Raw genomic sequence first — 72089 nt, forward strand, 5'->3', positions numbered from 1 at the left:
ATTTTTTTGTATCTTTATTTTAATATACTTACACATTAAAAGTGAATCTCTGTCCATAAAAAATGTACTCAGTCATGCACTTTTTACTCACTATGAGCATCATTCATTATCCACCCCCAGTAATTAAGATTAGGATATGTATGTTTTTTTATTCCAGGAAGGAACAGCTCTGATCCTAGAATTGTCACGGTCTGGAGGGCAGACCGTGGGGGATGTAGGAGAAAGGACCCAAAACGCAGACTTAATGGAATGAACAGCGGGTTTATTTACAGTGAGGTAATTGTACACCACACATTAAATCTCCAAAAGTGCTCCCTCGACTCCCGTGACGTGTCTTCTCCCAAGTGCTGGTATCCCGTGCTCTCTGCCCCTGTGCCTTCACACACCCTGTGTGTCTTGCAGTCCTGTGTTCCGCTGTCCTCCTGGGGAAAAACACAGACACAGCCGTTATGGCACCAACTCCGGCAGGCATACACTTTAACAACACTAGAAACACTGACATGGAGTCTAACTCAACGATCCTGCGCCGGAGGAAGCTCCATCGCTCTGTTAAGTAGCTCCCCCGACGATCCTGATCAGAAGCAGGTGTGTGGTAAGCTAGGCGTGACCAGCAGCTGGCAGGGCCACACCCATCAGGCCTGCAGGTGGCTGTCCTTCATCCTCCAGCCTCACACACACACACACACACCAGCATGGAACACAAGAGCACAGCGCAGCAAACATACATCCAATACACTAATAACAATAAAGGTCCACACTGTTCACGAACCCCGAGTCCCCGGCACCGGGTCCGTGACAAGAATTGCCCCTTGTTTCATTCTATAATACTGGACTTATTTTTCTACGAAGGTTTGAACTTTGAGAGTGTTTAAACAAGAGAGAAAAATGTGAAAATGTTCATGCCTGTCTGAGAAAAGCGTATAAAGTGTGTAGTGAGGGGTTTTACAGCCTTAAAACATTATAATTATTCAAAGTAATTGTAAAAAATAACGACTTTTAATGGCTTCTTCGTGGATTCATTGTTCACTCCAAAGATGTGGGAAGAAAACTGCAGATTTCAGTCCATCTTCTTGTAGTGTCCTTCCATGTAATGTCAAAGCCAGAAGAAGTCAAGTCAGTCAGTTAAACAAGTTAAAATCCTCCTCCATCAAGAATTAATAGTTTATTGTCACATACACTGGAAAACAGTGGTTACGCTCAGCAATGAAATTCTTACATGCTAGTTCACTTCAAATGGGAAAATATATATAACTAAATATAAATAACTGAACTAAATGAAAATAAAAATAATTCTACACATAGAAAAAGAAAAAAAATAAGGAAGTACATGCAAGATGAGTGAGCTGGGTCTAGCCCACACTGCTGAGGCATTTGGCTGCATTTGGTTGTAGTTCTCATCTTTTCCCCCTCCAGTGTTCAGTTGCTGTCCCCACCTTCAGTCCAAATCTGTTCTGATTTGAGCCAAGACCCAGTTGGGTCCAAGTCTGCAAAAAATAGGCTTATTCAAACTAAAAGCATATTTTGGGGTGTCTGTGGAAGTAGGTCATCTCCTAATTGGAAGACTTATGGTTCGATCCCAGGCTGCTACATTTCATTACATGAACTATTTGCTTAACACAGAAAATAAGGACACATTAAACAGTAGGTTTACAATGCCTTCACACAGTAAAAAAATAAATAAATTGGCTAAACAGAATAAAACAAAACTGAATGAAGCAAAACAAAATAACACTTAAAACCTCTTTATTTACACAGGCCTACAATGATGAAGTCTTATTTTGAATTTACACACAGATGTAACTGATCAGGTGAGCAGGTAGCTTGTTCCAAAGAAGAGGACCCCAGTACCTAAAAGCACCTTAAGCATACTCAGATCTGATTCTGGAAACAGTTAAATGATCTGAACCTGGTGACCTAAGAGGTCTGACTGGGTTAGAGATATACTGGATGCCCAAACCACTGAGAGCTTGTGAAGTAATAGAATAATTAAGTAATCGCATTAACCTTATTCATGGCATTATCAAAATTGAGATCCCTATCCAAAATTATGCCAAGGTTCCACAACAAATTTGGATCCAGAAAAACCTGAATTTTCTGTTGTTTTTATGCAGCACATTCAGTTTAAAATAGCCTTCAGACTGTGGATGTGGTTCTTAGAGTATTTAAAAGTAGAATGAAAGGCAGAGCCTTCAGTTTTCAGGCCCCTCTTCTATGGAACCAGCTTCCAGTTTGGATTCAGGAGACAGATGCTATCTCTACTTTTAAGATTAGGCTTCAAACTTTCCTTTTTGTAAAGCATATAGTTAGGGCTGGATCTGAGGCCTCAGACTGCAATAGGTCTAGGTTGCTGGGGAATTCCCATTATGCACATAGTGTTTCCTCTTCAGTCACCTTTTTTATTTACTGTGTGTTAATACACAACTCTGCATTTAATTTTTAGTTATTAGTAATTTCTGACTCTCTTCATAGCATTTATCGCCTCCCTTCACCCCCAACCAGTTCAGGCAGATGGTCGCCCCTCCCTGAGCCTGGTTCGGCTGGAGGTTTCTGAATGTTAAAAGGTAGTTTTTCCTTCCCACTGTCACCAGAATGATTGCTTACCAGAGTGGAGAGAGCCGTTTATCATATTTAGAAAATGATTTAATTTCATCACACTCATTTACTGAAGGAAATTCAGTTAGCATGGTTTTGGAGGGATAAAATACTTCATCAGTGGATGAAAAAAAAAGCAGAATTTGACTGGTTATTGTTGATCACTTGGGAGACATAGGATTTTCTGGTTAATTTAATTATTCTAGCAGTATAGCGCATTTTTCATAGATTTCTAAATTAATTAATTTGTAGTTTATTTTCTCTCAACTCTCCTGCAGTGTTTTTTGCCATCTTTCACTATTTTTCCAGGGTGCTTTTGGTGGACCATATATATCAATAGTTTTTACAGGAGCAATAATCTCAATAACATGAGCAATTGTATTAGAGAAGTTGTCCATCATTTCATCACAGGATAACAGGAATGGTAATGTACACTTTGAAAATTCCCTGATGAATGTATCAGCTGTGCTGACATGCCGCTTATTGATGAATTAATTTGTGTTTTTGTTTTGACAGATGAACAATTGCAGGGAGTGACAGAAGTATTGGTGGGTTGACACAGGGTGGGTTTTTCCAGGGAGTCCAGCAGCAGTTCATTCTCCCATCTTTGGTGAAAGATGGAAATCCAACTTTCCAGCGTGGCTATTTTCTGGCTGAGCTGAAAAAGATCCAGAGCTAGTCGATTGTAGCGGGTCTCTTTAGTGTAATCCTTCTGAAACCATTTATGGGTAGGTAGCAACCAAAGGAGAAATCCATAGAGCAGAAGGACACCAACAGGTGTTCTGTTGGTGTTGGGCTGGTTGTCAGAATTCAATTGTTCAAACAAAAGTAGGTAGAAACAAATAGTTTTATAGTATAAACAAAGTTTCAAGCTCACAGCAGATGACCAGTTGGTAGTGTCGTGCAGCAATAACCTAAAGTAATGGGAGAAACGTGTCAAGCCAGCCAAAACTGAAATATGATGAACATGTATTTTAGTAATGATGACTGCAAATGATGTAGAGGTACATCAAAATTTATATTTGTCTGCACAGATCCACAAAAAAAAAGTAGAAGCTTACACACAGAAGCTTAGTTGACAGAAGAATATCCAACCGATTTACACAGACAACAGTAAGACATCATTTCTTTCCTGCAGCTTTCCTGTCACTCTTTCTCACTTAGGCACAGGAGGATGCTAATGCTACCAACACTTTTTCCAAACTCACAGTCTTAGAGAGCACAACAGTGAACGGATTTGATTTAAATCCCTATCGTGGACAATGATTCACAGACGTAGAGCTATCTAAACCAGAAGTTCCAATATGAGACACAACCAATCATGGCAGTCCGCCCCTCCATGAGCCTGGTTCTGCCGGAGATGCCTTCTTGTTAAAAGGGAGTTTTTCCTTCCCACTTTTGCAAAAGTGCTTACTCATGTGAATGTAATATTTTTACATGGAATATTAAATATCTATTTAATATTATATCAATTTATTTTAGTTAGTACTTAAACTGAATTGAATTTAATATATCACAAGGATGGACTGAGGTCTGATTCAGCAAATCCAGATTTATATAACTATTTTGTTTTGCTGAATCAGATCTAACCTCTGAAAGCAAACAAATATTCAAACGCTTCTGATCAGTTCAGTCTCTTTTTTTTGTAACTACTCAGCAGTCAGAAAATCATTTAAAACCAAGATCTAAACTACAAACATACCAACATAGCAATTCTAAAAATAATAGTTTCTTGAGAAAAGAATGTATTTCTATTGGCACACAACAGCAGCAGCATTATTTTAGAAAAAAAATTACTAAGGTCAGTATGATTAATCCTTCCAGATTAAAAAAAATGTTATTGAGCCATAGCACAAGCCACTGCTGTGATATATAAGATAAGATAGAACGTTATTAATCCCTCGGGTGGGTTCCTCTGGGAAATTCGATTTCCAAAAAAGCACAGCACCGACAGAAGTTACAGAGTTACAGAATATTATATATATATATATACACACACACACACACACACACACACACACACACACACACACATATATATAATACAGAGACAATAAAAATAAAATATACGAAGGGGATAAATAGAATAAATAGGAATAAAAAATAAAAATACAAGTGAATTGCACATTTCAAGTATTGAGGTCTATTGCACTGTTGACTATTTACAAAAGTATTGCACAAAAGGTATTGCACAGTGAGGTGAAGAGGCACTACAACTTAGTGTAGTGTATTGTTGTGCACTGTGTATTGTTGTGTGACCACGTTTTCTGCATCTAGAAGACCTAGATTAGTTATTTTTCAGTATGTATTGTAAATAATGTAACTTTATTTATTTATTTATTTTAAATGAGCCCCCAGTGCAACACGAAGAGGGCACCGCAGGCCACAACCCTAAAGGAAGCAGGCCAGCAACCATGCCCAGGTTGGACCCAGTAAGCACCATGTCCAGCAATAAAAACCTGCAACATTTGTCTCTCCAGACTCCCTTAAGGCAGTGTCAGAGAGGAGCATGTTCAGTGAGAGACTGAGATTACCCAAATCTACTGAGCGGCAACTCCATCTAATTCACAGTACACAGTGCAATAGTTACATGCGTTTTATTTACAGTGAAAATAAGAAAATAAAATGTCAATCTATATTAATTGACATATATATATCTTTGTAATTTTCTGGATATTTATAATTGAGCTATTTGTATACATTAGAGCTATTTCTCATAACTTTGTAATATATTGTATTATTTAATTTAATGCAGTCTAATTTTCTTGAAGACACTGTAACCACATAATGTCCTTAGGGATTAATTGTTTTTGAGGAAGCAGATATTTTCTCCAATGTGTTTCTCCAATCAGAACAGGCAATCAGCTTAATTTATTAATCCCTAAGGAAAGACAATAAGAACAGTAACAGACTGAATATTTGACTCTAAACTGTACTATTAAAGTAGTCTGTAAGTTCATTTGTAAAGTTTGTCTTTTTTTCCCAGTTCACAAGGACAGTTTTCTTAGCGATGCAAAAGACAGTAAGGACTATATATATGATGTATTTTATTCCATATCTAATTCACTTATGTTACCTATGACACACACCTTGGGAGGGTGGGATACAGCAACTAACCCGTGTGAATAGGTCTTCACATATAAACCTCTGAACATGTATACAAGACCACATAGCAAGCACATAGTTCTCAATAGAGTTGGCTGTGCAGTGGATCTGTAATCCTTTGTCCTTGATAATGTAAACAAAACTGCTAATCTTATTAAGGTGGAAGGAATCATTGGGAATTTTTATTTTATTAGTCCTTTATTTATCTAAGTAAAAAAATCTCATTGAGATTGAAAATCTCATTTTTCAAGAGAGAGGGATATGTTAAAATTTTGAAAGAAACCTAAAGCAGTCAGTAGCAAAACTGGGTCCTGGTCATTGGTTTTTTTCTAACACAACAACGACTGAAAACGTACGTCGCTCCTACTGAAGAACTACATCCAGAAGACCAAAGCGAATGTTTCTGTCTGCCTGCACAAAGCTGCTACTTGAATCCCATTAAAAGTCTGAACCAAGGTCCGCTATGTAAGAACATCAAATGTGGAGGAGCTTGAGAAATTCAAAGCAGAACAGCCTGGGATTGCTCAGGAGACATGTGTGAGACTTGGTGAAAACTGCAAATGACTGCACGGTGTTAGCAGTCAGAAAGGACGTAGCTATGAACATAAGGGAGGCTAATAATTTTGACCCTGGTAGTTTCTCGCTTTCATGAAAAGTAAAATATGCAAGCATCCAAAATAAAACTAGGGTGTTTGCAAAAGCATGTTTAAAATTTCTTGCTCAGTTTAGCTTGGGAAATTTTCAAAAGCTATTTGTCCATCATCCACCTCCTAAGATAAAATGATAGGGCAGATGGCCAAACTTAGAGAAACCTAAAGAAATGAGACATGGAATGGAATTGTACTAGGTTTTAATTTAACCATTTACCTTTAAAACTGACTGCACATGTGCTTTCCACAACCAAATGCTTACCTCTTCAGCTAGTGCCTTTTAAACACAGTCAATGGGCGTTAGTTTCTCGTTTTCATGAGATCTATTTATTTCCTCCTTGGTTTTCCAGGTTCCTTGTCTGTGGTGAAAATAGGAATATAAAATTATGATGCACCTACAGAATGACTTTGACCCTGCCCTGTGAGTCACTGCACTGTGGGCAATACCTTGATTTCTTACTGCAGAGCCAGCAGATGAGTCCCACTGTAATACCAACTAGGACGAGCCCTGCCACAACACCCCCTATGAGCTTTGCTTGGTCCCGATCTTCTCGAGATCCTGTAAACACAGCACCAAACAGCTTCAGCTTAAAATTATCATATGCCCACACATACGCTCACATGCACACACAAACAAGTTGAGCTGTGATAAAACTACATAATGTGTCTTCTTTAGCATATTCACAATGATTCTTGAACTACAGAGATCCTCTTTGCTCAAGCAATGCAATTTTATCAGATAGGTCTACTGTTTTATGCAATGCTTATAATTCTGAGATTTGTTCACATTTACTTTAGTGACATGAAACAATCTGTTTAGATTGCAAGACGGCAATAATGGCAGTCCACAGTGGAATGTTGCATTTCATAACACCAAAGCACTAAAGCCTAAAGATGCATTATATATTAAGGGAATAATGAATAGAAAAGAATAGGCATCTTATAATATAACCAGCAACACAGTGCAGTAGTTAGCACTGCAGCAGTTAGCACCGTTGCCTCATAGCATGTAGGCCCTGAATTCAAATCCTTCTGCCATAGCCAAAAGTGATGGGATAGTTAATTTGCTATTATAAACTGGCCATAGGCATGAATGGTTGTCTCTCTTTCTGTGATTGACTGGACACCTGTTTACCATTTGCCCTATAATACATGTGACAAGGACCCCCTTGACCCTAAATTGGATGATTAAGCCTGGGCATGGGAACCATGCCCAGGCTTAATCACAGAACCCACATTGAGCAGTTAAACTTGCAATTATGTATAATTTCTTATGTATTTCAAGAAAGTCAAATTAGGTAATAGCACAGAAAATCAAAATCACTTACCTCTTCCTTTATTTTCCTCCTTAAAAACTGAAATGAAAAATGAATATATCAGAACTAAATAAAGAAAAGAAATTAAATAAAACAGACCAACACCATTTGTCTAAACACTCTTCTTAAAGCCAAACAAAATTCTGCACTGATGTAAACGGAGACGGGGCTGGCCAAATGTAGTCTCAGAATAGGAAATCAAAGATTTTTCCACTAATTGTAAGTGCAAGTTTTATATAAACACATTCTGTAGTAGTTTAAATCAGCAAATAACTACTACGGTTGATAACAGATCTAAATAACTTGTAGAAATTTACATTTAAATAAAGGAATTGACCATACTCTCAAAGAAAGGAAAACATTAAAGTTTCACATTGAAGGACATGGGTGGTGCAAATAAAAATACAACTTTAAATATTTAATGCATAAGATAGATAACAAAACTGTAGAATGTTTTGCAGCTGTATTAATATTTTCCAATCAATCATATTTGCTTTTGATTGTTAATCGAATATTTTCTTGAATATATCTATTGACTTTTCAGGTCTTTTATTTCTTGTATATAGATATAGCTTCATAACAAACAATAAGAACATTAAATCTGATGTCTTGTATTCATTACAAAGGTATAGATTGAAATACACTACTTTTGATTAAGAAACACATCACACATCAGTAAGAGATCAGGACCAGCTTGAATTTTAGCTGGTATTGGATTATAAATGCTGCCTAATTAGGCTAGTACAGACTGATAGATTCTCTTCAAGCAGCATTACAGTACTGGAATTTAAAAGATATTGAGAAGATGTCTGTTCAAACCTGTTTGACTTTAGTTATCCACTGCACAGAATTATCACACCTCTCTCACTCCTCACGTCTGTATAAAATAAAGCCAACCAACTAAGTAGTTCACAGCATTAACTTACCAGAGGAAACACTGATTGTCTCGGCATGTTGTCCCAGGCGGTTACTGACGTTGCAAGTGATAGTCAAGTTCTCCTTGGGGACTATGGTGATTTTATGAATCACTTTGCCATTGATGTAGGAGCTCTCCTCCTGAAGGCACACACACAACACATTGTATTGGCTTAACTATTCTACAGGATATTTTCTATGTTCTTTGTCAGTTACATAATGGTGTCATGATGTTAGTTCTCTTCCTTTCAATATATAATATCTCAAAATGTCCTAGGATCCTCATGTCCTTATGCTACACACTGGAAGAAGCACCCAAGGAAACGGGAAAAGCTGGCTAGTACACTCGCCAGAATCAGGGCTCATCTCTGTGCTTCTTATGGAACTAGACCAGATGAGTACACTATTAGATGGATTCTGCCTGTTGCCCCTAGAGATCCCACGCCATTGGATCAGCTGGTCCACACTACGATTTAATAGTGTGTCACTTTTGTGTCGCGTTTTCCTAAGCAGCTTCGGTCCTCTGGACATAGCATGTATCCCACAAATCTTCGCACCCTTGCTCATACTTTAACGTCTGCACCCTTCCCGGCTCTATTAAATGCTAGCTCACCAGCAAACAAGATGTTTGTATTAAATGACTTAAAGTCACAGCAGCTGGATTTTCCATTTTTGACAGAAACTTGGCTTCTACGTGACAAGTCTGTTGCTTTTTCTTCCTCCAGCTCATTCTTCAGCCTCCCTCAGACCTAGTGGTGCTGGTTTAGCTATAGTGTTCAACACCCATTTCCGTTGCCATAAAGCAGTGCAGGATTATTCATTCTCAAGTTTCGAAATCCAGCTTTTTGAGCTACACCTGAATAGTCCTGCGCCTTTGCACAATTATAAGCACTTTATCCAAGAGTTTTCAGATTTTATGACCAGAACTTTTCTTAAGTTTGATCAGCACCTAAAAGACGAGCACCTAATGGTTTAATAGTGTGTCAATTTTGTGTCGCATTTCTTGATCCTGGGATAATTAACTTAAGCTGTGAAAGCATCAAGGATTTTCTGATATTTTAAATTAATTTTTAAGTGTACTAAAAATATTTTTGATATTACTGGTCTTTATATCCAGAGATTAATTAACACTGGCCTTGTTACAGGTTGTTCCCTATCATGTTTTAAAGACGCTATAGGTGAGCCCCTTTTTAAAAAAAACACAGTCTGGGCCCAACTGTTCTGGCTAACTACAGGCCAATTTCAAAGCACCCCTTTCTTTCAAATGTTTTAGAGAAATTGGTCTACTCACAGTTGCAGGCTTAATGGGATCTCTGAAATTTTTCAATCTGGTTTTAGATTACTACACGGCACTGAGACAGCACTTTTAGGGGTTTTTAATGATATTCTATTAACTGTGGGTTCTGGCAGACCTGCTGCCCTCTTGTGGTTGGACCTGGCAGCAGCCTTTGACACAGTTGACCATGATATCCTCCTTAAAGGATCTGTTCTTCAGTTGTTTCAGTCATACTTATTTGGAAGGACCTTTTATATGAACATGGCTCAAAAATAGCCCCTCTTAATTATGGGTGAATTAAGGGTCAATTTTGGGTCCAGCCTTGTTTGACCCGGTATGTTGTCACTGGGGTCTATTTTTTCATAGTATAACCTTTTATTTTACTGTTTTGCAGATGACTTGAAGAGACTAATTGCCTTAAAGACGCTAAACAGTGGATGTCCTTAAATCTTTTAAAACTAAATGAAAACCAAACAGAAATGGTTATTTTTGGCATCTCTGTTAGTAAATATCGACAGTACTCTGGGCCCTTTATCTGCTCATTGTAAGACAAATGTTAAAAACCTTGATGTGTACTTTCATGGTTCCTTTAAACTGTGTAGGCAGTTGAGTTCAGTAGTCACTAGTCAAGTAGCTTTACCCATCTCAGACAGCTAGCCAAGGTAAAGCCATACCTTCCAACTAATGTCTCTGAACGTGTTTCGACTACATGTTATCCACTTCAAGGTCTAAACTTAAATCTTGTAGCAACAGAGACTTCTCTGTGGCAGGTCCCAGACTCACAAACACTGGAAAATTTTAAATCTCTACTGAAGACACATTTTTTTGGACTGGCTTCTAGAACATGTTACTTGAACAATTTTTTGTTTGCTTTAATAGCCTCGAGTCATTGTTGTTCTTAGTTGTTTTTATTATCTTATTGTATTTTTCTTTCGATCTTATATTTTTATTGTATCATTGTCATGCATGTGCCTTATTTAGTTCCTTTTTAGTTTGTAAAGCACTTTGTGCAGCACAAGCTGTTGTAAATAAATCTGACAGTAAACCCATCGAGCAAAATCATTCTGGTAGGAGTTCATACAAGCTACTTTTCTATTCCTTTTATCTTACAGCTGCATAAACTGGAGCAGCCAGGGATCGACCCACCCTTTGATACTCTCTCCATTGTCTAACTGGACATGTGCTTAAGGTACTAAAACACGATGACAACACTTACCTTTATTGGGTTATTGACGCTCCACTGGAACTGGGGTTTTGGTACTCCTTCAGCTTCACAGGTTAGGACTGTGTCTTTGCCATCAGCAGCACGATATTTAGTAAGGTTGGTGATCCGAGGCTTTCCTGATACAAACACATTATTTTTCTTTTTTACATTATTATCTTTGGCATCAGACCATGCAACATAATTGAATTTACAAAATATTACAACATATAGTTTTTTTTTTTCAGACAACCAAACTAAACATTGTTGAGTTGTTATGCCCTTGTAAATCTTACAGTGAAGGTGCATCGGGTATAAAGCTCAAGAGAATTTATGAAAGAAGCCTCAAAGCTATAAGTTCAGTGACAATAACATCAACAGTAGACTGGGATCGAACCACCAACCCTCCATTTAGTAGGTGACCTGCTCTAATACCTGAGCTACAGCGACCCCAGTATTGTGTATTAAAATATGAAGCCAAGTGGTCCTGCCAAGTATCAATGTGTGTGAAGACTGCATTCTTCCTCACCTTCTATGACTAGTTGAAAGCTCTGACGTCGTGTCAGACCAGTCAGTGAAACTTCACAGATGTAGTCTCCAGCATCGGCAAAGGTCAAATTACTAAACTCTGGTCTCTTCACCATCTTTCCATTCTGCAAAGCAGCATCACATACAGTCAATGTTTTAATAATCTGGACCTTTAACTCTAATGTAAGTGAAACAGCAAAATATACATTTGCTTATCACCAAATTTGGTTAAGTTTTACTTATTCAGCTGCCTTTGCATGTGGCCCTACCAAGGACAGGTAATAGATATGTAAATCAGATGATATCAAATAGTTCTCTACTCTTTAGTCACTGCTCTTGTTCAAGGTCACAGGAATGTTAGCTTAAGTGGAAATTCAATATCATGAAGCTAACATGGAGTTTATACAGCCATATTACACAAAGACGCAGTTAGAAAATGTCTTCTTTTCTTGCAAACAATTTCATTTACTTTAATATTTTAAATGCCTCTTTTCTGAAAAACAATGTATTCACACAGTCCTTACCTTTTTCCATAACTCTTTAGCATCACCTGAGGTACTCTTCTCTATCTTCACAGACAGGGTTTCCCCAACGTTCTTCACAACCTCTCCAGTGGGACTCAGACTTAGGTCCAGGTCTGGCAACACATACAACAGAAAAAAAAGAGTCAAGTAAGTTCAATTCTGTTAATTTTTAAAAATGTATTTCTTTACTGTTTATTTATTATTTTATCACGGTATAGCACTTGTTGTTCTTTAGTGTGATAGCACAGTGTTTCATTCATTTTGGCCGTTTTAGGCCAAAGGAAAAAACTGCCATTGATTCAGTCTGTTGGCTCTCACTGCGGTAAAGTGTCATTTTCTGTTCCTGTTACCTGTTTTCTGAAAACTTATAGATGACGTCTATTTCACAGTGTAATCATCCTGTGCTATCCAAAGCACACTCTCTATTGATTCACCTTCTAATTATATTCATAGTATTCATTCACCGTGTCGCCATTTGCCAACTTTCTCTTAAGCATTCACATGATTGTTATCCTGCTGCACATTTTTGGCACTTAACTACTTCCACATACTTTGTGCTACAAAAAAAGTTCTGATACCAAAATGTTCAGCTTCCTCTGGTGAGGTGTGCTATTACTTTTTTTTGTAACTTTTAAACTTCTTATGATTTTTTTAAAAAAAATAAATCCTCTTCAAACCCACCCTACATTGAAACTTAACTACTTCAGCATACTTTGAGCTAGAGAAAAACGCAAAACTTTTAATGGGCCCCAAGACCTTTAACTTTTCAGGTATTACTCTGTGTTTTGATATCTTTTACGGTTTTCAAAAAGTAACAGTTTAAGTTTATGAAGAATTAGATTTTTCATTGAATGTTCCCACTACTGCATGTTGACATTACCAACTGTAAAGACTGAGGCTGGAGAGTAGTCTGAAAAATTGTTGTCCTCTTTCATCCAGTGTCATCCTCACTGAGATAAGATTTATGGTTCTCTCTAAGAAATGTCACCGAAGCGCAGCCTCCCCCATCCACCTTGCCCATAGAGGACAATGTTAAAACAGCACCTAAACTTCAGCTGTGGCTGTTTTTACACCTTGTCCAGCAGACAAGCTACTATAGCCCAAACTGCTGAAAAACTTAATTCTGGTTCTAAACCAGTTAGGGTTATGTCCACCGCCTAAAGCACCAACAACGGGCACGTGAGCATCAGAAATGGACAATGGAGCAAAGGAAGAAGGTGGCCAGATCTGATGATTCATATTTTCTTTTGCATCACATGGATGGCTGGGTGTGTGGGGTAATAATAGGATAATAATAATGATACAATAATAACACTAGAATAACATATTCATACTCATTCAGTGTAATTAATCAGTGATGATTAAGTATGTCTGTAGATTAAGCTAATTTGTACCTCTGAATATTTTAAATTTATGGATATTATTTTAGCTGGAAACATATTTAAAAAAAACACAACCCAAAAGCATCAGTAAACAAAGTGCCTTGTTATAAACAGGAATTAAAAAATGTTCACTCCAGGTGGGAAACATTATATTTTGTTTGTTCTGCCACAGTCATTTGTCCTTGGTCCTTTGTTATGTTATAGTATGCTTTAGCTCTGGTTATGTCATAAGTACTCACAACTAACAACAATGTTCTGGGAGGCCTCCACTTTCTCGTTGTCAACCAGTGAGCATTTGTATTCACCCGTATCCTTTCTGTTGATGGCAGTTACAGTGTAGTTGTCCGAATTTTCAACCAGCACTTTCGTGCCCTGGTGAAGAGCAGGAGTTAAGAGAAATACCATTAAAAAAAAAACAGACAAAAAGACAATAATAACTAGAAGTACCACATTCACTCACGGGGCACTTCATTAGTTGGACCTTGACAGTATCAGGTTGGACCACAGAAAAGCCTTAATCATCATAAAGGAATGGCCATAGTGTGCAAAAATACTTAACTAGGCTGTGGCATTTGAAAGATGCTCAATTTGCTATTAAGGGGCCAAAAGTGTACCAAGACAATATCCCCCTATTATGCCAACACAACTAGCCTGAACAGTTGATACTGTTCTGTTTCAAGGTTTGTAGTGTTGCACTTTCAGAAATGCTCTTTTGCATTGCACATTGGTTACAATAAGTGGTTATTTGAGTTTCTGTTGCCTTCAATCAGCTTGAAGCATTCTGGCCATCCTCTAACCTGTGGTATCAACATAGAATCTTCACACAGACATTTGCTGCTATTTGTTGCTCACTGTATACTTTCTCTTTTTTAGACCATCCTCTGTAAATTCTAGAGATGGCTTTGTGGGAAAATTACAGTGCTGCTGAACTACTTAGACCAGCCTTTTTGGCACCATCAAACGGCACATTCAAGGACACTTTTTAACCATCTTTCTTCCCCATGTTGACGCTCAGTTTAAACATGAGCAAGTCGTCTTGATCATAACTACATGCTTAAATACATTAGGTTGCTGCTGTAAAATTAGCTGATTAGTTATTAGTCTTAATAAGTAGCTGAACAGATGTGATAAAGTGGTCAGTGACTGCATATTAAGCATGCATTAAGTACAATATATGTCAACCAGTCAAGCTGGAGTTTACATTTATGTCTGTCAAGATTTTTATAACACCAGTAAAAACTCAACTAAATTTGAATTTATCAGGTGGGTAAATAATGTGGCATCATCAGTTATTACATGTGGTCAAAAAATGATCTAACCAAAACTCCACCTGAGATCATCACATTTTGGGAGGTCCTCTGACCACCAAAACCTGAAAATCTTGTGTTCTACGTGAACATAAGTGCCAAGTCTCTTTTGACCGTTTGGTGGATCAAGAAACATTTTTACTCATCTGCAAGATAAACAATGGGATCTGGCTCACCTTAATGTGAAAAAAGAAGGATCTAGGTGGAGGGTTGCCATCAGCAGTACACTTTAGTGTCACATTATCTCCTTCTATAATGGACGGCTGTGACATAATCTGGAGAGTAACCTGCTCCGATGGATCTGTAAATATGAAATATTATTCAAAGACACCTCCAACTGACGAATAGATAACTCTCAAACTGGCTCAACTCATTTAATTGGTATAAAATAAAATTATCATTATTATTATTATTATTATTATTATTATTATTATTATATGACTGATCAGTACTTTATCTACTGAGCGATAGGTATGAACTGAAAGCAATTCACAAATATAAAATTCTCCCATGATGTAGTCCCAGCAAGGACTTAATTATCCAACAACCCCCTTCCATCTAATCTAACATTCCAGTAACAGAAAAGACAGGAGAGGTGAGAAATGCAGTAATTAGGATTAATCTGTGGCTAAACTGAAAGTAAATTGAACATGGCAGCTATACACTGGTCAAAAGTTTTAGAAAACCCCATTTTTTCAATTTTTTAAATTTTTATTATGCAGTTTAATGTCTCATTGCACGCTGAAATGAAAGCATAGTAAAACTAAACAAATTCAGTGGAAAAAGAAATCATGGAATCAATTTATAGACCAAAATATATTCTAACTTTGGAGTCATAAAAGTAGCCACCTTTGGCACATATAACAGCTGAACAGACCAGTGGCATTCTTTCTACAATAGAATCAAATATTCTTCAGAAAGTTCTTTCCATATCTGTTGCAGACATTCCCATAAATGTGTGGCACTTGTAGGTTGCTGTGCTTTCACCCTTCTGTCCAGTTCATCCCAAACTAGCTTGATGGGGTTTAAGTCTGTAGACTGTGCTGGTCACTCCATGTTTTCAAGCTTACCATCTGGTTTGTTTTCCTGAGGTAGTTCTGGCATAGCTTGGACTTACGTTTTGGGTCATTATCTTGCTGTAGGATGAACCGCTGACCAACTAGGTGCATACCAGAGGGTATTTCATGGCACTGCATAATGCTGTGGTAGCTGTTTTAGTTCAGGGTGCCTCTCACTCTGTACAAGTCACTGAACCTGGATCCAGGAAAACAGCCCCAGACCATCACACTTCCTTCTCCATGTTTGACAGTTTGACAGTCCTTTCACCTATTCGAAGGCGTACAAAGATCCTGCATGATGAACCGAAGATTTTAAATTTTGATTCATCGGTCCATAATACCTTCTTCCAGTCTTCAGTAGTCCAATGGTGGTGTTTCATGGCCCAGGCAAGTCTCTTTGTCTTATTCTGATGTCTTAGCAATGGCTTTCTTGCTGTAACTCGTCCAGTCAAACCCACAGGTCGAAGTCTTCTCTTCACAGTTGAAACTGAGACTTGCTTACTACGACCACTATTACATTATATTATACTATTATATAACTATTATTTTAAATAATAAATAATGTATTTTTTTATCCTCTGGCAGTTCTCTACTTACCTTTTTTACCATTTTAAGCTATTCATTGGACTTAATCGCCTTGCATTGTGATAAATAACTGGAAAGAATTGGTGTTCTAAAACTTTTGTCTGGTAGTGTATATAATAAAAAAAAAATATTAAGACTGAAAACATCCCTGAAATGCAAAGAATTTTACATTTCCTCTTGTCAGATTTTAAAATTCACAGTTTGGTTTGCTGCAGTGAGAGAGCCCCTGTTCCACACCTTTGAAGGGAATCTCTTAAAAAACATGGTGCATGAGTTGAAGCATGCAGTTTTACACACTACGGAATTTCTTCCAAAATTTTCATTGGATCTTATCTAACAGCAATGAAAGCATTTTAGCCATTTATTTCCTAAAAACCTTAAGCATACAAGTATTAAAATTACTTTGTGGCAATGTAGCTCTATATGAGAAGATGGAAAAAACAGATTTCATATAGTTGTAGTACAGTGATACAGACAGATGTCAGCACTGCCTTCCACTCACAGTGAATGGGAAAAGGTTCCAGCTCAGTCTCCTGATTAATCAGTGTGTGTGTGGCTTCACAGGCAAAGATTGCATCAGCATCCTCTTTGGTGGCTGCATATTGGAGGGTGGAGAGCATGGTGGATAGGCCTGTGTCAGGATCCAGCTTCAAGTGGTTAGTGATCACAACAGCTGGAAAGGCAAGATGACAACCACACCAGACACATGTACATACCCACACAGACAGACAGACAGACAGACAGACAAACAGTCAAAGACACACAGATTTCGTCAGCTGTTACTATTCCAACATTGCTTTGATTTAGACAATGAAAGTCAAGGACTTTCCTATTAATCAGAATCAGAATATTTTATTAATCCCTATGGAAATTATGTAACATTTATGTAATAATTATAATGTATTACTGTGTTCCTTCTGACAAGTAAGCAATGAATTTTATCATATATCGTTTTAGCTATTCTCTTGAATAAATATGATGCCCTCTAGAGGGATATCTATGACAGCAACTTCCCCAGTGTAACTGGATAGTTTACAGGTGACCGTAAGGGAAGAAATGCATTACATTTTTGATCATCTTTCAAAAGTTGTCCATTTTTTCTCCACTTGATAGTGGCTGGAGGGTTTGCTTCTGCCACAACACATGTTCCAACCTAAAAATGAAAGAAAACAAAACATAAACAATTATACACCAACTTGCATTTTTGTCACACTTAAAGGTTTTAGATCATTAACATGCCACAGATATGTCATATGTCAAGTACAGCAATTTTAACAACTGCTGACATTTACTTGGACTCTCTGATTGACCTTTCTGACTTCTTAGGAGTGGATGTGATTCATCACACAGCCACTCCTGGGAAGATTCACCAGCGTTCTAGGTTTCCCCATTGTAAATAATAATCTCTGTGGTTTACTGGAGTCGCAAAGCCTTAGAAATGGCTTTGTAACCCTTTCCAAACTGATAAATGTTAATAACTTTGTTATCAGAGGTTTCTTTAGATTGAGATTGATCTTTTAATTTACTTAAATTTGTCAGAAAAGTTGTAAGTTGCTACTTAAGCGATTTCTTGATGCAACTGGTATGAAAAAAAAAATCAGGCCTGGGTATGACCAGTACAACTGAACTCAGCTTTTAAAAAACAAAACAAAAAAACTGTGGTTAATCGTAGTTTATTCATGATTTAATGAGGGCCGAGTGGCAGTTAGGTTTGGGTAGTGTTTCTCCCTTAGTAAATCACCATTTAAATATTTACTTGGTTCTTTAGAACACTACTTAAAGCATAAAAGACATTATTCCAAAATATATTTCCTTCCTACTGCTGCAATCATGGTGGTCGGAGCTAAAAGTAGAACATGGTTAAGTTCAAGAAAACATCTAACTTTTAACTACATAATTTCTAGAAGTTAAACGTTATCTAGATAAACAAAAATATCTGAGCTGCAGTGCCCCTTCCTCTTCAAGGACAAGTGGACCAAAGCTATACCAGCAAAATGCAGCATACATATACAACAGAAAGTGTGATTGTAGGGGCCAAGTTTTCCATTTTTTATTATTTTTCCATCAGCTTATTTTCCTTTCATTAGTCACATCTTATGTAACATACACATTCAATACTGCTTGGAATTTCTTTTTTCCCCTACTTCAGTTGTTTATACTATCTGCTATGAAAGTTTCCTCATCTCGGCTTAAAAACAATTACTACTTAATGCCTGCAGAATGGGGTGTTCATTGCAGGGTAGGTGCAGATGGTAGCATGAAACTTTGCACACCGATTTTGGTGTCTCATGTGTCGCACAACACAATCTTTGTGGTGTGTTGGCTAATTGTGCACATCTCGATTTTTTTAACCTTGCATGTTGTGCTGCGGCTTCCGCAGCTGGGCTGAAGACAGGAGTATACAATTGTTTCGGTTTTTACTACCATTTTAATGATAATACAGCACAGGAGCTCAGGAATATACAGATATGCAGAGGATTATGTTAAAACAGTTAAAACTGTTAAAACTTGCAAAAAAACCCAACCAAACAAACAAACAAATAAAAAAAACCACTCTACAAAGTCTTCGCTTCTAGTTTTGACTATAGTCCTCTTATACTAGCCCTTATGTAGCTGTATTGTCTAAGTCACGACAGCTATTGTTCAGGAGAATACGGCAGCTGCTTTCTGTGCAGTAACAGCGTGTATAAATACAAGTTTCTGTGAAACATGGTTTTGCAGAGGTGAGCGGAGCAGGCACATTCTGGCCTAGAGATAACCAAAGAAGCAAGTCACTTCAAATTGAAAAAAGAAATCTTATGAAAGGTCTCTGTTGTAAAGACAGACAATGTAATTTTACACATACAATGTTACAATGATGCCACTGGTTACTGTATAATATGCTTTAGATGTTATAAAGCTTCGTTTCAGCCTAGTATAAACCACAAAGACTTGTCTAAGCTGATACTATTTCATGTATAATGCTGAAGCAAGCTCTTAGTACTTTCACAAGTAAAAACCACATTGTGACAAAATTAGACGTGGCCTTCAGAAGGAGCAGTCACTGGACTGTCAACAACAAAACCTGCCTTCATTACAGTCACCTTCATGGCAAAACAGACATTGACTGACTTTTGTGATCTAATGAAAATGCTATAAGAACAAAGTCATGCTTTCTGCATTCTCCACCACTAAATCTCTCTCTCTCTCTCTCTCTCTCTCTCTCTCACCTAATACTGCATAACTAGATTTTGCAAACATTTCTGTATACACAATTCACGCTGCATCATGGAACAACCTGACACATCTGATGGACAAACACTGAGACTTACCGCTGTTAATTTGTCTTTCTGTAATAATTCACTTTTGTCCATAATCCGCACTGGTGATGGCTTCTCTGCAAACACAAAAGGACAAAATCAAGGTTTCGAATTAAATTCAAATTTTAGATTGCATCAAATTACAACAAAAGTTGCCGTAATATTGTAAAGTAAAGACCCTAAAATAATACAAAGAAACCCCAACAATCAGACGACCACTAATGAGCAAACACTTTGGTGACAACGGGAGGTAGTTTTTCCTTTTTCCTCAGCTCTTTTTGAGAGAGTGGCACGGTTGCCCTTCCGTTGGTCTTTCTTGGTCTCTTGTGCTCTGAGGGTCTCTGGATGTCTGGAGCCCGGATCTCCTCCATACCTGCTTCAGGAGGACAGGGCTATGGCTCCCCAAACCCTCTAGCAGATCATTACATGAAGGAACCTTTTGAATACAAACACGCTCATGCTCACAGGTGTACACACGGTTGCTCAAAGACACAAACTACACCCTTTTTGGCTCCTACCTCAAAGCACACTGTGCGCTGTCAATCTTACGTGCTGCACAATAATATTCAATATTTAGTATTTATTTTTATATTCACATAGATTATTGCAATGATGTTGTTTATTATATTGCTCTCTTTTGTTTTTGCTTGTTTTCTTTTTTTTCTTTCTCAACAGGTGATCCAGGTGATTGATATATGTATTTTTTGTCTGTTTGTTTTGCTGTTTTTTGCCCTTTATCACTGTTCCTCTTCCCCACTGTTTTTCTTTCCCTACCTCTCTTTCTTTCTCCCTTTCCTTTCCCCCAGCCATGTCTGTCACATGTGTAGCAGGTGGAAATAAAATAAAATAAACAATAGAAACAAAGGTGAATCAAATAGACCAATACGGCAAGGCTGGGATGGTCCATTTGGTAAAGTAAATCCGTTGGGCATCTTTCTTGGCCTTTAGACAATTCTGATGGCAAAAAAAAAAAACAAATGGGACAGGCGGGAAAAGACAACGGGAGGTAAAAACTCCCTTTTAACAGGCAGAACCAGGCTCAGGGAGGGACGGCTATCTCCCATGATTGGTTGGGAGTGAGGGGAGGAGGACAGGACAAAAGACATGCTGTGGAAGAGGGCAAGAGAATAATGAAAACTCCTTAATTAAATGCAGAGTGGTGCATGATGTGTCCAAAGGGGTGAGAGGACAAAAAAGCCCAGTTTATCATGGTAAGCCCCGAGAAGCCAGGTCTATTGCAGCATTACTAAAGGAGGACCTGTTCCAGCCTAACTATGTGCTTTATCGCTGAATCAGGCCACTTATCCAGGAATTTTAAGCCTGATTTAAAAAGTAGAGAGGGTGTCTGTCTCATAAATCCAAGCTGGGAGCTGATTCCCCAAAGAGGAGCCTGAAAGCTGAAGGCTCTGTCTCCCATTTCAGAACCACAAGTCTGACATTAATGGCCTGTATTTGTATAGCGCTTTTACTAGTCCCTAAGGACCCCAAAGCGCTTTACACAACCAGTCATCCACCCATTCACACACACATTCACACACTGGTGATGGGGAAGCTACATTGTAGCCACAGCCACCATGAATTAAAGTTGCAAAAAGATTAGAAATATTATTATGTCACACTTTTACCAAAAGCTCGCTTTGGTTTTTTGTTTTTGTTGTTTTTACAAAAATAAAGTTTAGACAGCCTTGGTGAATAAATAAGGGGAGGAGCAAAATTCAAGATTGTAGTTAAGCTTACTGTAAACAACAACAGAGACGGGATACTCCATGAGGTTGGCGTCTGACACCACCATGCAGGTGAAAGTCCTCTGGTCTTTGAGTGAGGCCTGGGTAATGAGCAGGCTGAAGTGCCTATTGATGCTGACCCGTTGAGCATAACCATCTGTGGCCTGAACTGTGGCCTGGTCACTGTGAGCCTGTTTGATTAACAGATCACCAGGTGTGCCATCATCTTTTTCCTAAAGTGTAAGGCAACAGAAGAATAAGACAAAGAAGACAGGGTTTGTCAAATCTGTACAAATCTTCATTCTTCAAGCGTATTTAAATAGACATGCACAAAAATAGAACAATTTTAAACAATGCATTTAAGCTTTCATTCAAGCATTCTCCAAGTAGAACGTACAAATGTATCACATATGTGCTAATTAGAATAGGTGTACACTGCTAACTCATAATGCAAAATTCAACAGGTCATCTTTGCCAGGTAATCTCTTTAATTACAGTGTGGATTAAGTGGAGCCATATTTATCTGACTTCTTTAAATAAGTCTTGAAGACACTAGCTGTAGATTTATGATGGACATAAGCCTAAAGTTTTGCCCTAGACATGACACTCTCTCATAGTTTTATTTTATTCATTCCCTTAAGCTGGGCATACACTGTGCAATTTGTCACACAACAACCGTGAAAAGAGTTGGATGGACATTGCTGCTCCATTGCAGCTGGCTGGTCAATGTTTTTCATTAGCAATTTAGCAAAGTTGATGGTGGTGGTGTGTGTCTGTGTGAGTGAAAGACAGAGAGGGAGAGAGAGAGAGACAGATTTTGTGTTATAAGCTTCATGTTATGGACGCACAGTGTGAGCACTCAGGTCGTGTTATGAAGGAAGGAAGGCTCAGAGTTTAGTGAGTGGGTGTGCTGGGATGTGCTAAAAGGTGGGCCTTCACAACAGGTCGCATCAGAGCACCGGGCTGTATAGTGTGAGACCATGCATTGTGACCTACGAACTTCTAATCCCTGTGATTCAATCCTACTGTTTGAGCAGAAGCTGCATAATGCGACTGAAAAAAAATTGCACAGTGTATGCCCAGCTTTAGACTGGATGGTGATATTCACACAGCTGATTGCTTACTTCACAAGTAACTCAATGTCAGTGTGTACTTACATATTTCCACTTGATGAACATCAGATCTTTCGGTGGTGGAGCTCCACCATTGCATGGCATAACAATGGTTTCTCCATACAAAGTAGTCAAGTTTGCTGTTCCCTTTACTGCATAACAAAAGACCACAAATTGTTAGAATAAATAAACATATAAAGTGCTACCATCTATCATTTAACTGGAAAAAAAAACGTACACAGGTATTTTTGAAAACGGAGATTTTCCGTTTCCGTTTTAAAAAATAATCCCGTCCACACGTAAACGCAGAAATGGTGGCAATATATTTCTAATCATGTAGAAATGTTGGCCAATCAGAAGTCTAGAAGCCTCAGTGGGAAATAGTAAACAAGGATGGGGCATAGAAGCAGAACCGAGTCGTATGTGTGGAGGGACAGTAACTGTGTGTGTATATGTAAGCATTTAAACGCTGCAGAGAGTACAATTAACAGTAACAGTATTGTAGAAATTCATTTCACCGAAACAATAACGTGGCGCACAGTATTACGTCAAAAAAGGCGCACACCCTTGACGCTGCATTTTCTGCGTTTTCTCCGTTTTTCTTGTCCACACGGAAATGCAAAAACTGAGTTTTCAAAAATATCCACCCTGGCCGGAGGTTTTAAAAATCTCAGTTTTCAGTGACCGAAAACGCCGTTTACATGTGGACGAAAGGTGAAAACACATAGAAAAATCTACGTTTTCAAAAATACCCGGGTACGTGTGGACGTAGCCTCAGTAACATGTGTACAGCAACAGCTGGCATTTTGAGTACTGCTTGTTTGCACCCTGATTAGCCAAACCTGGGTACATGAACATATCCATGTAGCTCTTCTCCCCTGACTCAATCAATCCTTGTGTACATCAAACCCACTTCCAACTGCTGAGATCTTAAGAAACCCAGCAACGAAAATAATCATTAATGTACCAGTGGGTCAGTGAGCAGCTCCTCCCAACTATAACTGTCTTAAAATGCCTGGGTGTTAATAAGTGAGTCAAACTATAGCACAATATCCTGTCACTCCAAATGTGATGTGTGATACCATACATCACAACGATCATGTGTAATGTCAAAGAAGTAAGAAAATTGGTGGAAAAAGATGGATGGACAGTTAAAACAATATTGCTTGTTTCCCTGTCCAGTTTCTTGTCACTGAATTCTGCATTTCTACAAAAAATATATATTAACTGTTAAAAACAAAGCATGTTGAAAAACTGTGAGTACAAACACTCGAATATTACTGAGTGAAATTAGCCAAAAATATAGAAAGTGAGAATGGTAAGAGACAGGCTAACAACATACAATGAAATTTTTTATTTTTTATTATGATGAAAATGTTAATGTAGCCTTGGCTATTTGTTAAGGTTTGAAGTGACTTTGTGGAGTTATTGTTCAGAATTTCACCCTGCTCAGTAGCGAGTAAAAAAAAAAAAACCCCAACAACTTTGTTTAGTATAGTTTTTGTGTAACTGTATAAGTTTGTTCTATAGATGTTGAATGTAGCTTTGTTTAAAGTTATACTATATGTGTAAAATTTATTTTGGCTCTAAGCAAGTTGCTGTTTGAGTTCTTTATAAAGTGCAGATGTTGCCGATCCGTGGAACCAGCACCTCAATACAGAGATGTGAGATATAACGAAATATATCAGATGATGATATCAAAACATCTATTGTTTATTTTGTGCTGTCGCAAAAGACACGGTTTACTGTAATATGTTTTCATTGACTTAGATGACAGTTTGCAATAATCACCACGGTACAGCAGAAGAACCAGGCAAAACAAATTGAGGAGCTCGTTCCTAAACGAGGGCCTACCTCTGTGGCGTGGACGTGATTCAGTTATGAAAAGTGTGACATGGAGGAGAAAACTGCACAAATTATACAAGAAAATGGTCCCCACCACAGACACAAACACAACAAACCTTCTTTGCAAGAATCACATTAAAGAGTACAGAGAGAGTTTATGAATCAAAGGCAAATATGAGCCAGGTCCTCATAATAAACCTCAGACTCAAACATTAGAACAGGCTTTTCCCTGTGGTACGCCATGTAATAAAGACTCAGAAAAATAATAATGTCTATTACAAGTTACATCTATAAATATATGGTTTCATGCAATGGCAAAAAAAATTGCCATTGCATTTTTTGCCATTGTATCCAATCACTGGATGATTGTGTGAGTCATCCAGTGTGTGTCACTACTGGATAACACCATGTAAGGTCCATATTAGTTAATCTAATCTAAATGTAAAAAAAAGAAACTTTTGATGTGGTAATGATATAAACTATTCACTAAATTTGTAGGAATTGCACTATATAATTTTGGTCATATCGTGTAGTCCTACAAAACAGGAAGTGTAGATGGTCTCTCTGTTTAAAACACCCAGTCCAATCCAGTCCAGGGGACTTGCCTTGTTTGTTGCCTCGATCCTCTGGTTGTCTACATTGATTTAAAAAAAATAGGAGCCCCAAGTAGTCTTGCACTTCAGGTATTTACAGCTCCAGTCACTACTGACACGCTCCAGAGAATGTGTGCAATACACTGAATACCAGATAAAGTTGTCACTGACAATGGGCCCAAGTTCTCAAATTAGGTTTTCCGATTAGACTCCGGCACATCTGCAATAAACAAAGCATTTGCTAGAAACTCTGACTACATCTTACACAACCACAGCAGAGTTGGTGATAGGAAGACATTGAAGGCAATGAAAATTTCTCTGATGCAAACTTGATATATAAGTGACTATGTTCAATCTAACTCTTGCAACTTCCAAATCTCAATACTCTTTAAGGTCTTGGACTTAGGGGTGAGCGATATATTGAATATACTGTATCACAAGTTTTTCCATATATGATGGCTAAAATGGCTTTACCGTAACCATCTGCATGCAATTCACTGTGAGTGTCTTTTCTCCCAAACTCTGCGAATGCATCATTAATTTCCCCCTCCCAAATAGAACATTTTCTACCTGGTACACCGTGGTGAATTTTTGCTTCATGTCCTTTTATGTTGCTGTGATCGTTTGCTGGTAAAGGTCTAGTGTTGATAACAGGAAGAAACATACTGTTGACAGTACAGTCGTTTGTAAAAAACAAAACAAAACACTGAGGGATCGATTTGAATGACTGATTGGCTAAAAATAACATTTGTTTTTGGAGGTTATTTAAACATATTGTGATATATGTCATGTATCGTGATGTAGGCAAAAAATATTGTGATATTAGATTTTCCTCAACTTGGAATGTGAATACCACAGGCTGCAGTGTTCAGAGCAGCGCGAATCCAAGCCCAAGCCTTTGATTTCAAAATTAAAAACAAACAAAACACATTTCTATTTATCTGGAAGAAAAAAAAAATACCATCCGTTTTATAAAAGCACTAATTTCCTTGCTTTTAAAAACCTAAAATGTGACATATCCCTCTGTCTTTCGGAAGACCATATATAAAATCAAAGTTAAAATTATATAGATTTCTCGATCAACTTCATGCTGGCCCATGGTTAATCCTAGATGTGATGCCCTAGAGAAGCACAGAGGGATGGAAAGGCAAGTGCCCTTGGGAATTAAGGCTAATTAATTCTATATGGGAAAATGGCCTTGTGTAGACTCAGCAGACTGTTGAGGCACCAGCATGTCTGGAGAGAAACAGAATATCCTCTTGTTCAAAATGCCTTTCATTATTTACAATTCATGTAATTAGACAAAAAATAATGCCCAGTACAAGAACTTGTTTTCTGAGGTCCGAAACATGTCCAACAGGCAAGTAAACCAATTAAAAACTAAGACAATGTGACCTGCAGATGTCCTTCCTCCTTATACATGTTAGTGTGCTTATCACAAGGCACCAGTGGTGGACCTGGCAATTCTAGTTTTCTAAGCAATGCTGAGCAATGCTGGGCAGTGAACACAGGGCCCACTAGAGGACTTTGGGTCTTCGTGCCACCATGATGAAGTCTGTGACTATTTGGTCATTGACATTCACAACTGCTGCCTTGTTCTTCCCATGTCGATACTGAACTTTTACTTTTGTGGTTCCTAAATTATGGAGGAGTTCCAGCACATAATCTGGTCCCTTTAAACCCCCCACCCCACCCACCGACCGACCAACATTAGTACCAGAGTTAGCTTCTAGTCAATGTTAATCGGTTTTCGGTGGGGTTTTTTTGAAATTGTCTTTTCTCCATGTTTTATTATTACATGGTCTGAAAGGTGCAGCCTGAGATGTGGTCTAAAGTCTTCCCTCCAATGTTTTACCAATCGTGTTAACATTCTGTTTTTACCACATGCAATAAAAGTGTTTCCTGCCTGGGCCCAGCAGCCTTTGCCTCTGAGCCAGAGGTCCACATAAAACAAGTGGAAATTCTAACAGTCTGATAATAAATTGTGAAAACTTATAATTTGAGCATATTTGCCTTTTCTTGTGAGAACAAAACAACAACAATAGCAACTTTTAAGGTAAACATCACATAGTACTTCACAACAAAATACACCAAAGTTAACCAAACACAAGGCCAAAAAGATTCATTTTTAGCCGTATTTTAAAAGAGACCACTGAGACCACATATTTCAGAGGTAGACCCTTCCAGAGTTGCACAAGCACTGTCTACTTTAGTTTTCAGCTTTGTATGATGCACAGCCAGCAGGCCTCAACTACATGGCCTCAGGGGCATGTTAGGGACATAAAGATTTCAAAGTTTATTGATATAAGTTTGTGCTTGTCCATGAAGAACTCTAAAAGCCAGAATGTTGAAATGGACTCTAAATTTAATGGGGATCCAATGCAGGTGGGTCAGTAACAGCGTGACCTCAGTACTTGGAAGACTTTGTCAGCACCCTTGCAGCATCATTCTAAACAACTTACAGATGTTCCAAGGAGTTTTTACTTAGACAAGCGACCAGTGATTTAAGGTAATCTAAACATAATGAAATAAATGCATGCAGGGGTAGGCAACCTTTCTGATGATGAGTGGCATCTAAAATTTCCTCAGAAGTGAATGTGCCATATAATTGCATTAGCAATAAATTGAATAATGCTCTATATTAACAGTTACACACTACATAGAACAACTTTACAGAATTATATTTGTTCACAGATGTTGGCAGCTACAGTGGGGCAAAAAAGTATTTAGTCAGCCACCGATTGTGCAAGTTCCCCCACTTAAAATGATGACAGAGGTCAGTAATTTCCACCAGAGGTACACTTCAACTGTGAGAGACAGAATGTGAAAAAAAAAAAGTATTTGGTCACCTCAAACAAGGAAAATCTCTGGCTCTCACAGACCTGTAACGTCTTCTGTAAGAAGCTTTTCTGTCCCCCACTCGTTACCTGTATGAATGGCACCTGTTTGAACTCATCATCTGTATAAAAGACACCTGTCCACAGCCTCAAACAGTCAGACTCCAAACTCCGCCATGGCCAAGACCAAAGAGCTTTCGAAGGACACCAGGAAAAGTATTGTAGACCTGCACCAGACTGGGAAGAGTGAATCTACAATAGGCAAGCAGCTTGGTGTGAAAAAATCAACTGTGGGAGCAATCATCAGAAAATGGAAGACATACAAGACCACTGGTAATCTCTCTCGATCTGGGGCTCCACGCAAGATCTCATCCCGTGGGGTCAAAATGATCATGAGAACGGTGAGCAAAGATCTCAGAACCACACGGGGGGACCTGGTGAATGACCTGCAGAGAGCTGGGACCAAAGTAACAAAGGTCACCATCAGAGAAGCCATGCAGAGAAGTACACACCCCCATCACCATCAGCGGCGCTGCTGTGGAGAGAGTGAGCAGCTTCCGGTTCCTTGGTGTACATCTGGCTGAGGATCTTACGTGGTCAGTACACACAAACAAAACAGTGAAGAAGGCGCAGCAGCGCCTCTTCTTTCTCAGGAGACTGAAAAGATTCGGCATAAGCCCCCGCATCCTCAGGACCTTCTATCACTGTGCCATTGAGAGCATCCTCACTGGATGCATCACCACCTGGTATGGCAACAGCACCGCCTACAACTGCAAAGTTCTCCAGCGAGTAGTGCGGTGCTCTGAACGGATAATTGGAGGTGAGCTTCCGTCCCTCCAAGACATCTACAGGAAGCGGTGCCTGAGGAAAGCGGGGAGGATCATCAAGGACTCCAGTCACCCCAGCCATAAACTGTTTAGACTACTTCCATCAGGAAGGAGGTTCTGCAGCATCCGGTCCCGTACCAGCAGACTGAGAGACAGCTTTTTCCATCAGGCCATCAGGCTGCTGAACACATCATAGACACCTCAGCTTCACTACTGGAACTTTAACATTATGCACTCCATACTGTACAGTAATGCCACTGTTTTGCACATGTCTCACTCTGTATATTTTATTTTATTTATTTTATATATTCTATTCATTGTTTACTCTATTTAATTTGTAAAATATGTGTACACACACACACACACACGTAGAAAAATATTTAGTATACACATCCAGAAATGCATATACTATTATATATTGTACATATATTTATTAGTTTCAGATGTAGCCATTCTTGTATTTTGCTTGTTTACATTATTGTATTTTGCACAACTCTGTTGCTTGTGAAGCTCGCACACAAGAATTTCACTCACATGTGCTGTACCAATGTACCTGCACATGTGATGTGACAATAAAAAGTGATTTGATTTGATTTGATCAGTAACACACTAAAACGGCAGGGAATCAAATCCCGCAGTGCCACACGTGTTCCGCTGCTGAAGCCAGTGCATGTCCAGGCCCGTCTGAAGTTTGCCAGAGAGCACATGGATGATACAGCAGAGGATTGGGAGAATGTCATGTGGTCAGATGAAACCAAAGTAGACCTTTTTGGTATAAACTCAACTCGTCGTGTTTGGAGGAAGAAGAATACTGAGTTGCATCCCAAGAACACCATACCTACTGTGAAGCATGGGGGTGGAAACATCATGCTATGGGGCTGTTTTTCTGCCAAGGGGACAGGACGACTGATCCGTGTTAAGGACAGAATGAATGGGGCCATGTATCGTGAGATTTTGAGCCAAAACCTCCTTCCATCAGTGAGAACTTTGAAGATGAAACGAGGCTGGGTCTTCCAACATGACAATGATCCAAAACACACCGCCCAGGCAACAAAGGAGTGGCTCCGTAAGAAGCATTTGAAAGTCCTGGAGTGGCCTAGCCAGTCTCCAGATCTCAACCCCATAGAACAGGGGTGCCCAATCCCGGTCCTCGAGAGCTACCGTCCTGCAGCTTTTAGATGCATCCTTGTTCCCACACACCTGAATCAAATGAATGGCTTGTTATCAGGCCTTTGCCAAACATGATGGCATGCTGAAGAGATCAAACCATTTGATTCAGCTGTGTTGGAGTAGGGATGCATCTAAAAGCTGCAGGATAGTAGCTCTCGAGGACCGGGATTGGGCACCCCTGCCATAGAAAATCTGTGGCGGGAGTTGAAAGTCCGTGTTGCTCGGCGACAGCCCCAAAACATCACTGCTCTCGAGAAGATCTGCATGGAGGAATGGGCCACAATACCAGCTACTGTGTGTGCAAACCTGGTAAAGACCTATAGTAAACGTTTGACCTCTGTTATTGCCAACAAAGGTTATGTTACAAAGTATTGAGTTGTATTTTTGTTATTGACCAAATACTTATTTTCCACCCTGATTTACGAATAAATTCTTTACAAATCCTACCATGTGGATTCATGGATTTTTTTTTCACATTCTGTCTCTCACAGTTGAAGTGTACCTCTGGTGCAAATTACTGACCTCCGTCATCATTTTAGGTGGGGGAACTTGCACAATCGGTGGCTGACTAAATACTTTTTTTCGCCTGGTTGGTGGTCATTAGGTGTATAGATTGAAGTTCTCTGGTGACCTGTAATCGTTTTTCTTTGGCTCCAAAGACTATTACTTCAGTTTTGTTTTTGTTTAGCTGGAAAAAATTGTGACACAACCAGTCATTAATTTCCTCAATGTAATAACCAAGAGCCTGTAAAGGCCCTGGTCTCCTGGTGACATTGTGATATATGTCTTAAAGACATAAAGACCTGGATGGCCGCTAACTTTTTGCTTCTTAATTCAGATAAAACTGAGGTTATTGTACTCGGCCCTGAAAAGCTTAGAAATATGGTATCTAACCAGATTCTTACTCTGGATGGCATTACCTTGGCCTCCAGTAACGCTGTGAGGAACCTTGGAGTCATTTTTGACCAGGATATGTCCTTCAACGCACATATCAAACAAATATGTAAGACTGCGTTCTTCCATTTGCGCAACATCTCTAAAATTAGAAATATCCTGTCTCAGAGTGACGCTGAAAAACTATCCATCCATCCATCCATCTTCATCCGCTTTGTCCGGGGCCGGGTCGCGGGGGCAGCAGCCTAAGCAAAGCTGAAAAACTAGTTCATGCATTTATTACTTCCAGGCTGGACTACTGTAATTCATTATTATCAGGATGTCCTAAAAACTCACTGAAAAGCCTTCAGTTAATCCAAAATGCTGCAGCATTTTGGATTAGCTGAAGGGACTAGGGACTAGAAAGAGAGAGCATATTTCTCCTGTTTTGGCTTCCCTTCATTGGCTTCCTGTTAAGTCCAGAATTGAATTCAAAATCCTGCTCCTCACATACAAGGTCTAAATAATCAGGCCCCATCTTATCTTAATGACCTTGTAGTACCATATCACCCTATTAGAGCACTTTGCTCTCGCTCTGCAGGCCTACTTGTTGTTCCTAGAGTATTTAAAAGTAGAATGGGAGGGAGAGCCTTCAGTTTTCAGGCCCCTCTTCTGTGGAACCAGCTTCCAGTTTGGATTCGGGAGACAGACACTATCTCTACTTTTAAGATTAGGCTTAAAACTTTCCTTTTTGCTAATGCATATAGTTAGGGCTGGACCAGGTGACCCTGAATCCTCCCTTAGTTATGCTGCAATAGACGTAGGCTGCCGGGGGATTCCCATGATGCATTGAGTTTTTCCTTTCCAGTCACCTTTCTCACTCACTATGTGTTAATAGACCTCTCTGCATTGAATCATATCTGTTATTAATCTCTGTCTCTCTTCCACAGCATGTCTTTTATCCTGTCTTCCTTCTCTCACCCCAACCGGTGGCAGCAGATGGCTGCCCCTCCATGAGCCTGGTTCTGCCGGAGGTTTCTTCCTGTCAAAAGGGAGTTTTTCCTTCCCACTGTTGCCAAAGTGCTTGCTCATAGGGGGTCATATGATTGTTGGGTTTTTCTCTGTATCTATGAAGCGCCTTGAGGCGACTTTTGTTGTGATTTCGCGCTATATGAATAAAATTCAATTGAATTTAATTGAATATATTTGTGTGTCATCTGCATAGCTGTGATAGTTTATTTTGTTGTTCTTTATAATCTGTGCCAGTGGGAGCATGTAGATGTTAAACAGAAGAGGTCCCATGATGGAACCTTGGGGAACTCCACATGTGATACTTGTCTGCTCAGATGTGAAGTTACCTATTGATACAAAGTATTTCCTGTTTTCTAAGTATGTTATGAACCAGTTTAGTACAGTTCCTGAAAGACCTGTGTGTAAAGTAAAGTGTGCGTGTTAGTCCCCATAGGGAAATAGTTCCTCTGCATTTAACCCATTCACCCAGTGAAGCAGTGGGCAGCCACCAGTGCAGCGCCCGGGGAGCAGTGTGTAGGGACGGTACCTTGCTCAGGGGTACCTCAGGTTAGCCGTTCAGTGGAGTCGAACCCCCGACCTTCCGATCATGGGGCCACCACTCTACCTACTGAGCTATCCCTGCCCAGTTCTCCAGTCGTTTGAGTAATATGTTGTGGTCAACTGTATCAAATGCTGCACTGAGATCCAGTAAAACTAAAACTGACATTTTTCCACTGTCTGTATTCAGACATATGTCATTAAACACTTTTGTCAGAGCAGTTTCAGTGCTGTGGTTGAATGAAAACAGACGCTGTTGTGACAGTGATGTACACTGTCTTGTTGGTATATGTATGATTTCTATACATTTTGCGTCAGATGAAAACTTTGGTTGTAAGATTCAGATAATTATTTGTTAAATGCTAGACATTTTAAATGAGAATAAGAAAGAAAGAGTATTTCTGTGTGCTCCCTTTCCCTGTTAACGCCCTACCTGGCCCCCTGGCAAAACTTTGCTAGACCCGCCCCTGCACAGTTACCAGCTGTCAGCTACTTAGAAAAGAATCCTGGTGTTATTTCTCAGAAACAGTTTATAACTTCCCTTCAACTCATTCATGTCACCTAAAAGGTAAACCTGTTTCTCCATCACCTGTTCAGCTCTGATGATTCTGTGAGGACATCTCCTGGTTTCATCTTCATGTTTCCCTCTCACCAGATAACCAAACCGATATAATGACCAGCAGCTTTTACTGCCGTGGCTCCAGCAAACATCAGCTGATACTAGAAATTAATATTAAATAAATTCTAACAAAAGCTGATCAAGCTTACATCCACTGGTTTCCTCTTTCTGGCGCAAAGTGGGAGATAAACAAACAAGAGAGACGGGACTTGCGACAGAAAAGCTGATCAGCTGATCATTGATCAGTTTCACGATTGAAGTAGCAACAGGAGAGGGAGGGGGAGAGAATAAGAGAAGAAAAGGCAGCTGACAGCGTAAAGACGCAGAATAACTCCAGCTTTGTGTCTTTTTCCATTCTAGATGAAGTACGGGACAAACTGCGTTCCTTCTCAGCTCAATACGAAATGCGTAATATTTTCTCTAAATGACGGATGTTTCTATCCCAAAGTTCCAAATGGAAGATTTAGCAAATGAGGCAAAGTAACCAAGTGTTTTGATTGTGTTAGGTGCAAATTTGCCAGAGGCACAAACAAGGGTTCAGTTTTTTTATACTTGTTGGTTTTGGAAAAAAGATACCAGCCATCTAACTTTTAGAGTCTAATCACCTATTCAGGATAATTTCCTTTTTCAGCTTAGTAACATCCTAGGACTCAAAACAGATATAAACTGAAAGTCATCTGCATAGCAGTGATAAGAAATGTCCTTAAAGATGTTCAAAATTTGCTGAAGAGGGAACAGATAACAGAAACAGATACCCCAAACAGAACCTTGTGGCACATCATATATAAGAGAACTGGAAGAAGACCTGGACTTAGAAATAGCCTAAGCAGACCCAGATACACTCATCTAATATCTCAGCCTATTGAACAAAACACGATGGTCAACAGTATTAAAAGCAGAGGTAGCTTCTAAGCTCAGCAAAACAGAACATTCTCCATTATCAGTTCACATCAAATGTCACTTAAGAGCTGTTTCAGTGGAATAAGCTCTACAAAGGCCAGATTGAAACTAATCAAGAATACTGTACTTGTCCAAGACAGCTATTAGCTGGTTAGCCACAACTTTTTCGAAGATCTTCACAATAAATGGGAACATTTAACTCTTATTTACTCACCGAAAGGCACAAAGCCATCATTTAACAAAGAAAGAGGCCTTTTCCACACCGCATGCAAAATGTGACACCATGCTGGTTGAAAGCAAAACAAAATCTGCATAGCAGAAATGTAGTCACACATGTTTTTCAGGTTTGTCAGCCTGTGACCTAAGCATCAAATGACAGCCTCTGTAGAATTAGAAACATCCTGTCTCATTCTCAATGGTGGTGAAAAACTAGTTCACACATTTATTACTTGTAGGCTGGACTACTGCAATTCATTATTATCAGGATGTCCTAAAAATTCCATGAAAAGCCTTAAGTTGATCCAAAATGTGGTAGGAAGGCTCTTGGCAGGAGCTAGTTATCCAAAGCTTCCGGTTCAAAAAAAACACAGATGATTTTGGTAGCTCCACTGAGGCATCGGGGATTTGCAAATGGAGCCAGGATTCAGTTACAATTAGTAGACAATAACCCACAGAGCACCCAGTGGTTTCACAATCGCAGGTGGGATACTTTGGGTCCTATCCAATATAAAGTTCATGCTGAGGCCAATTTCTCTCAGTTCCTGCTGACTGAAAGTGATCAGTGTGTTGCACTAAAAAAGCATAAAAAATGCAAAAGCACAAAAGTGTGCATAGCAGCTGGGAGCGCTGTGCTGCAGATGCTGCTTATGTTTGGAGAAAAAAGGGAGAGGTGTGCAACTGAAAGAACACCATCCAGCAGTGAAACTTGGAGATACTTCAGTGCATCCAGAACTGGGAATTTCATCAAAGTGAAGGAATTATGAAGAAAAAAAGATACTTGTGCAAAACTGGGTCTGGGTTGTCACTTTGTCTTCCAACACAACAACGACCCAAAACATATTTTGCTCCTAGTAAATAACTCCAGAAGACCAAAGTGAACAAAGTACTGTGTGTTCTGCGCAAAGCTCTCACTTGAATCTGATTTAAAATCTGTGATCTGACCTGAACACCAAGGTCCGTGCAACAACACCATCAAATCTGGAGGAGATTGAGAGATTTGCCAATAAAAAAAGGGCTGGAACTGCCCAGGAGACGTGTGTGAGACTTGCTGAAAACAATAATCAATGATTACCTAGCAAAAATGAGACACAAATCCTTAATTATGTTAGAATTTGTAATAAACATCCATCCATCTTCATCCGCTTATTCGGGGCTGGGTTGCAGGGGCAGCGGCCTAAACAGCCACTTCTTCTAGCTTGTCCAAGGGAACACCAAGGCCAGCTGAGAGACATAATCCCTCCAGCTGATCCACGCCTTTGTAACGTCAAGGCTTGATTACTGCAATTCACTTTATTGTGGTCTTCACTCTTCCCTTTTACACAGATTACAGACAGTTCAGAATGCTGCAGCACGCATTCTAACTAAAACCAAGAAGTTTGCCCACATTACTCCTGTCCTTGCTGATCTGCACTGGCTGCCTGTCAAATATCGTATTTGTCATGGTCCCCGTGCCTGCTCGGCTGGCCCTGTGTGGCTACATGTTATGTTTTGTCTTTTTTCTCTCTCCTCTCTCTCTGCTCGCTGCCTGGGCGGAGCTCATTGTGAGCTCCCGGCCTCCACCACCTGTAGGCAATCACCTGTGGCTCCTCACCTTGTTTGCTCCCGCTACTTAAGGCAGTGACTGAGAGCACCTCGCCGCTGGACTATTGAGTAACGCTCGTCAGTGCTACTTTAGCCTCAGCCAGTTTTGAGCTCTGTCCGTGAAAGTTCCGTGCTAACTCTTGTTCTCTGTATGCAGATTTCTCGTGCTTGGTTTGGTGACTCTGGACGCTTTTCCCGACCCCTCTCCGCACCCCTGGGAACCCTGGCCCCCCTCTCCTTCACCTGTATATAGTGAACCTGGAGTGTGTAAATAAACCTGTTTTTCTGAGATTTCAGTCTGCGCCGAGTCCTCCCTGCTCCTCCGTGACAATATTCAATTTAAAATTTTGTTGTTTACTTTTAAAATTACCAATAACACTGCACCAAGCTATCTTAAGGAACTTTTAAACCCATATGCTCCTGCTAGGGCTTTAAGGTCATCCTCACAGTTACTGTTGGTTCAGCCCAGATCTCGACTGAAATCTAGAGGTGATCGATCGTTTGCTCTAGTTGCACCGGAGCTGTGGAACAATCTCCCGATTGGCATCCGGGCGTCTGATTCTATTCATTCTTTTAAATCACGGCTAAAAACATATCTTTTTAAACTTGCCTTTTCTACCAGTTAAATGCTGGCTTGCTTGCAGTGACCTATTGACCTATTGTATTGTATTGTATTAAATTCTCTGCTATCTTTCCATTATTGGTGTCTTTTATCATGGTGGTACAGTCTTACCTTGCTATAACCTATGTGCTGCAGTTTACTCTTATTGGTGGCTTTTATCTGTGAACATAATCTGTTACTTTTATGTATTTGATGTTAATGTGTGAACTGTTTTATTTTTTATTGTTTTATGTAAAGCACTTTGGTATGCCCAAGGCTTTTAAATGTGCTCTATAAATAAAGATTGTTGTCGTTGTTGTTGTAGCGTGTCCTGGGTCTGCCCCAGACCCTCCTCCTGGTGGGACATGCCCGGAACACCTCACCAAAAGAGGCACCCAGGAGGCATCCTTATGAGATGCCCAAACCACCTCAACTGGCTCCTGTAATAAACATGATTCTGATAAAGCAAATAAATATTAGCAAGCTCCACATAGAAGAATTATCTACTCTACTCTCTAAGGATCTGTGTGCCATCACAGATAGGACAAAGTCTCTTTCTCCAAATCATGTCTTTAGTTCTAAGGGCTAAAAGATCTTAATATTCTGTGACATGGGACTAAAATTCACTGGTAATATGCCTAAAATATATACATGTGAAACACTAGAAGTTTGTGTAATGCATGGAGCATTTCTGTTTCACAACACTGAAAATCTGAGCAGCTTGACAGCGTTAGAGTCATCATATATCACATGTGAAGCCTCATAGTGTACCACAGATGGTTTTACAAGCACAGAGGTGGCTTTTAGCTTTAAAAAGAAAGAGGTTCATGCTGCATGAGGCTTAGGATTACCGCCAGGAAGTAATGGTATATTACCATCGCTGGTATGGAGTATGGGCCAAGATGTTATAAAAAAACAAAACAACAAAACCCCCCACACACATAAGGGCCCCAAAGGGCAACATTGATCTCTCTGTTCAACTATAGTAAGTGTAGGTTGTCAGTCTGCTGTCAGTACAACTGCATTATCAATATCCTGGATGTCCAAGTCCATTCAGTTTGGATTTCTCCAGTTTCCTCTTTTCAGTGTGGGAGGAACTGTTTTTTTTTTTTTTGTATATTAAAAGCTGCTACTCCTCCACTGGGATTTGGCCAAAAACAGTGTTTTACTTCTTGTTTAGTCACACTCACTTGTAATTGTCAAATGACTTTAAGCTAACGTCATTTCAAGATGGAAACTACCTAACACACCACAGGGCAGAAGTGATACCAGTGTATTACAAGGCATCATATGAGTAGTGTTCATGTTTGTGTGTTTAGCAGTGATCTCATTTATTTTCAGTTTCAGTTTCACCGATTCTAATTTCAGCTACTGTTCATGCTCTAGTGGTGAGTCACCGAGTCAGGTGCTTTTTCATTCTGCCGTGAAAATACACAGCAGAAAGTCCGGGGACTTTCTGCTGTGTGTGTGTATATATATATATATATTCTTATATAGTACAAAAATTCAAGACCTCCCTGACTTACATGACAAAAGACATAAAAGTAAAAGTATTTCTGGCTTCTTCTTAACCTACTCGGGTATATCAAACAATACACAAACACACACAAAACAGGTTCCTTTGCTTTACCCATTTAACATAAAATAGTTCCCTTTTATTTATTTATTTAAAAAAAAAAGGTAAAGTGGGAAGCCCAACACTGAAAATCAGTCACGAGCATGTCTCGGTTTCCTCACCCAGCTGGTGAGTTATTTGTATTTTACGCTAACTGGCATTTAGTTATAAGAAATATTAGTACTGCATTAGTCTGTATTGTATTTTTGTGCCAAATCAACATCAGCACTCTAACCATGCTAGGAGGTATTCCTACTACGTGTATGATGGTACAGTTCTTCTTTGCTACAGCTGTGTGCTATTGACTGTTCCTATTAGTGGTTTTTATCTGTGAACATAATCCCACACTTATATGATTCTGATGTTTTAGCGTAAATCATTTTATTGTTTTATTGTTTCATGTAAAGCACTTTGGCATGCCCCTGGCTTTTAATGTGCTCTATAAATAAAGATTGTTGTTGTTGTTGTTACGTTATTAGCGAAGCTTACCTTGAACCAGCGTTCCAGCGTTGACCACAAACAGCAAAAGTAAAGCGACAGTATCCATCGTTTTGAAAAAAGGGGAAAAGATTGTGGGGTTGGTGGATGACCAGCAAGACAAGTAATGACCAGTGGAAACCAAACCAAGGTTTACAAATATGGTCGGCAGATTTCTCACTGCTGTTCACAACAGTTTAAGAGTGAAAAGTCCAGCGAAATGCGTTTTGAACTGGGAGGCCGGGCAGGTGGAATACGGAAAAGCTGACGAAAGGACAGGGGGAGGGGGAGGAGGAGGAGACTCTTAGGGGATTTTGCTTCATTGTCCAAGGTTCAAGATTCTTTATTTGCCACATGCATAGTTATACAAGTATAACACACAGTGAAATGTAGCCTGACACGCTCCTCGACATGTGCAAAAAATTGTGGGGGGGGGGGGGGGGGGGGGGGTAGAGGAAGAACATTAAATATATATATAGTATATACATTGGGTGAATGTGCAGTAGTAGCAGCAAGCAGGTGAATTCTGTACATTAATATGAATAGACATCTGACTATTTTACAGGATAGACGATATAAACATATTTAAAATTAAAGGAATTTGAAATGTACATTGTGCATTGTATTGAATGCATTGTATTGAAATGTACATTGTTGACTGTAACACGATCTGATATCCTCATGTCGGTGTTGTTCCCACGTCATCATAATAAATGTTGTTCCAGGTTAAACATTGCAAGTGAACAATCACTTTGTTGTGACGTTATACTTTTTGCGACTTCGGAAAAAAACGCCTTAAAAAAATCTACTTAACTTGCGAGAAAGCGTCTCTGTCCGCCGATCCAGCAATTTGAATTTTTTGCATTTCAGGATAGTGTTCTTTATTAAACGGTAAGCATTATACATATTGTCCTTGCAACATTGGAATTTCATAAATGAATGAATGAATGAGCCGTCATTTGTGAGCCGCGGTCAAGCCAGCCGCTTCTCTCCGCGCTCTTACACCAGTCTTTACGGTAGCGCCTTTTCGCTTGAAAGCCTAGACCCGCGCGCACATGCATGCGCGCACACAAATTACAATGGAACAGCCTAAATTTCAGAAATTCATCAAAAATCATCCATAGTAGTTGAGGTCTAACTTTCAACAGATTCCTTCTCTGGGACACCTACTGTACCTGTGTGCCAGGTTTCATCCAGATTTACTGTAAAATTCCTCAGAAATTAAAGGAAACTTATATTCAACACAATACAGTCAATACACTACAATTATGTCAATTTTCAAAAATTCATTAAAAATCATCCTTAGTATTTGAGGTCCAACTTTGAACACATCCCTCCTCTGGGACACCTACTGTACCTGTGTGCCAAGTTTCATCCAGATTTACTGTAAAATTCCTCAAAAATTAAAGGATATTTTTATTCAAGTCAATACAGCCAATACACTACAATTATGTCAATTTCAAAGATTCATTAAAAATCATCCTTAGTAGTTGAGGTCCAACTTTCAACACATCCCTCCTCTGGGACACCTACTGTACCTGTGTGCCAGGTTTCATCCAGATTTACTGTAAAATTCCTCAGAAATTACAAGAAACTCATATTCAACGCAATAAAGCCAATACACTACAATTATGGAAATTTCAGAAATTCATTAAAAATCATCCTTAGTAGTTGAGGTCCAACTTTCAACACATCCCTCCTCTGGGACACCTACTGTACCTCTGTACCAAATATCATCCAGATTTACTGTAATAGTACTCAAAAATTAAAGGACATGTATATTGAATTCAATACACTTTCAACACAGTCTTACTCTGGGCGACCTACTGTACCTCTGGGCCAAGTTACATCTCAATTCACTGTAATCTTTATCAAAAATTGAAAGAACAATTATATGTCAATGCTGGCTGTGTGCCTTTCGAAGTGACACTAAGTAACAGAACCCAGGCACATCAGGGAATAATCCAAAAGGCGGATTTATTAAACAAAACCAACATACAAAACATCCCTAACCCATACTACATAACCTAAAAAGAAACAAAGGGACACTTAGAAGCACAAGAAAACAATACTGAAAGGGCAAGAGACACAGCCCAAACATAATCCACAACTAAAACACCAAAAGAACAAGTCATCCCACATAGCAGATGGGTCTTGCCTGGATCTGGTGTCAAGCCGGCACTGCTGGCTGACTTCTGGCATGGTAAGATGGCACTGTTTATGTGATGGCATGCCACATCTGGCCTGATTGGGTGAATGTGACATCGTTGTATAGAGCACTTTGAGTAATATGGGTGAGTAAAAGAGCGCTATATAAGAATCAGTCCATTCACTGTCTGAACAGAGTTTCGTCATGTTACTTTTGCACTATTATGTTCCAGCACATGTTGTTATTACATGGCTTACATGGCTAAGGTACACATTAGGCTGACATCAGGGGCGAGGGTTGAAACTGTTCTGGGCCAGCACAGGGCCAGCAGTGTGTCTGCAACTAGCCTTGTGCTGGCTCATGTGTGGCCCACACATGAACCAGATCTGGGCCACCATAGGGCCGTCATTCTTTGCGGTACGCAGGCCATGTGTGGGACAGATCCGGGCCATACAAATTTTGCTATGTGGGAGGAATTATGTAAAAATAGAAACATCATAAAAATGAAAATGAACATCAGTATGGCCATCATTATTTGCTTGGAAAGTCTAAAGTTCCATGGCTTTGAACAGCTAGAGAACGTAATGCCCAGCTTAGAGTGACTAAAAGTAACTTCTTTTTGTCACGGTTTGCCGGGGCAAGCTGTGTGGAATATGAAATAGGACCCAAAATGCGGCAGCTCTGGTGCAGATGAGTGTTTATTTACAGGGGTGTGAGTACAAACAGCGGTGGCGACAAAACATGAAACCGGAAACCTAAACTGGGTAAACTAATAAGACAAACCAGAATGAGGATGCAGGGAGGTCCGGAGAAATACATACGGGGAGACGCAGGGAGACCGAGGGGAAACAACACAGACGAACCAGCGATTACCAAGACAGAAAATACAACTTAAATACACTCAGAGAACACAGGGAGATTACACACAGGTGGGAGACACAGCTGGGAGTGATTAACATGACGAGACCAGGGAGGCAAACTGAAAACACTCACATAAGACGCAGACCTTCACAATAAAACAGGAACACACGGGGGGGAACAGGGTAAACACCAATTAGAGAACAGAACCAAAATCGCGAAGAGAAAACAAAACTCTGGGTCAAAAGGACCCAGGATCATGACAGTACCCCCCCCCTCAAAGGCTGGCCCCAGACAGCCCAACAAGAAACAAAACAGCCAGAAAAAACAGAAAACAACCCGACCAGGGCGGGCGGCGGGGGCCCAGGAAGGAGGGCTCGAAGCAAAACAAAACCGGAGCACCAGAAGGCCAAAAGACAAAAACAAAAAACTAGTCCAAAACCAAAAGAAACGAAGCACACCAGAACACAGGAAAAAACAGAGTCCAAAACAGAAGAGTTCAGGGGGCCGGCCAGGGGGCCGACAGCACAGGAGTCCAAAACAGTTCAGGGGGCCGGCCAGGGGGCCGACAGCACAGGAGTCCAAACAGTTCAGGGGGCCGACCGTGCGGACGGCAACGGCGGCGACGTGGACACAGTTCGGGGGGCCGGCCGTGCGGAAGGCAACGGCGGCCACTCAGGCGATGGCGGTCCGGGGGCCGGCCGTGCGGAAGGCAACGGCGGCCACTCAGGCGATGGCGGTCCGGGGGCCGGCCGTGCGGAAGGCAACGGCGGCCACTCAGGCGAATAGGGTCCGGGGGCCGGCCGTGCGGAAGGCAACGGCGGCGACGAGGGAGACGATGGAGCAGTTCAGGGGGCCGACCGCGCAGAAGGCAACGGCGGTGACTCAGGCGATGGCGATCCGGACCAGGCGAGGCTGCAGAGGCTGGACTAGGTGAAGCACAGGCTGAAGCCGGACCAGGCGAAGCACAGGCAGAGGCCGGACCAGGCGAAGCACAGGCAGAGGCCGGACCAGGCGAGGCTGAAGGCTCTGAGGCTGGGCCAGGCGAGGCTGAAGACACGGAGGCTGGGCCAGGCGAGGCTGAAGACACGGAGGCTGGACCAGGTGAGGCTGAAGGCCCTGGAGCTGCAGCAGGCGAGGATGATGATGGAGCTACAGCAGGCGGCTGGACGGGCTGAACGGGCCCCTCGGACCCTCCAGCGGAGGCAGGAGGCTGAACGGGCCCCTCGGACCCTCCAGCGGAGACAGGAGACGAAGGCCGGAGCGGTCCCTCAGACCCTCCAGCGGAGACAGGAGACGAAGGTCGGAGCGGTCCTACGGACCCTCCAGCGGAGACAGGAGACGAAGGCCGGAGCGGTCCCACGGACCCTCCAGCAGAAGTCACCACTAAGCCAGCAGTCATGGACTCCTCTGGCAAACACGAAGGCAACTGGCGATGCACTGAGCACTGGCTCTGCCCAGGCAACGCTGACATGGTGCAGTTCTCAGGTGGCTGCATAAACTTCAGGGGTCCAGAATCAGCCGGGGACTGAGACCTAGCCTCTGGGGAAGCCCTGGAGCGGCAAACTGTGCCAATGGCGGCTGAACCATGAAAAGCACCTTGAGGTGATATTAGACTTTCTCCCTGCATGGAGTGAATGAGTGAAACCGGTGATACTGGAGCCAGAGCTACGGGTAGCGGGGGCACTGGAGCTACTGGGGCCTGCGCTACAGGCGGCACTGGAGCTACTGGGGCCGGAGCTACTGGGGCCTGCGCTACAGGCGGCACTGGAGACTGAACTGAGGGTGGCACTGGAGACTGAACTGAAGGGGACACTGGAGACTGAACTGAAGGGGACACTGGAGACTGAACTGAAGGGGACACTGGAGACTGAACTGAAGGAGACACTGGAGACTGAACTGAAGGAGGCACAGGAGACTGAACTGAAGGAGGCACAGGAGAATGAACTGAAGGAGGCACAGGAGACTGAGCTGAGAGGAGCACTGGCTGCGGGGGAGCTAACCGAGCTGAGAGTGGCTGCGGGGGAGCTAACCGAGCTGAGAGTGGCTGCGGGGGAGCTAACCGAGCTGAGAGTGGCTGCGGGGGAGCTAACTTAGCTGCCGGTAGCTGCACAGGCGATAAGCAGCTCGCGTTGACATCCGCCACACAAAACGCAGCCCCTGAATGAACAGTCATGCAGTCCGAAAATGAAAAAGAGTCCTCACTCACCACAGCCGGCTATTTAGAAGCCCGAACGTCCGGCTGTGGGGTGGCGCGCTTGCGGCGCGATCGGCGTTTCCTCCCCGCAGACGGCTCCGACGGGCCGGGCAAGATCACATCCGGCGAGTCGGGCAGCGAGGCAGGAGTGGCTGAGAGAAGGCGCGGTGTGAGCCGGAGAAAAGCCTGCATGGTCGGAGGAAGCGACTGCAGAAGCCATGGCAGGCCAGAAAAGAGCCGTTGTAGCCGACTTTCCACGGCACGACGAAGCTCCTCTGGAGGGTTCTCCAGCCATAGCCCGAGGAGAATCTCCACATTGTACGCAATGTCGTCCTGGAGCTCCTCGGACGGATTCACTGCCGCTGGGTCCATGGTGGCTGGTTCGTACTGTCGCGGTTTGCCGGGGCAAGCCGTGTGGAATATGAAATAGGACCCAAAATGCGGCAGCTCTGGTGCAGATGAGTGTTTATTTACAGGGGTGTGAGTACAAACAGCGGTGGCGACAAAACATGAAACCGGAAACCTAAACTGGGTAAACTAATAAGACAAACCAGAATGAGGATGCAGGGAGGTCTGGAGAAATACATACGGGGAGACGCAGGGAGACCGAGGGGAAACAACACAGACGAACCAGCGATTACCAAGACAGAAAATACAACTTAAATACACTCAGAGAACACAGGGAGATTACACACAGGTGGGAGACACAGCTGGGAGTGATTAACATGACGAGACCAGGGAGGCAAACTGAAAACACTCACATAAGACGCAGACCTTCACAATAAAACAGGAACACACGGGGGGGAACAGGGTAAACACCAATTAGAGAACAGAACCAAAATTGCGAAGAGAAAACACAAAATGCTGGGTCAAAAGGACCCAGGATCATGACACTTTTAACATTCTGTCATTCTGCTTCTATATCAAAAATCCACTAAAAATAGTCATTTGAAAAAAAAATATTCGCCACTTTTCATCAGTTTGGGTTCCTCTGTTTATAGCAATTTTTAGAAAAGAATCGAATACCTTTGTCACTATACAGTTGTACAGTGAGATACAGAGCATCTCCTACTCATTGCAAACATGCTGGGGGGGTGGCTCTATCCGCCTTAGTGCAGCTGCCATGCCATACTGTGATGCAGTAAGTTAGTAGACTCTCAATGGGCGAGTGGTGGAAGGTCAGCAGAGGATATTTGGGATGATTGCATTAAAGGCTGAGCTGTAGTCCATGAAGAGCATTCTGGCGTAGCTCTGCCGCTGTTCTAGGTGACTCAGCACCGAGTGGAGGGTGATGGCATCTTCTGTGAATCTGTTTGCAAACTGGTGGGGGTCGAATTCTGGGGGGAGGTAATCCTTGGTGTGCTGAAGGACTAGTCTCTCAAAGCATTTCATGATTACCGGTGTGAGGGCCACAGGGCAATAATAGTTCAGGCTGGTGATGGGAGACTTCTTTGGCACTGGGATGATTGTGGCTGATTTTAGACAGGATGGGATGGCTGCTTCATCCAGTGAGAGATTGAAGATTCTGGTGAAGATGAGGGTGAGTTGGTGGGGACATGGTCTTAGCAATTTACCACATATTCCGTCTGGACTGGCCGTCTTCCTGGGGTTCACTGCTAGGAACACACATCTGACATCGTGCTCCGTTACAGTGAATGGAGTGGTGCAGGAACCAGGTGAGGATGAGGATGGGAGCAGGGCTGAGGCAGATGAATGCTGCTGTTGTGGTGTTTCAAAGCGGGCGAAGAAGCTTTTTATTTCCTCTGCTAGCTGCACACTCAGGTTTTCTGTTTTCACAGTTCTGCCTCTGTGGTTTATGATGTCTATTATTCCCTGCCACACCTCTTGTGTGTTGTTGCTGGACAGGTGGGACCCCTTTTCAGGTCAGCTCGAGCAGACCTGTACAGAGCTCTGTCAACAGACCTAAAGTCGGCATTGTGGTCTTTGAGGAGTGTGCAGACCTCACTGGTCATCCAGGGTTTTTGGTTTGGGAAAACCCGAATGCTTTTGTCCACAGTCACATTTGCAATACAGAACTTGATATAGTCCAGTACTGATCCTGTGAAAGTTTCTAATGCAATATATTATACTTTACCAATGTAACACTGCATGCCAAATCAATTTTGAAAATATCTGTGAATTTTGTATTGAAAAATGCAGGTATCTTTCAGATATATTTTTATGTTATCAAAAATGTATTAAATGTTACAAGAATGCAATAAAAAAATATAACCAAACAAGCTTAATTTACAGTTTGAAATACAGAACATAATGAAAATATATAAATAACTACCTATTAATCCCCATATCCAAGTATCAAGACGTGTAAAAACAAATTACATTGATAAGGTTTCCGAAAGAGACTCAGGCGTAGGCCAGGGTATTCCTTTAAGCGAAGAACAGTGCGTTTATTCACAGTGAACACAATCACCAAGTGGCTATATACAACGTGCAGGGGAAACGGGTCCGGGTCGCCAGGGTCCGTGGGAAACAGGGTTAAAAAGTCTGACAGCAGCAGCAACAACAGGCAATGCCTTTTTGATGACTTTCTATCTGTTTAAACCTTTTTCTTTGATGCCTGTATCCCAGCTTGAAGAGTCCTGGACCCTTTTTATAGTCAGTGGGTGTGTAGGCAAACAACTCCGGCTTGTCACACAGTTGGATTTCCTGGTATTTGTAAAATGGCACTATCTACAAATCAGGACACATTAACTATGATATTAAAAAATGACATGATGACATAGTTCTTGGTCAGTTTACCAAGCATTTCTCAGTTTTGTTCTTTATAGTTCTGTTCATCATATCATTGTTTGTGAGTCCTGGATTATTTGATGATATGTTTACATTATGTATTCTTTTGTTTTCAGTTCCATATTGCTTTTAAGTGTAGTTCTTCTTCGGCGTTCCACAAGTGGATGGAACATTTGTGAAAACACTCTAGTGTTAAAGCCAGTCTTGTCTTCATGTCTGTTTATGGTTTTGTCTGTGTCAAGCTCGTGTGTCTTAGTCTGTGTTTTAGTTTGGTTGCCTCTTGTCTCTTTCTTGTGTTGAGTCTTACTTCCACTGTCTTCTTATTCCCAATGTATCCCTGCTGTGTTACACAGCTGTCTCCAATTCCCCTAATCGTCATCCTATTTATTCATTTTGCCAATCTCCCGGTCTGAAGTACATTATTCTATTCGATTCTATTCTATTCATACAGCACCAAATCGCAACAACAGTCACCTAAAGACACTTTATGTTGCTGGGTAAAAACACAACAATAATACAAAGGAAACCCCAACAATTTAAGTACCCCATATGAGCTAAAATTTAGTGTGAGTGGGAAGGAAAAACTCAATTTGAAGAGGTAGAAACATCTGGCAGAAAAAGGCTCAAGGAGAGACAGCCATCTACTGTGACTGGCTGAGGTTGATGAAAAGGAGACAGGACAACATATACACTGTGCAAGAGATACATACTAACAAATGATTAAATGCAGAGAGGTGTATAAACACAGAACGAGCAAAGAAGGAAAAAAAACAGGGTTAGGGGGAAGGGTGCTCCACACTTTCTGTACAAAAGTTCCTCCTCAGTCACTCCTCTCAGAATCCGGTTCCAAAAAAACGATCTAAACACAAAATGTTGGGTTAGCGGGATAATTACAAAAGGCTCTGAAGATACAGGTTGGCAGATACACAAGTTTAACTGACGTTGATAGCTCAACGATCCAGCGAAGACTAGTGCAGACTCGCCATCTAAGTAGTGCAGTAATCAGCTGGGATCAGCGGCCGGTGCGGTGATGAGCAGGTGTGTGGGCCAGCAGCGGGAGCCCGCAATGAGCGTTGCTGCGGCGAGAGAGAGAGTGAGAGAGAGCAAGCAAACCACAAACATATTGCCCAATAGAGGATCGACCAGCGGGGCACAGGGACCATGACATACATTCTTTCCTCAGTTTCTATTAATAAGACTTAAATTTACATGAAATTATTCAAAATTATATACATTATTCATAAGGAGACAAAGAATTCAGAAACAACACGGAGAATGTCTTGATGCATGCTCAATCATCCAGGTTGATTCTGTTCATCTGGACGTAGCGTTTTCAATGGGAGAAAAGATTCGTCACTCATCCAAGTGACTTCTTCAGTCTCAGCTGACTGCAGGTTTCCCTAATCTTATAATAATAATAATAATGGATTCCATTTATATAGCGCTTTTTGAGACCCTCAAAGCACTTTACAATTCCACTATTCATTCACACACGGGTGGAGGCAAACTACAGTTGTAGCCACAGCTGCCCCGGGGCAGACTGACAGAAGCAATGCTGCCATATCGCGCCATCGGCCCCTGAGGCCAACACCAGTAGGCAGTAGGTGAAGTGTCTTGCCCAAGGACACAACGACAGAGACTGTGGGAGCCGGGGCTCAAACCGGCAACCTTCCAATTACAAGACGAACTGCCAACTCTCATTATGCAATGTACTGTTTAAAAGAAAAATTTTTTTTTGCCTTGACAACATACATTCATCTTCATTTCAAATAAGTAGTTATTTTTCACACAGAGAGCAATACCATTCTCCAGCCTCTGCTGTCCAAAAGTACTCTGTATTCATCTGGAGGCACTGTGTGTGAAACCACTTTAAATAGCACTCATGCAGGAACAAAGCAATTGTATACAATGAAGTGAGGGAATGGAGCTATAAATAGATTAATATAGAGATATGAAAATAAACTTATATATAGACATAGGAACACACGTTTTAACATTAATGTTTCTGGGATATAATAAACAATATAAGCATACAGGTGTCTAAGCAAACATTGTGGCATATAAAGTGAGAGAGTGCAGTGAGTCATGTTTATTCCTGTTCAATATGTGTCTAACACAAGTGGATGAATTAAAAAGTCTGACAGCAGCAGCAACAACAGGCAATGCCTTTTTGATGACTTTCTATCTGTTTAAACCTTTTTCTTTGATGCCTGTATCCCAGCTTGAAGAGTCCTGGACCCTTTTTATAGTCAGTGGGTGTGTAGGCAAACAACTCCGGCTTGTCACACAGTTGGATTTCCTGGTATTTGTAAAATGGCACTATCTACAAATCAGGACACATTAACTATGATATTAAAAAATGACATGATGACATAGTTCTTGGTCAGTTTACCAAGCATTTCTCAGTTTTGTTCTTTATAGTTCTGTTCATCATATCATTGTTTGTGAGTCCTGGATTATTTGATGATATGTTTACATTATGTATTCTTTTGTTTTCAGTTCCATATTGCTTTTAAGTGTAGTTCTTCTTCGGCGTTCCACAAGTGGATGGAACATTTGTGAAAACACTCTAGTGTTAAAGCCAGTCTTGTCTTCATGTCTGTTTATGGTTTTGTCTGTGTCAAGCTCGTGTGTCTTAGTCTGTGTTTTAGTTTGGTTGCCTCTTGTCTCTTTCTTGTGTTGAGTCTTACTTCCACTGTCTTCTTATTCCCAATGTATCCCTGCTGTGTTACACAGCTGTCTCCAATTCCCCTAATCGTCATCCTATTTATTCATTTTGCCAATCTCCCGGTCTGAAGTACATTATTCTATTCGATTCTATTCTATTCATACAGCACCAAATCGCAACAACAGTCACCTAAAGACACTTTATGTTGCTGGGTAAAAACACAACAATAATACAAAGGAAACCCCAACAATTTAAGTACCCCATATGAGCTAAAATTTAGTGTGAGTGGGAAGGAAAAACTCAATTTGAAGAGGTAGAAACATCTGGCAGAAAAAGGCTCAAGGAGAGACAGCCATCTACTGTGACTGGCTGAGGTTGATGAAAAGGAGACAGGACAACATATACACTGTGCAAGAGATACATACTAACAAATGATTAAATGCAGAGAGGTGTATAAACACAGAACGAGCAAAGAAGGAAAAAATTCATACATGATGGGAAGCCTGCAAGAGCCTAGGCTTATTGCAGCACAAATAAGGGAAGATTCAGGGTCACCTGATCCACTATAACTGTATTATTAGTCAAAACTGAGGGTTTTAATGCTAATCTCAAAAGCAGAGACGGGTGTTTGTCTTCTGAATTAATATAGAATAGAATTCAACTTTATTGTCATTTGCACATGTCACAGGTACAAGGCAACGAAATGCAGTTTGCATCCATCAAGAAGTGCTTTAGCCATGATATAGATATATTACAATATATATTAGCAATAATATAGGTATGTAAGTATATTACAGAAATTGGTCTATTATGGTATGTTACAATGTACACGGTATGAAGTATGTTATGAATATGCTATAATTATAAGTATGTACAGGCTGTAGTGAGTAAAATCTATGTACAGGTGATGAAAAGGATATAAATATGAAAAACTATACAGAAATATGAGATATACAGCTATACAGAAATGTGAACTATGCAGGTTATAAACAGTTGTAGAATTAAAAATTATCGTATTGTACAGAATGATGTGAGCTGCATCCACAGAAGAGAGGCCTGAGAGATGAAGACTCTGATTCCCGTTGAACCTTAAAATTCTATAGGAACCACAAGTACACCTAATATTCCAAAATTAAAATCTGGATTTCAAAGCGAGTCAGTGAAGACAAGCAAATATGCTGTCTCTTTATAGTCCCTGTCATGAATCTCTCCGCAGCACTTTTGATCCATCAATATTAAACAATTATTGATGCAGCGGATTGAGATGAAACCTGGCCCACAGGTACAGTAGGTGTCCCAGAGGAGGAATGTGTTGAAAGTTGAACCTCAACTATTCAGGACGATTTTTAATGATTTTTTTAAATAGACATAATTCTATTGTATTGGCTGTATTGAACTGAACACAAGTTTCCTTGAATTTCTGAAGAATATTACAGTAAATCTGGCTGAAACCTGGCCCACAGGTACAGCAGGTTTCCCAGAGGAAGAATGTCTTGAAAGTTGGACCTCAACTATTAAGGAAGATTTTTAATGCATTTTGGAAATTGACATAATTGTATTGGCTGTATTGCATTGAATACCAATGACCTTTAATCTTTGAGGAATTTTACAGTAAATCTGGATGAAACCTGGCACACAGGTACAGTAGGTGTCCCAGAGGAGGGATGTGTTGAAATTTGGACCTCAACTACTAAGGACGATTTTTAATGAATTTTTGAAATTGACATAATTGTATTGACTGTATTGAATTGAATACAAGTTTCTTGTAATTTCTGAGTAATATTACAGTAGATCTGGATGAAACTTGGTACAGAGGTACAGTAGGTGTCCCAGAAGAGAAATGTGTTGAAAGTTGGACCTCAGCCCTCCTAGCTGTGGTTTCGAGTGGAGAAGGGGTCCAGCGGCAGGGAGACACTGCTTTTACCCCTCTGTTGCGAACCATTGCCATAAGTTAACGGTTGCAGTTCCGGGTCAAGCCACCTCGTTTCCAGAGAGTCGTAAACACGACTGTCGGCCCCGAGGCAGCCATGATAATCAGAGAGGAAATAAAGGCGCTATTGCAGAAAAGAGCAATAGTGGAGTGGTCCCTGCTTCGGATTCAGACAAAGGTTGGTACAACCGTTATTTTGTTGTTCCGAAAAAAGGGGGAGGGCTTCGTCCTATCCTAGACCTGCGAGTCTTGAACACGTATCTAAGAACGTACAAGTTCAAGATGCTAACCCTCGACAGCTCTTGAATGCAGTTGGCCCGGGAGATTGGTTTGCAACAACCTGAAACACAGGCAGTTTCTGAGGTTTGCATTCGAGGGCGTAGCCTACAAATACCGGTTGCTGCCGTTTGGGTTATCGCTCGCTCCTCGCACCTTTGCGAAATGTGCCGAAGCAGCGCTAGCGCCCCTCAGAGAGAGACGCATCCGCATCTTAGCCTACCTAGACGACTGGGCTCTCATAGCTTGCTCCAGAGAGCAGGCAGAGACACAGCTGTCACTGGTTCTGTCACACATTCAGACACTGGGGTTCTCTGTGAACTTTCGAAAGAGCTCGCTAATCCCGAGTCGGCAGATTTCTTTCCTCGCTTTGGAAATATGCTCGCTTTCCAGCCGCGCATATTTGTCGGAGCACAGAGTGGCCGCATTTCATCACTACCTCGCTCAGTTTCAGCTGGGATGCAGACTACGTTTCCAGACGATATTATGGTTGTTGGGCATGATTGCATCTATGACAGTCGTATTGCCACTTGGACTGTTAAAAATGAGACCGTTTCAACGCTGGACTCTCTCTCACCATCTGTGTGCATCGCGTCACCTCCAGAGGAGGCTGAGGGTAACCGCGTCTTGCGTGCTAGCCTTGGAGGGAGGCTGCTGCATCAGGGCTCTCGGATTTGGAGGGCGTTTTTTCCTAAGGTGGTGTCCACAGATGCTTCCCTAAGAAGGTGGGGAGCGCTGTGCATCAGTGAGAGGGATCTGGTCCACAGCCCAGCACGAGCTGCACATCAACCACTTAGAGCTGTTAGCAGTGTTCTTAGCTCTAAAACATTTCCACCCAGTCCTGGAGGGCTAGCATGTCTTAGTCAGGACGGACAATTCAACAGTGGTGTCTTAGATAAACAGGCAGGGAGGAACACGCTCTCTTCCTCTGTTGAAGCTGTCTCGCTCTCTGCTGTTATGGTGCAGTGTTCTTTTTCTGTCTCTATGAGCCAACCATGTCCAGGGCCACCTGAACCTGGGGCTGGACCTTCTTTCCTGGGGGGGTCCTCTGGTGAGAGAATGGAGGTTACACCCTTTAATAGTGGCTCAGATTTTCAGGGTAATCAGGGTAAGCTTCCAGGGTAAATACTCACTGCCCCCTGTTCTTCTCCATAATCGACCACGATGCATATCTCCAGTTCTAGAGAGAGTGCGTCGGCAGTCTCTCTCTCTGATTCTAGTGGCCCCTTGGTGGCCCACAAGATTGTGGTATGCCGAGATAATCAGCCTGCTAGCAGCCAGTCCTTGGCAGCTTCCTCTCCACAGGGACCTCCTCTCTCAGGCAGGAGGAGAAGTGGTTCATCCGCACCCAGATCTGTGGCGCCTTCATGCTTACCTGCTGAGAGGTTAAACTTGATTGCTACAGGTTTGCCACCTAGTGTGATAGCGACAATTCAGAGCACTAGGGCCTCATCTACTAGAGGCTTGTACGCTTGCAAATGGCGAGCCTTCGAGCAATGGTGCCAGGACTACCACACTCTCCCATTTCAGTGCTCTATTGTGGATGTTTTGACATTCCTGCAGGAGCTGCTGGATAAGGGCCTTTCATTTTCGACAATTAAGGTTTCTTTAGCAGCTAGATCTGCTTGTCATATTGGCTTTGACGGGGTGACACCAGGTGCACATCCCCTTGCCATACGTTTTCTGAAAGGTGTTCGCCGGCAGAGACCCGTGCTTAAGTCGATTGTCCCTGCTTGGTGCTTGTCTTTGGTGCTGGAGGCCCTTTGTAGCCACCCGTTTGAACCCACTGAGTCTGTGGATATGAAATTTATTTCATATAAGACTGCATTACATCTTGCTTTGGCTTCGGCAAAGTGAGTGGGTGACCTTCATGTGCTGTCTGTGCATCCCTCCTGCACGCAGTTCTCTCATCATGGCCACAAGGTCGTATTGCGTCCAAATGCTGCCTATTTTCATGCCTGCATCTTATAGCTCAATGGAGTTTGACTTGCTGAGCTTTTGCTCCCCTCCTTTTGCATCTGAGGAGCAGAGGAGGATGCATTCTCTTTGTCCAGTGCGTGTACTACGCACCTACATTGAGTGCACTCAGAGTGTGTATTTATGGGACCATCTGTTTGTCTGCTTCACTAATCCAAATAGAGGTAGAGCTCTGTCTAAACAGAGGCTGTCCCACTCGATTATGGAAGCTATCTCACTGGCATACGGCACCAGAGGTCATGTGTTGTACCTCATTCCTCTCCTTCAGGGAACAGAAGTTATAAAAATAACTGTTCGTTTGACCAGGTACCAAAATTCTGGCTCTTTTTAGAGAACCGGTTCTTTTGGCTCGACTCACTAAAAAGAGCCGGCTCTTTCAGCTCCCAAGTGGCTCTTCAGGTTGTTTTATTGCTTTAATTAATTTATTATCAACAACAATAGAAAATTATGCACAAAATGAACTACTGATGTAAAAATTTTATTTTTATTTATATATGTTTATTATATAACTATTCTTTTATTTATTCAAACCACACAAAATGTAAAAAGACACAGCTGAGACACCCACATCTACATTATTCTGCATTATTCAGAAATCAGATACGAGATTTAGCCGAGCCATTAGGCTTGAACCATGAAAAGGACTGAACAAGTGGGTTAGCTAATCTCCAAGGATCTATTAGGCTTAACTCTAAACAGAAGTTGTGTAAAAATGAACTTATATGATGGGATTGGAATTTAGAGTGTGATCTATCAAGCCATTTGTCATAAACCATATTGAAATCTCCTCCTAATATAAGATTGTTTGTGGAGTATTTGTGAGATAGTTCTTTTAGGTGATTGGCTATTTCAGTTAATAAAAGTTTGTTCTGAGCAACATTGTTGTAACCATAAGCATTACATAAAATCAGAAAGCTATTATCCACTTTGAGTACAAAAATTAGCCAATGTCCAGATTGCCTTTCCTATGAGTATCAATTTTATTATGAACGTTTTTAAATAGTAAGGCTACACCAGCTGATTTGTTAGTACTGTGACAAATATAAATAGTAGTACTCTATAAAACTGGGAACACTGAATCCCTTAAAATTGAATTCACAAAGTGCAAATGACCTCTAATAAAAATTATTATAGTAAAGTACCAAATAGGTAATATAAACAGTAAGTATTGAGCCTGCCTTTTTAAAACTTTTGGCATTCTTAAAGTTTGGTTGAAGAAAGTAACTTATTTAGTATTGTTAGCAAAACACATTGTACTCATAGAGTAATGTGTGAATAGCTGGACAGTCACCCAGGGAATACCCGAACTCCGCTGATGTAACCGGCGTGCCCTCGGTAGTAGACGTTCTTCCCTTCAGCTCTGGCTTGCTCCATTTTGGGCCAAAATGCAGCTCTTTCCTCCCAGTCTAGTTTGGAGAAATCTTCCTGGGTGTGCAAGGAGCTAGATGCCTCCTCCTCCAGGAATTCTTGGTCAGATTTCCAGAAAGTGTCTCTGTAGTGGTGAACTGAACTATTATTTGTTGAGGATTGCCCGCTTCTTTTTTCACAAGGCGATGGTGGGTGTCCACAGCGTTGCCGAGTGAAGAAGTGAAGAAGCCCAATGTGGCACGATCTTAGCTAAGATGTCGATAACTTCTTTGCTTCTTCGTCGTTTTTTTCTTTTCAGTGTTGAATTTTCAAGTTCCAGCGACGCATGTATTGTTCTAGCCCTTGTGATGTCCACGGGTCATTTTTGTCCTCTAAAGAAATCTTTTGCTATCAAAAATGTGTTTTTTATTCATCAAATGGTCTGAAAATAACAGAAGTTATTCATTACTATACTATGAATGATTGGAATAAGTTTTAAGTAATTTGATTTATTTATGTGGTTTTTATTGAATTTTATAACATTGGTGGTCCTTGTAGGACAAAAATGACCCCAAAGTACAAAGTGTTGCAAAGAGCCGTATTTTCACACCATACTGCTTTCAAACATCTTTGATCTTGGATCACTGATGTGTGGGGTCAAGCACTGGTCATAACAACCACAACAGGCAGCACAATGAGGAGGCAGGTGCTCTATATTCAATGAAATTTTATTTATACAGCACCAAATCACAACAACAGTCGCATCAAAGTGTTTCGTATTGTAAGGTAGACTCTACAATAATACATACACAGAAAGTATGCTCAAAAGCCTCCATTGCACTGGAGATTTTCATACTTTGATGAGCATACTTTTTTTTACCATGTTGTGCAAAGCAATGACCAGTAGGACAAAGCACATATTGTCCTCTAGTATAATGAGGAGGGAGAATCAATGTTCAGGAAGATCCAGGGTTAGAAGATATAGAAAATATTGTCAATATTTAGAGCACATGCTACCCTTTCTCTGAAAAAGCACATCAGCCACCTGCAGAAGTGGAAGAAGGCTATGAAGTGAAGGAAAGTGATGAAGAATCTGAACTATGTTCAAGTAGGTTCTCAGGCATCCAGGACATGGTAGTCTGAGGAGCTTGGAGAGAAAGTGACTGGGCTTCTTGAAGTTTCTTGAATTTTCAGAATGTGAAACTGAAATAGAAGATGTGTCAGAGGACTACACATCATCCATTTCAATTATGATGAAGACAAAGAATCAAGCAGGAAAGAGGAATCAGCTGAGACAGAGGAATATTTGCAGTAACGTGAGGAAACACTGATCTGGTCTTCTAACCTTCCCAGTGACAGACAATGCATGACTCTCTCATGTGCCTCAGAGAAAGATGATCTACCACAGTCCAAGCACATGTGCCAGGTCCCATACTCCTTCAGTGGCTTTTCTACTCGAGTACTGAAAGCATTATACACAGTGTATTCTGCTTGTATTCTGCTTTTTAACGTTCACGTGCCAATGGATGCATCAGAGACCAAGTTGGGGTTCAGTAACTTGCCCAATGACACCTTGGTAAGAACTCCAGACTAGAGCACACAGAGATTGAACCAACAACCATCCAATTAGCAGATGACCTGCTCTACAGCCAACTCGATGACGAACAAGGAGGGACAACGAGAGAGGAAGAAAAATGGACCGAATGCAGCTGTAGGTAGAGCTGGGCGATATGAGATTTTTCCATATCACGATATGTTTTTTTCATTTCAGGCGATAACGATATCTATCACGATATAAGCCAAATAACTAAATTTGTAAGATTTAAATGTGCCGTTGCTCACAAGTAAAATGTGAAATAATCAGCCGCTTGTTTTGATTTAAATATTTATTTCCCATAATAAGTTAAACAGGGCAGATGTACTTAAGGAAAATGAGACTTCAGTTTCAAATAAATAAAGGCAAATATTGCAAACTAAACAAAAAGCAGCCACTAAAGCGTTTAAGTTTGAAAATAGAACAAACAAAACAGACTACTAAATTGTCACTTCCACTTAGAAACAAAATATTAATTCTAAAAATAAATCTTAGTTTTTTTTACAGAAGAACAGACAAAATTGACTAACTTTTGTCAATATCAAATGAACTGAGAACTAAAAGGAAATTCTCACTCTCCTTGTTGTATAGCTGAGCTTTTCCAACAGTTTTAAAATAAAGATGCTAACAGAACATTCTTTAAATCCTAGGTACACATCCAAGGTGCAACACACACACACACACACACATATATATATATATATAAACTTTAGTCTGAAAAAAGCCTACAGGTTGTGGGACAGGAAGACAAGTCTATCCACTGCTTCAGGCTTTAAAGCGGCCCTGTGGCAAGTCACAATATTACCCCCTGTACTAAATACCCTCTCAGAGGGGCTGCTGGTTGCGGGGATGCACAGGTAGCGCTTTGCCAGGCAGCTAACTCTTGGGAAGCTTCTGTCGTTGATTTTCCACCACTCAAGTGGGTCCATTTCACTGTCTGCATCAGGTGCCAGCAAGTACTTTTCAAGCTCCTTTTCAACTGTCTCTTTCTCAGTGAGCCCTGTGCTGGTGGGGTGGGATTTCTTAAAGAAACTGCCCAGTGACTTTCTCTGTTTCTTCTGGGTTGGTAGTACTGCAGCAGCTCCACCATCTTCTGTTTCCTCCGTTCCAGCTGAAGTGGATGGGTGCTCAATTTGCCCCAACATCTCATACACTGCTCTCATTTTGATGGCATCAACGTGTTCTGCATTAATGTATTGTACTTTGAAGCGCGGATCTAGCAGGGTTGCAACATCAAGCAGTTCATTTGTAATCTGGTCATTGTACTTTTCATCAAGGTATGTCATGACTGTCATCTTAAGGTCTTTTGTAAGTTGTGTTTCATCCTCAGATGGTTTCAGAATCTGTGTTCTGAAAAGGTGAAGCATCGGCTTGAGGTAGGACACACTCACGTAACACTCTCCAGAAAGTGAATCTGTGAATTCCAGTAGTGGGTTCAGGGCCACATGCACAGACTCCAGAACATCTAGATCTTGCCAGGAAGGAACCAAGTGCCTGGTCTTCTTATCTGCACTGAGGACCTGAGAGATAGCTTTATGTTGCTCCAGAACCCTCCCAACCATTTTTTGGCGTGAGCCCCACCTGGTGGGCGACTCTGTCACTAACTTGTGCTGGGGTAGGTGAAGCTCCTCCTGAGCAGCAGCCAATTCCCTTTTCTTCTTCCAAGAGAAACTGAAGGTGGCCACCACTCTCTTACACACGGCCACAGCTCGCTCCATCCTCTTGTCTTTGCCGGCTTTTTCTGTGGATAAAAAGGTAAATAATAGCACATATTAACCTCAGAATTTAATTTAAGATTTTTGATTTTTTTTTTCCAGTCACAAATAAATTTCACTGCCCTGAAAACACATTTACTTGCTATGATTGTACTTTTACTTTTTTAAATTTTGCTGACAGACTGACCAAATTTTTTTTTCTTATATTTAAAAAGGTGACAGAGGCTGGTGTTATCAACATCATTGTTTGACGTTTTCATCACTTGTTCTTTTTGTCTTGAATTGCCCCATTTGGTGGAATCGTAATTTAATGTTCTTTATAGGAAAAAGAGCTGAGGTTCTGTATTAGCCAATTGGGATCCTGATAGAACCCCAAAATTCTAAATTTTATTTGGCACATTTTGTCAACTTGATTTACACTGAAGAGTGACTGAATATTTGCCTATTATGCATGCCAACAGCAACTATTACCTCAAATAAATAGGCTGACATGAAGAATATTCTTTCTGATGTTTATTTTTTAACAATAACCATTGAAGTGATTTAGATCTCTAGCTTTTAATATGTTTACATGGGCTCAAAAACACAATTAAAAGAGGCATTTTTAATTTTATTCTGCTTCCCAACTTACCGATAGCTGAGTGAAGTCGATGTCTGAAGCACTGCAGCCGGGTCCAGTTATTCAGGGATGTGGCCTTCACTATATTTGTCCCACTATCGGTTGTGATGCAGACTTGTTTGTCTTCACTCAGTCCCCAGGATGCAAGCGCTTCTGACAGTCCTAATGCAATTACTTCACCCGTGTGGTCGTCGGGAAGGTAGGCAGCTTGAAGACATTTGCTTTTCAGATTCCAGTCTTGGTCGATATAGTGGGCAGTAAGGCTAAGGTAAGGTTCTGACGTGCGACTTGACCACATGTCGGATGTAGTAGCGAAGAACGATACAGTTTGTAGCTCCTTCTCAACAGCCTCACGGTACTCTCTATATAGCGTTGGAAGCGCTATCTGAGAGAAATGTTTACGTCCAGGGAGTTGGTAACGAGGATCCAGTACCTTAATTAGCTGCTTGAATCCTTCATTTTCGACCGTGTTTATTGGTAGCATGTCTTTAGCAAGACAGTAGGCTATGGCATTCGTTATGTCGCTATGTCTCTTAGCTTTTTTGTCATATGGTAAGACGCTGGAGAAAGCCGACTCAATTGACTGTTGCTGCTTCGCAGGGATTCCCCCGGTTGTTTTTGATGACAAATTAGCACTTTCAGTCAGAGATTGAGCGTGCTCTTGTGGGTGGCACTGCTTCAGGTGATGAAACAGGTTAGTTGTATTTCCAGTCTTGGTGGGAACATGCTGTCGGCACAACTTACAGTGCGTGCTACTCTGTTTTTTGTCAGACTTCAAATAGCCGAAATATCTCCACACTACGGAACTTTTCCGGCCCTTCCTTTCGACAATCTCTTCGGCATTCGAGCCGTCATCTGTGTTCTCTTCCGTTCTCTCGGTTGATTTTTCTCTACTTGGTACACTCGTTTTCTCCATCACCCAGTCGACACGGCGGTTAGCTGCTAGCTGCTTCGCAAACAAATACGCACGTGCGCCTTGGCACTTGTGCTGTACGTAACAAGTCACGTGACGTGACGCTGCGGCTGTGATTGGTTCGGCTCTGCGCTACTTAATTTGGATTGGCTGACTTTTTTTTTTTCTTTTTTTTTTTAAGAGGACAAGAGCGGCGAGGTCTATCGCGATAGTTTAATTTCTCTATCGAGTAAAAGTTATATCGCGATACATATCGTTATCGTTATATCGCCCAGCTCTAGCTGTAGGCATATGTGGGTGTGTTGATTCTTACTGCCGTGCATCCAGTAGAGTCGCTACGGCCAGTTTATGACATCCTGAGTCTGGTAGAGAAGTTTTAAAGGTGACACAAGATTAATGATAGAAGCACAAAAAGGACATAATTTCTTGATAAAGACACAATAGATGATCATCGTTCATGACACAAACGTGCTCCCATTTGAGGTGTATGGTGTGTGTTGGTGTTGACTTGACTTGAAACACAAGTGGGTGTTTCTCCTGCTGTGATGTAAGATCCTGGTATTGATGTGACTGTATGAGCACCAAGTCCCCTTCAAAGGACTCTGTCCCCTCCAACAGAACATCCAAGTAAACCAAGGAACTTTGAGACAAAAACATGGGCAGCATGTGATGCAGGTCCAGCTGTACATGGAACATGCTAGTGTGCGATGGCAAACCGTCTGTCCTGCAGTCAGGAAACGTGAGTTGTCCCTAACATTGCAGGTTTCCAAAAGAAAACAATCACCTGTAACAGCTTGTTTACTGTATATGCCTCTTGGCCTGCAACTGCAGAAAGAAAGCTGTCCATGATGGGACCAGTGCAAAGGAATAAACCTGAGCTTCCTCCTGCACTTGGGTCAAATATGGACACGCCTTTGTCCTCATGAAAGTTTGCCTTCACTCAGACTCATGCCCTGCTGTTCCTACCATGCCAAAATATAGAAAACTGTCAGGCAATGAGTTGGAATAAAGTTGAATAAAACCTTGAAACACAGAGATGGATGATATTTTATACTTGTTGCTTTATAAACAGTGAAAGCAAACGGGGTCATTTTTGAGCCCTGAGGACCACAGGTGTGATTATGTGCTGCCATTTAAAATTTATAAATGGTTCAAAAAAAGAATTCTCACTAAAGTTCAACATACAGCACTCTGTATGTTGAACTTTAGTGAGAATTTTTTTTAAATATTTAATTTAATTAAATATTTAATTTTCTTGTTTTATTTTCGCTAAAAAACAGGGTGTATTTTTTGTAAACAAGGTCTGGTGGCCCTTAAATGTAAAATGTTGGGTAAATTATGTGTTAATGTGTTGGTCTTAAGTAAAACTAAGGTGTAACACTGAATTGATTGACAATTTATACTTTTTACTTTAAAAAAACAGTCAAATGAAGTGGGGTCATTTTTGACCCCTGAGGACCACAAGTGTGATTATGTGCTGCCATTTAAAAAATTTAAATGGTTCAAAAAAATAATAATTCTCACTAAAGTTCAACATACAGCACTCTCTAGTTATTCAGATAGTCAAAATTATCTAAATAATTAAATATTTAATTTTCTCAATTTGTTTTCGCTAAAAAAACAGGGTTTATTTTTTGTAAACAAGGTCTGGTGGCCCTAAAATGTAAAATGTTGAGTAAATTTTGTGTTAATGTGTTGGTCTTAAGTAAAACTAAGGTGTAACACTGAATTGATTGACAATTTATACTTTATACTTTAAAAAACAGTCAAATGAAGTGGGGACATTTTTGACCCCTGATGAACTGCATTGTATGCAAATCGGGAGGACATCACAAGGGCTAGTTCCAACATTCTCTCCTGCAGCTCCGTATTTTCTTTGTTGAAAGCAGACATGCCTTTTTCCAAACCAGATAGTTTAGCTTTAGCTTCGTGGTCAGTGGCTGCGGAGCTCTTGGAGGCTACCGCTGACTTAGCTGAAGCTTCTGCTTTTTCCCATGTCATCTTCTTCTCTTTTAAATGGCAGATTTGGTCCATTCAAAAAAGTCTCAGTCCTTGTGTCCTTGGGCAAGACACTTCACCCGTTGCCTACTGGTGGTGGTCAGAAATCCCGGTGGCACTAGTGTCTGGCAGCCTTGCCTCTGTCAGTGCGCCCAAGGGCGGCTGTGGCTACAAAGTAGCTTGCTATCACCAGTGTGTGAATGTGTGTGTGAATGGGTGGATGACTGAACGCGCTTTGGAGTCCTTAGGGACTAAGTAAAGCGCTATACAAATACAGGCCATTTACTATTAATTGGATCAATAATTTCTTCTGAGTAGCTGGAGATTCAAAATGTTATTCCCCAAGGAAGTAGTATTAGTCCTGCTTTGTTCAACATTCGTGTGCATGGCATGGTTAGTAGGGTGGGAAAAGAGTTTTGATGTTACTCTGTTTGGAGATGATGGGGCCATTTAGAAACGAGGAAGAAACTTTCTGTCTATTTTCTCTCAAATTCAGAAAGCTTTTGGAATAAGTGTTTGTGTTTAGATACCTGGCAGTATCAGAATGTTGATGATATATAGAGCCAGCATAAGATCTGTCATTAATGGAAATATTTGAAATGCCTTTAAAAATGATGAGATATAAACTTGGGCTTAAGTATTTGTTACCGGCACCAGACCTAGGGGAATCTGGACCGGCAGCAAGCGGCACACAGGCTAGGGAGCACTGCGTAGCTAAATATGAGCAAACTGTGGATTAACAGAGAGGACACCGAAGTTAGCGTCTTGCTCAGGCCGGAGCTCATTTATTTCTACATATACAAAATACAAATCACACTAGACCATACATTCTTCCCATAAAATAACAGAGTTCATAAACATAAATAAAGTTACAAAAAGCATTCTCTCAAAAGCAAAATAAATACAAACTAATTCAAAATGACTTTACATACTCACAACTTAAACAAAACACTCGCGGCTAAAGCATAACAACATACCAAAATAACCCATCTCACATTCACACAACCTTTCCCCACATTCGCGCCATATACGCTATTACTTTTGAACATGGCGTCCCCTGAACGCAACACAACATGGCGGCAGACGACTGCAAACATTGTTTCACCAATAAAAAGCTTTGCCCTTAATACATGTACTCAGTACTGCTTGGCTAACACTAAAACAAACAATACAACACATTTTCGGAAGTCACAGGTTGCCACTGTCATAGCATATACTTATAGTGCTACGTAGCATTATGCCGATGATACACTAATACTCATTACAACAAAATACCACAAAACAACAACATCACTATCATCTCAAAATATAGCCGAACAGTTGTTACTCAACTTGCATGACATTTAGAACCAGTTTGGTAACATAAAAGTTTGTTTGTCAGTACCTGTGGATTAATAGAGAGGACACCGAAGTTAGCGTCTTGCTCAGGCCGGAGCTCATTTATTTCTGAGCTGCGCATGCGCAGAGCCTATAGCTAGAGTCTCTCTGATAGTTCCACAGCAGTGCAAGAGCACCATCTACTGGCATAATGAAATATAACCATGGTCTGGCAACACATAACAATGTCAAAATAAGTCACAATAATAAACAAAAAATAAGGGGGTAATTGGTTTTCTTACAAAAATAAACACGTAGCTTTTCAACCTGCTACATATTTGATGAAAATGAAAGGACAAAATGAAGTTGTTCCAAACAAAACACCAACTAAAGCCAAAGTTGGCTCTGGTGCAAAGTTATAATTAATAGTGTTTATTAAAACTCTTCCTGAGCTAAAGTAGCTCATGTTTCAAGTAGTTGTCAGCAACTTTGCAGTTTGAGACAAGCATGGCATTTTCACTGGTAGTTCCTGTCACTGATGTCCAGAATGAAAATGTTAAAGAGCTTTGGCCTGCTGTGGTCGTGGCTATTAAAACGGCATCCTTTGTTGCACTGAACATGGTAAGTACAAGTTCTTCATGTTGAAATAATTTGGTTTCTACGAGGTTTCAAATAAAATAAAATCACTTTTATCGTCACTGTTACTGTTTCTCATCACTTTAGATGCACAGTTTGTAATGTGGAGGTTTGCAGAAAATTTGGGAACAGGAAGTCTTTGCTGGCTGAGTAAGTAAAAGTCTTTGTGAGCTGAAGTAGTGTATTAGTAGGTTGTGCAAGAAGCCTTGGGAAATAGATGCTTGTCGTTTTCTCTGACTCTTGTAATATTTCAGATCCACTGAGGACAGATACAAAGCTATATATCATGCAACCCGGTCCCGCTCCATCCTCTTGTTGGGAATCGGATGCTACAAGAAACTGGATCAAAATGTGCAAAAATGATACTTAGAGTAGCTTAAATGTTGTCACGTACTGCACATTAAACCAGTTATTACACAGTACTCATAAGTGTAACATGCTGGTACAGCAGTGCCAGTTAGACTGTTGATACACAGAGTTAAATAACGCTATTAGATCTTTGTGTATTACATTACAGAAACTGCCACTGCAGACTTCACAAATGTAACAGGTGATCAAACGCATCCTCATTCTCTTCCCCCAGCCTGCAGACTCGTACCTAGTCCAGGTGTATAACCTCACCATTCTGTGTTCAGAGGAGTACATCATAGAGCACCAGTCAGTGCATTTCCTGGTGCAGCACGGATTTGACATCAGCAAGCAGTATGGCCACAGAAGCCATACTGCTTGTTCACAATTACCACTGGCCATAAGCCAGTGGTAATTGTGAACCAGAGGGCAGGGATCGCACTAAGGTGAAACACAGACAACCAGTTCACAAATGATAATGAAATAGAAAGGCGTGACATGCAAAAAAAGCCCATTTTTTTCTCTGTCAAACCTGTAAGAGAAGCACTTTGCGCTCCAATCACAAAATGGCATATAAAATGGGAACGGAAAGCGATATTGATGTGCTTGAAAAACTGAGCATTCCAACGAGTTGCTCTACATACCTGTGGGTTTTTGTGTTTGTAGATCCTAAGTTGAGGTCAATAGAGTTAAAAACAGTTATTTTTCTTTCTCTCCAAACTGACTGAAGAAATTAAATAGGGAGTGAATGGGAGCTCAGGATGGCATTCCTCTGAAACAAATGGCACCAGTTCATAAAGCATCAGACGTGTAGAAAAAAACAACCCCCCCCCCCCAAAAAAAAACCAAAAAAAAGATACAGTATATATATATATATATATATATATATATATATATATATATATATATATATATATATATATATATAGATATATATATATAGATATATATATATATCTTTCAGGTCAGTTCCGGATCGTTGAGTGTGAGAAGAACTGACCTGAAAGATAGGATCATGGCCAAGCTTGGAACCTGGACCCCCCGTAGCTGGTTACCAAGATTGCGTGAAGTACCCTCAGAAGGTCTGCTAGATGATGCTAATGCAGCACTACGGACGATACCTACAGCCACGATTACCGACACTAACAAGTTGATCTACAATACGGCAGCCATGATCAGTGAGATGCTTGGCTACAAGTTGAACAGCCACAAGGGGCAGTACCCTCCATGGAGAAGGAGGCTAGAGGCTAAGATCAAGGTAGCACGGAGGGAGGTTAGCTAACTATCGGAGTTGCAGAAAGGCGCGATGTGGAAGGTGCCTAAGAAGTACAGGAAACTGTCCATACCTGAATCCTTGGAAACTGCCAAGCAAAGACTCACAGCCTTGGCTGGCCGCTTGAGGAGGTACACCAGAGAGATAGAAGGCAGGAGAATAAACCAGCTGTTCTCCACAGAACCAGCCAAGGTATACTCTCAGTGGCAGGGGAACAATATGAGAACAGCACCACCAAGGCTGGAGGCAGAACAATACTAGAAGAGCATATGGGAGAAGGACGCAACCCATAACGGCAATGCTCAGTGGCTAGTGGATCTGAGTGCAGACCACAGTGACCTCCCCGAACAGGGTCCAGTAACCATCACAGTGGCAGATATACAAGAAAGGGTCTCCAGTATGAAGAGTTGGACAGCACCAGGCCCTGACATGGTTCACGCCTACTGGCTGAAGAAGCTGACTGCACTCCATGAGCACCTGGCAGCACAAATGAATCAGATGCTAGTTGACGAGAGACACCCAGAATGGCTAACCGAATGCCAAACAGTCCGGATCCCCAAGGATCCCCAGAAGGGACCGGTCCCCTCCAACTACCAACCAATAACCTGCCTCAGCACCACGTAGAAGCTCCTGTCAGGCATCATAGCGGCTAAGATGAACAGGCACATGGGTCAATACATGAGCGGGGCACAGAAAGGGATGGGCAAGAATACCAGAGGCGCAAAACACCAGCTACTGGCAGACCAAGCAGTCAGCCGAGACTGCAGGACCAGACTGACCAACCTGTGCACTGCCTGGATTGATTACAAGAAGGCCTATGACTCAATGCCCCACACCTGGATCCTGGAATGCCTAGAACTATATAAGATCAACAGGACCCTGAGAGCCTTCATCAGGAACTCAATGGGGATGTGGCGGACCACACTAGAGGCCAACCTCAAGCCCATAGCACAAGTCACCATCAAGTGTGGGATCTACCAAGGAGATGCTCTGTCCCCACTGCTGTTCTGCATAGGCCTTAACCCCCTCAGTGAGATAATTGACAAGACTGGCTACGGATACCGACTATGGAATGGAACAGTTGTCAGCCTGGATGACATCAAGCTGTATGCCAAGCGTGAACGAGACATCAATTCACTGATCCACACCACCAGGATATACAGCAAGGACATCGGAATGTCGTTCAGCCTGGAGAAGTGTAGTCGGATGGTAACAAAGAGAGGGAAGGTAGTCAGAACGGAGGGGATCAAACTACCAGAAGGCAACATTGCAGACATAGAGGACAGTTACAAGTACCTGGGGATCCTGCAGGCGAATGGGAATCATGAAGAGGCCGCTAGAAAAGCTGCAACCACCAAGTACCTGCAGAGGGTCAGGCAAGTCCTGAGGAGTCAGCTGAATGGTAAGAACAAGATCCGGGCTATCAACACCTAGGCCCTGCCCGTGATCAGGTACCCTGCTGGGGTAATAGGCTAGCCAAAGGAGGAGATAGAAGCCACTGACAAGAAAAGACAAGACAAGAAAGCTCCTTACCATGCATGGAGGGTCACCCCAAGTCCAGCACCCTGACGCTGTACGCTAAGCGGAAAGAAGGGGGCCGGTATAAATGACCTCATTAATATTTGGTAAAGTGTTTTGTAAACTTATGAGTGACTATTATATTGTTGGAGTGAATGCTTTTATTTTGAAAGTCACAGAGCGACAAGGTGCCGTAAATCAAGTGGCGTAAACCATATGGCAGAAGCGCGAGTTTTAATGCACAGAGAGAAGGTGTGCTCTATGGTTAATGGACGGGAATGGGAAAAAGAACAGCTATTAAGGTGCAACACTGAGTCGAAAGCAGTTTCTTAGCACCTGGTTGATGAGGGAACAAGGTTTGTAACAAAGTTTGTCCTGTAGATATGTATTTTGTTGTTTTACGGAGCATATAGCTGCTGACCGCTACTAAGCATAAAGGCTAAGTTTTCACCCACTAGAGGGCGCTAACGTACCTCGTCATGTTTAGGCAGCGATGCAACGATCTCCCTGTTATATGCAATAATTTACAAGTTTTAGTGTTATTTGTTATGTAAGGTAAGGAGAATTAATTTGTGATTAATGAATAAGTCAAAAGGTTAAAGGTAACACACTGTTTGATTTACTAATAGTCTTTTATTCTGTATGTTGTAGCTCTTACGGTGTGTTCACATACACGGCTGTTTAATAAAAGGATTGTGAACCATCAGTTTGAGAGACCATCTTTTCAACCGGGGATGCTACAGTAAGAGCTTGACCCCAGCTGAGAAGCGCTCCATCCCACGCTCAGCATCGAGGTCCCAGTTCCACAGCTCCACACAAGGTCTTCTGGGATCTGATGGTCAACTAAATTGCCCCGTCCTCAGCATGGAAGCATCTGCGCGAGATATGTGAAGACTTATCGAAGTGTCTGAAATGTAACATTCCAACTTCCCCCTTAGTGTGTTTGTTGGGCAGCTTAGATAATGTCACTTCAGAAAAGAATATCGCCCATATGGTTTTCACTGCCCTATGCATAGCCAAGAAAACAGTCCTCATGAACTGGAAAAATAAAAATAATCTTAATTCTAACCAATATAGAAATTATCTATTAGATTACATTAGTCTTGATACAGCCTCTGCCACCACATCAGATCAATTGCTCTGGGCTCCTTTGATCAGCTCCATCACCTAGTGGGGGTGGGGGGTCATAGTTTGGTCCCGCCTTCACTGTTGTGATTGGTGTGGGGTAGAGATGGACCGATCCGATATTACGTATCGGTATCGGTCCGATACTGACCTAAATTACTGGATCGGATATCGGAGAAAAATAAAAAATGTAATCCGATCTATTAATTATCACGAAAGCACCTCACAAAACTTGCAACACGCTGTAACTCACCTTAGAACGTTAGCACGTCGGAGCAGTATGCATCACGTGATAGAGCGGCTGTGGCATGCGGGACCTGTGGTCTGGATAGCATTTGGAGCTTCGCTAGCAACATTTCATCTCCGACAAAGTTATTCCCGAGAGAAGTAAAGCAAGTGTGTAAGTCCATCTCTGAATGTTTGTAAAGCATTCCTGCCTTAAGCTTAACAAGCGACTGCCTCTTCTCGCTGCTACTTCAATCATGAAACTGCTTAATGATCAGCTGATCGGCTTTTCTGTCGGGAGTCCGTCTCTCTTGTTTGTTTTTGGCCCACTTTGCACCAGAAAGAGGAAACCAGCGGCTGAACAACAGCAGCACGTTTAAGCTTGATAAGCTGTTCTTAGAATTTATTTAATATTACTTTCTACTCGAGGATCTTTTTCTACGTAGCTGACGGCTGGTAACTGTGCAGGGGCGGATCTAGCAAAGTTTAGCCAGGGGGGCCGATAGGGCATTAACAGGGAAAAGGGGGCACAAAGACATACTTTTCTTTCTTATTCTCATTTAAAATGTCTAGCTTTTAATAAATAATTATCTGACACCCAAAGTTTTAATTTGATGTAAAATGAATAGAAGTCAATTACTGTATATAGTGACTATTAAGTCTAATATAAATACCCTAGTAAGCTATAGTACTTTTTCCTTTGTGCAGTTTGCAATTTTGTTGAAGAAAGATGTTGAATCTATTTAATATTTCTTGAAAAATAATTGATTTCTGTGCATTTTTTTTCACACTGCATCAAATTAAGGTTGATTACGTCGATTAAGCATCATGAGGTGGAGCGTGAGGGGTGGTTCCCTATTTTTTATTTATTTATTTTTGTTGTTGCTGGGAGTTGGAACCCTATTAGTTAGGTTGCTTAATATTTACGCTAAGTACTCTTTAAAATACCAGAATAGGGAGGATGGTGTAGGTTTAAGTTTATTAGATTGATCAGTATTGCTGAACTATGAAATTTTTTTTTTGCATACAGGTATAACAGAATAGCTTTAGTGTAGTTGTTGTTTTAAACTTGAGTATGAACTTATACAAAATGCAGCAAGATATTTTAAAAAACAGTTTTGTCGATTAAAAAACACTATATCGGATTCATATCGGTATCGGCAGATATCGATAAATAATTTCCCCCAGGGATCAATAAAGTATTCTGATTCTGATTCTGATATCCAAATTTATGATATCGGTATCGGACATAAAAAAGTGGTATCGTGCCATCTCTAGTGTGGGGGTAGGGACAGGCTTAGGGCGTCGGGGGGTTCCCCGGAGGCATCTTCCTTGGGGGGCTCAACCCGGGGTAGCGGTCATGTCCGGTTAGGGGCTCTGTTGGCTCTCAGGTGACTGTTTCCTCGCGGCTGCGTGCAGCGGGGCTAGGGGAGGGTCTGTGCTGACGGACGTGGGTTACTGACCTGGTAGCCTGGCTGCCCCTGGATGGGCGCTCCGCCTCTGGGCTGGGACCCGGACCGGGCCTCGGGGGCTTGGGTCCTGGTTGGTGTGTTGCCGGGGTTGTGGGCGGGTGGGTGCATGGGGGCCCAGCCCTGGAGCAGGTTGCCGCCGGTGCATCGAGCCACCTGGGGGGCTCTTCAACTGGTGGGGGAGATTGTCACATCTTGCAGGAGCTTTCCTCTCCTCAGGAGCTCCCTCTGCAGGAGGGGGAGATACAGGAGAGGTGGAGGAAGATCTCAGCCTGGGTGTTTATTGTCTTATGTAGTCTGGAAGATGAGTGGATGGTGGGGTGGGTGCAGTTTTCTCTGTGGTGGGGTTGGGTGGACTGTCCCGGGCTCTGTGAGGCCGGGCGGCGCTGCTGCACTGGGCCCCGGTCTGGATGGGCCTGGGCCCCCTTTCCCTGGCGGGTCGCGGAGTATGGGGGTGCCTACTGGGGTCAGCGGGGGAGCTGGCCCCAGGGAGGGGTCACTTGCCCCTCCCTTCCTTCCCTCCCCATCTCCAGCTGCCTCCCTCTTCCCGCTCCACCACAACCACCCACACATGCAGGGCCTTGGAGTAGGGGTATGTCACCAGGGTGCAGAGGAGGCTACCCCCCCCCTCTGTCCCCTTCTGGCTGCCTCTGCCTCAATTTTATCCCACAACTTAGACATTCACATTACTCACACTCTCATTACACATACATATAGGATCTTGGGGGTGGGCACAATACACGGAGTCCAAAGTACCATCAGGGTGTACACCCCACCCCTGGCATCGTTGCCCACCTCTCAATTTTAAATACACGTAGACATTGAGGGCTAGCAGGAGGGACCATGCGCTTACCTGCTGCTCTCTGGGAGGTAGCTCCAAGCCCTCCTGGGTTTTAAATGCACCTTAGAACACACATGCATCAACACTACAATGAGCGGGTGGAGGGAGGTTTGGAGTCTTCTCTCACCCCCATTCTCTGCGACCTGCTGGAGCAGGGGGGCTAGGAGGAGGAGTTGGCCGTCCGACTGCGGTCTGGAGTGTGGAGCCTTCCTGCTGCTGCGGAGTCGGGGCGGTCTGCCTCCCCCCACCGCAGGGAAAAGGGAAACACCACCTGGGTCTGGGTGCAGTTCCCCCCTCCAGGGGCGGGGGCACCTAGACCCGGTTTGTAGAGTACGCTTGGGGAGTGTGATCGTGTGTACAACGTCTCTTTATGTCTGTCTCCACGTTGGTTGAGTGTGGAGTAAGTGCATATGAGAGCATGAGGGTGGGAATGGATGTTTGTATCTGTGTGTGCCTGTATGTCTGTGTCTATATGTCAGGTTGGGTGTCAGGCGCCACCTCTCTGGGGACATCTCAGGCCCTCCAAGGTTTGGAGGCCTATCTCCCCCTACCACCACTTCCCCTGCAAGTGGCGGACCCCCTCAGACATCGGTGCGTTGGTGGTTCTTTGTGTCCGGGGATGGGCGTCCGGGTACACACCGGCTCACTCCTTGGCGGCCGCTTATCGGGGCCTGGAGCCTGGGGCTCGCTCGGGCCACTACAGAGGTGGGGTGCCCCCGGCCTCTCGGCCTGGGGCTCGGTCACTCAGGCGCAGCTGGCTGCCGGCGGAGCTCACGGGCGCGTCACTGCAACTCCCCCTGGCTTCTGCTCCGCGGCTGCTGAGTGAGCCCTCATCTGGGACTCTCCTCAGCTCTTTCCGGGACAGTGGCGCAGCTGCCCCTCTGTTGGTCTTCCTTGGTCTCTTGTGTTCTGGGGGCCTCTGGATGTCTGGAGTTTTGATCTCCTCCACACCTGCTTCATGCCCTGGAGGACGGGGCTGTGGCCCCCCCACACCCTCTAGCAGATTATTACATGAAGGAACCTTTTAAAAAACAAAAAACAAGCGCGTCCATGCTCACAGGTGTACACACGGGTGATCACACCCACAAACTACACCCCTTTTGGCTCCTACCTCAAAGCACACTGTGTTCTGTTGATCTTATGTGCTGCACAATAATGTTTAACATTTAGTATTTACTGTCATATTCCCATATATCATTGTGATGTTGTTTATTTTATTACTCTTGTTCTCTTGTGCTTGCTTTCTTTTTTCTTTCTCAGCAGGTGACCCAGGTGATTGATATATGCATTTTTTTTCTCTGCCCGTTCTGTTGGTTTTTGTCTTTTGCCCTTCTCCCCCGTCCCTCTTCTCAGCTGTTTCTCTTTCCCTCTTTCTTTCTCCCCTTCTTTCCCCCAGTCAAGTCTGTCCCGTATTCAGTAAGTGAAAATAAAATAAACAATAAAAGGTGAATCAAATGGACCATTACGGCAAGGCTGGGATGGTCAGTTTGGTAAAGTAAATCCGTTGGGCATCTTTCTTTGCCTTTAGACAACAATTCTGAGGGCAAAAGAGCCAAACGGGACAGGCCCAAAAAAAAAAAAAAAAAAAGCAAAAAAAAAAAAAAAAGCATGGAAGCATCTGAAGAAGAGACAGAGTTTGCGGAGGATCCCAAGGCCAATGAGGAAGAGGAGCCTCCACACTCTGTTCGTCAAAGGAGGCCTTCTGAAAAAATGCAAGCATATCAGGAGGAGGAGGCCCACAAGAAAGAAAAACGGCTTCTCAAAGTTTATGATGAGTGGAAAAAGCAAGTACGTAAAACACGAGAGCAATTAAAAGGAGACTTAACAAACAATCAAATTGCTTCACTCATGGACATGTTAGAGAATGAAAAGGAGAATGTCATAAAGTTGTATATGGAAATTAGAGAAAATATTACTCCCTCGAGTGGCACAAGGCGACTCGTAGACGCATGTGAAGCAGTCACCAGAGACATTATCAAGATTGCTCATGAAAGACTCTCAGGCATAGATGACTATGATAGGGACAAGGTAAAGATACGTCTCCG

At 41.6% G+C, this 72089-nt stretch overlaps 3 protein-coding genes across 4 annotated transcripts; all 3 read right to left on the minus strand.

Moving 5' to 3' along the window:
• Positions 1-304: 304 nt before the first annotated feature.
• alcama (activated leukocyte cell adhesion molecule a) lies at positions 305-38545 on the minus strand. Of its 2 annotated transcripts, none has more exons than XM_086307961.1 (16): positions 38313-38545; positions 22620-22726; positions 21476-21695; positions 19751-19815; positions 17505-17592; positions 16942-17112; positions 14973-15097; positions 13729-13861; positions 12108-12220; positions 11585-11708; positions 11071-11195; positions 8590-8719; positions 7676-7702; positions 6795-6906; positions 6610-6706; positions 305-422 (listed from the first exon to the last, which is right to left on the minus strand). In XM_086307961.1, exons 1-15 carry the CDS (start codon positions 38368-38370, stop codon positions 6628-6630), a joined length of 1677 nt encoding a protein of 558 aa, XP_086164087.1. In that variant the 5' UTR covers positions 38371-38545; the 3' UTR covers positions 305-422; positions 6610-6627. The 2 variants fall into 2 exon arrangements, with proteins under 2 accessions (XP_086164087.1, XP_086164084.1); XM_086307958.1 differs by lacking the exon at positions 305-422 and adding an exon at positions 1148-3506.
• A 2188-nt stretch (positions 38546-40733) lies between these two features.
• LOC147320125 (uncharacterized) lies at positions 40734-43483 on the minus strand. Its single transcript, XM_086307607.1, has 2 exons — positions 42585-43483; positions 40734-40911 (listed from the first exon to the last, which is right to left on the minus strand). The coding sequence occupies exons 1-2, from the start codon at positions 43481-43483 to the stop codon at positions 40734-40736; spliced, it is 1077 nt and encodes a 358-aa protein (XP_086163733.1).
• A 13289-nt stretch (positions 43484-56772) lies between these two features.
• On the minus strand, positions 56773-59297 carry LOC147320126 (E3 SUMO-protein ligase ZBED1-like). The gene is made up of 2 exons (XM_086307608.1): positions 58394-59297; positions 56773-57788 (listed from the first exon to the last, which is right to left on the minus strand). The coding sequence occupies exons 1-2, from the start codon at positions 59295-59297 to the stop codon at positions 56773-56775; spliced, it is 1920 nt and encodes a 639-aa protein (XP_086163734.1).
• Positions 59298-72089: the final 12792 nt, after the last annotated feature.

This window comes from Aulonocara sp. 'chitande type north' Nkhata Bay, linkage group LG10, assembly GCF_057382095.1.
Source record: "Aulonocara sp. 'chitande type north' Nkhata Bay isolate Kocher_YH1m ecotype deep benthic linkage group LG10, A_spYH_male_GT1.1, whole genome shotgun sequence".
NCBI classification, from domain to species: domain Eukaryota; kingdom Metazoa; phylum Chordata; class Actinopteri; order Cichliformes; family Cichlidae; genus Aulonocara; species Aulonocara sp. 'chitande type north' Nkhata Bay.

Excerpts from the sequence above, each read along its gene's own strand:
- alcama (XM_086307961.1), bottom strand. The coding sequence starts at position 38,370 with ATGGATACTGTCGCTTTACTTTTGCTGTTTGTGGTCAACGCTGGAACG. Across the intron at positions 19,816-21,475 it reads CGTCTCTGTTGTTGTTTACA|AGAAGCCATCACCAGTGCGG; the intron begins GTAAGCTTAACT and ends TTGTGTTTGCAG. Across the intron at positions 15,098-16,941 it reads GGAACCTTTTCCCATTCACT|ATCCATCGGAGCAGGTTACT; the intron begins GTGAGTGGAAGG and ends TCATATTTACAG.
- LOC147320125 (XM_086307607.1), bottom strand. The coding sequence starts at position 43,483 with ATGACTGTTCATTCAGGGGCTGCGTTTTGTGTGGCGGATGTCAACGCG. Across the intron at positions 40,912-42,584 it reads TCTCCTGTCTCCGCTGGAGG|CAAAATTTGTATGGCCCGGA; the intron begins GTCTGAGGGACC and ends CCTCCCACATAG.
- LOC147320126 (XM_086307608.1), bottom strand. The coding sequence starts at position 59,297 with ATGGAGAAAACGAGTGTACCAAGTAGAGAAAAATCAACCGAGAGAACG. Across the intron at positions 57,789-58,393 it reads TCGACTTCACTCAGCTATCG|AAAAAGCCGGCAAAGACAAG; the intron begins GTAAGTTGGGAA and ends TTTTATCCACAG.